General features: G+C 53.1%; 2 protein-coding genes across 3 annotated transcripts; one reads left to right on the top strand and one right to left on the bottom strand.

Moving 5' to 3' along the window:
• Window positions 1-462: 462 nt before the first annotated feature.
• CDHR2 (cadherin related family member 2) lies at window positions 463-36,873 on the top strand. Of its 2 annotated transcripts, none has more exons than XM_047730621.1 (33): window positions 463-546; window positions 11,130-11,196; window positions 11,469-11,540; window positions 15,368-15,507; window positions 15,624-15,677; window positions 17,089-17,178; window positions 19,124-19,213; window positions 19,844-19,969; window positions 20,041-20,187; window positions 20,486-20,561; window positions 20,649-20,764; window positions 20,884-21,117; window positions 22,341-22,496; window positions 22,579-22,740; window positions 23,012-23,073; window positions 23,343-23,586; window positions 25,539-25,778; window positions 28,126-28,195; window positions 28,343-28,948; window positions 29,567-29,638; window positions 30,056-30,105; window positions 31,438-31,589; window positions 31,703-31,811; window positions 31,903-31,991; window positions 32,455-32,523; window positions 32,631-32,708; window positions 32,801-32,861; window positions 32,945-33,069; window positions 33,584-33,697; window positions 33,779-33,859; window positions 34,235-34,292; window positions 34,410-34,478; window positions 36,609-36,873. In XM_047730621.1, exons 2-33 carry the CDS (start codon window positions 11,142-11,144, stop codon window positions 36,741-36,743), a joined length of 4,002 nt encoding a protein of 1,333 aa, XP_047586577.1. In that variant the 5' UTR covers window positions 463-546; window positions 11,130-11,141; the 3' UTR covers window positions 36,744-36,873. The 2 variants fall into 2 exon arrangements, with proteins under 2 accessions (XP_047586577.1, XP_047586578.1); XM_047730622.1 differs by having other exon boundaries at window positions 36,612-36,873.
• Window positions 36,874-36,988: 115 nt separating this feature from the next.
• On the bottom strand, window positions 36,989-41,466 carry GPRIN1 (G protein regulated inducer of neurite outgrowth 1). Its single transcript, XM_047731783.1, has 2 exons — window positions 41,425-41,466; window positions 36,989-40,845 (listed from the first exon to the last, which is right to left on the bottom strand). The coding sequence occupies exons 1-2, from the start codon at window positions 41,464-41,466 to the stop codon at window positions 37,846-37,848; spliced, it is 3,042 nt and encodes a 1,013-aa protein (XP_047587739.1). The 3' UTR covers window positions 36,989-37,845.
• Between the last annotated feature and the right edge of the window lie 13,956 nt (window positions 41,467-55,422).

Here is a 55,422-nt window from a genome sequence, read left to right on the forward strand (position 1 = left end):
AGTTCAGGGTTGCTCTCACCCTTCTCTGAAAACCTCAAGATGCCCTCTGGAATCTCCATATTTGATTGCTTATTAGTTCCTTCTCCTGACTTAACCACTCTCTCCCCTTCTCCACCGGCTCCCTGTCACTGAGGCCCTTTATAGCCTGGTGGGGATGGAGGGGCTAGGTGTCACTTTCAGACTGTCCGGACTTTCCGTTGTCCCCTTCCCCACCTCCTGCCTGCCCCAGGGCTGGGCCTGGGTCCCAGGTCCTCTGGGCTCAGGCTCTGCCAGGCGCTCTCTCCTGGGGCCTGAGCATCCTGTCCTGAGAGTACTGGGTCGGACCGCCTCCATCCTGCCCTCCTGCCCCCTCACCAGCCATGGTCAGCACCTGCTGAGGAGTCGGTCCCATACTTCCCCTCCTGGGGGGTGTGGTCTCTGGCAGAGTTAATGATTGTTCAAGGGAGGAGGAGATGGTGCCAAAGTCTGCCGGCTGCGCTGTGGCAGGCCCCAGACGGTGCCCGCCGGAGCCCATTTGCCGCATCCGCGGCCCCTTTTGGGGCCCAGGTAGGACTGCAGAGCCTGGCTGCCGCAGGGGCTCGGGAGTCTTCTGGTCAGGAGTAGGGGCCCAGGGGAACCCAGGGGGTCCCACCCAGGTGGGTGGGTGCACTGGTGCTGAGTTGGGCGAATCTGGAGCTGAGTCCCAGGCTGTCTGCATCTTCAGGTGGGGCTGTTGATTAAAGACAGAGGGGCCGAGCTGGGGGGCCCCAGAGCTCAAGGAGAAAGAACAGGGCTCTGAGCCCAACTGCTTGGGTCCAGATCCCAGATCCATCCTGGCTTTGGGGGGCTCTGGAATTCTTCTGGACCTCTGTTGCCACATCTGTAGAAGCAGGCTGGTCCCAGCACAGGAAAGAAACTGGAGAACCGGGAGGCAGAGGTGGGCCAGTGGTCTACCGTGGATGGACGGCCACTCCAGCCAGCGCTAGGATGTGTCCGGTTGGCACTGAGTGTAGGCTGGCCCTCAGCTCTGGCTCATTCCAGGCCTGGTGTGCCAGTTGGAGACTCAGCTGAGAGCCAGGGGCAGGGTGGGCCTCTTCCCTGAGGCAGGCTAGGGCACCAGATGCCCGGGCTCGGGAACAGTGGGATCATGGATGGAAACCTGTGTGTAGACTATGTGGTTCTTAATGTCACCCCATCTCTCTGCAGGGAAACTGAGGCCCAGAGGGAGTAAGGGCTTGCCTGGGGTTTGGTGGCAGGGGGCAGGGGAGGTACACAGTGAGTAAGGAAGATTCTGGAATCTGAACCAGGGCCGTTTGACCCCATTCCCTGTCTGTCACTGAGGCAGCCAGGGTGATGGGCACTGGAGGGGTTCCATGGCAGGGAGCCCAGTGCCCTTGGGGTCCACATCTTTGCACCAGTGCTCCCTGGGTGGGCTGGCATCTGCCTTGTGGGTATACATAGGGCTCCATGGAGTCCAGTGGAGCCCCGACCAAGGCTTGCCCAGGGACTCCTGGAATTGGAGCTAGTCCGGGTCTAATGCTCTGTCCCTTGTTCTTGGACATCCCTCTCTGAGCTTCTCTGAGCCTCAGTTTCTCACCTGGGCCCTGGGACGATAATGCCTTCAGCAGGGGCACAGCTGTGAGAAGGAAACAGAGCGGAAGTGAAAGTATGTGGTGAGCTGGAGGCGGCAGCGGCCTTGGTGGCCGAGTTCTCTCTTTGGTGGCCTGTGGATGATGAGGGCCGCCTCCCTCTCTGGTCCTCCTAGAGGCCCTGGGTACACCTGGGGTCCTCACTCCCAGTCTGGGAGAAAGTTTGGGAGCCCCGGGCTGTTGGGAGCTGCGGCTGGTGCTTCGGCCCACTGGGGTCAAGGAACCGGTGCTGCCAAAGCCCAGGGCGAGTGCGCCTGTGCCAAACCCGAGGGGCCTCCCAGGGGTTCAGGAACTCCCGATTCACCTCTGTGTCCTTTCTTGACGCTTCTCCAAGCAGCCCTTTTTGAGAGTAAGGAGAGTAAGTAAGTGTGGGGGTAAAGAAGTTGGAATTTCTAGGATGTAGATAGTCCCAGCTTTTAGAAGGCAAACTGAGGGGTGGAGAGGAGGAAAGAGGAGCGTCTGGGAGTGGCCGCATGGTATTTGGGGCTGGGGTGAGTTTGCCTCCTTCCCACCCAGGCCCCCCACCTCCGGCATAGCAGAGGCCCTGGGCAGACGGCCCAGGGAAGGCCCAGGGTGGGTTGGCACTGTGGAAGCCTGGGGGGCAGGGGCTGGCGAGGGCATCGTCCAGATCTCCCCCAGTCCCAGTCCAGAGGCAGCTCCATTCCTGTCTTATTCATCTGCAATTGCTCTGTCCCCTGCTCCTGCTGGGAGGCCAGGAACCTCAGGGCCAGAGGAGGGACCGTCAATGCATAAACCAGGCTCTGCACCTGACCTGGCCTCAGAGAATGGAGAAAATTTACACAGATGCAGAAGGCCTGGCATATGCAAATGCATGGAGGGAGGAAAATAGAGGGTGGGGACTGAGAAAGGAGCGTTCAGTGCCTCGGGACCACAGGAAAAGGTGGGGGAGGAGCTTGTGTGGGAAAAGGAGTCAGGACCTATGAGGATGTAGCCCACCAGGCTGAGGGGCAGGAAGTGTGTCCCCCAGCCAGCCTGAGCCCTGGCAGAGGTCTGTGTTGTGCCCAGTGAGTGGGAAGGCTCATTGGTGGGGCAGGTTCATTCTTGTTCCTTCTCTAGCTCACACAGGCCCTGTGAATTTTTTTCAAATGACCAAATCCAAAGATGACACTCTGGACCAAAGAACTTTGGCCTCATTATGATCAAATGAGTGTGTGTGTCTGTGTGTGTGTAAAAAGTCTCGAACAAGGGGCCAAGACTGTGGGAAACCGAGCTCAGAGGCAGTGAAGTGGGGAGGAGAGGCCAGGACCACAGCAAGAACGAGCACTGGGCTGGGAGGGACGGGAGGCTGAGGGGTGGCATCCCAGTTTTGCCCCCAGCTGACTTGGAAGCATGGGGCAGGAGCCTTATCTTCCCCCAGCTCAGGTTTAAAGGGGATTGACAGCCACCTCTGCCTTCTAGGAGAATGGTCTGGATTAGATGCAGGGGAAAGACTTCAGGTCTGCCTTACGCTAATGTAGAGGGTCATCACTCTTGCCCTGAGTAAGGATTATCAGGCTTCTAGAGGCCTGTGAGAATGGGAGGGAGAAGTTGGAAGAAGCTTCCATGAGCGAAAGAGTGTAGCTGGCTCTAAGGAGGGGGCCTGGAGGTGGAGGCATCAGGGATCCTGGAGGGTGAAGCTGCCTATTAAGGCTGTTGTCCCTCTACCTTCCCCTAGGGGATTCTTCTGTGTCTGGGGGAAGTCTGGCTGATGAGGAAGAGCAAACTGGAAGCTGGGAAAGAGAGAGCACAGACTTCCCGCTCTGGGTTCTGATCCCATTAGTGACCGGATCATGTCCCTTCTGCTCCTGGACCATGGCGTGCAGAGGGCTGAATGGCTCAGGGTGTGCCAGTCGCAGCACCTGGCTCATCCTTACTATTTTTTCCACTCGAGGACTGGATCCCAAGGGCAGGAGTTTCCTGTTTTCCCAATTGCACTTTGTCATAGTGAAGAGCACACTTTGCACTCCTGTGGCAGCATGCTTAATGACTAATTGTCCTGTGGGACTGACTCACTTCTGAAGGAGGGGAAGGAGGGGAACCAAAGAGGTGAGAGGTGAGGTCCAAGATCGCACAGAGAGGGGACGTCAGGGCTGGCTGCATCCAGCCAGGGTTAAGGTGCCCTGGAGTTTGCTCACACGATGGATGCCACCATCACTGGTGTCTAACATCTGTGGGCTCGCTGTGCGCTCACACCATCATCCCACCACCATCCCACCACCATCCCACCGCAGCCTCCACCAGCTCCACCTGTCTTTCCACGCTCATCATCACAAATGTTACCAGTGTGTCCATCCCCATCCCCGCTTCCAGCCCCACTGTCACCTCTACCCCCAACCAAACTACTGTCTCCACCCCAACCCCCTGTCCACGCCCAGCTCCAGGACCGCCTCACACTCTACACTTGACCTCAGTTCCATCAAGCCAGCACCCTCCAGAACATGGCTCATGTCTCATGGCTGGTGTCTCACGGAGGATTGGCAGTAGCAGTCAGAAGGTAAAGACGAGCCCACAACAGGCAGAAGGAGGGTATTTGCATTTGCTGAGCACCTTCTGTGCCCCGGGGCACTGAGCTGGCACAATCTATTTTCATTCCCTCCCCCACGTTTTACGACTTCTGAGAGCTGTCAGTCCCATCTTACAAATGAGGAAATGGTAGGGGCTACCGGGTGGCTCAGTCCGTGAAGTACCTGCCTTCCACTCCCAGGACCTCATAGGGTCCTGGGATCGAATCCCATACTGGGCTCCCTTCTCAAAGGGGAGTCTGCCTCTCCCTCTCCCTCTGCCCCTCCACCCCCAAACCCCCCAATTCCTGCTCGCTCTCTCTCTCAAATCAACAAATAAAATCTTTTAGAAAAAAAAAATTTGAGGAAATAGGCTCAGAGGAGGGCATCGACTTGCCCCTCTGGAGAGCCTTTGCTGCCTCTTAGGTCTGTAAGCAATTTGTCTTTCTGACCTTTAGTTTCCCCATCTGTAAAGTGGGCATAGTAGAGCCTATCTCCAGTGTTCTCTGGTTAAGTCGTGTCCAGCTCATTGTCTGACTCAAAGTAGACATTCCTTCTATGACAGGTATTGCTGCTCCTTCGTGACCCTTAACAGCTGCCACGTATCCACTGATGCCTTGGTGACAGCTTTGTTGACCATTCCTTAGTGTTTCCACACTTAGTTTAGTTCTGTTTTCCATGATTATAAATAACTGCTTGTGATGAACAGTTTGCCGCAGCAAGAGATTCCTTATTTTCGGTTAGCTGGATTACCAGTCAGAGAGGACAAATCTTTTGAAGGTTTGGGGTTCACAGCTTATGTGGGGTTTTCCCCTCCTGCTGGAGCCCTGGGGGAAGGTGAGGGCTGCACCCTTCCCTCCCTTCTAGCTGTGAGCTCCTCTGAGTTCTCTGTCTGCAAAGTGGGTTCCTGGGGAGATTAAATTATGTGAATTTCAAATGTCCTGCCTCCAAATCTCTCCAAATCTCTGTTCCTGCCTCTTCTCTCCAGCCCTGCTGCCACCATTTCAACCCACCAGCACGTAGCAGCTAGAAAGATCTTTTAGAAAAGCAAATTAGTCTCTGTCATTCCCCTGCTTAAACCTTGAAATGACCCTCTGTTTTCCTTAGACTAAAGCAGACCGTCCTCACCGAGTCTTATGGGGCCAGGCACGATCTGCCTCTGCCTGCCTCCCCATCCCTGCCCCTCTCTCCCTTTGCTCCAGCCACAGGGCCCCTCTTTCCAATTTCTGGAACACACCTGGTTCTTAGTTGGCCAGGGGCCATCTCTCATATTGGCAGAGTTACCCGGAGCAACCTTGTAACAGTGCTCGCTTTAGCAGTGTAACATGGGAATGAATTTTTAAAAAAGATTTTACTTATTCATTTGAGACAGAGAGATAAACACAGAGAGAGAGAGAGAGAGAGAGAGAGTGCACAAACGGTGAGAGGCATAGGGAGAGGAAGAAGCAGTCTTCCTGCTCACTGGGGGCTTGATCCCAGGACACGGAGATCATGACCTGAGTCAAAAGCAAAAGGTCAACCATCTGAGTCACCCAGGTGTCCTGAGACTGAATTTTTTTTTTTTTAAGATTTTTATTTTTATTTATTTGACAGAGAGATCACAAGTAGGCAGAGAGGCAGGCAGAGAGAGAGGAGGAAGCAGGCTCCCTGCCGAGCAGAGAGCCCGATGCGGGGCTCGATCCCAAGACTCCGAGATCATGACCTGAGCCGAAGGCAGTGGCTTAACCCACTGAGCCACCCAGGCGCCCCGTGAATTTTTTTTTTTTTAAGATTTTATTTTTAAGTACTCTGTACACCCATTATGGGACTCGAACTCACAACCCCCACGTTAAGAGTTGCATGCTCTACCCGCTGGCCACTGAATTTTTAAAAATTTAAATAATACTACAAGATTTATAATAACAATCCACCTCTGAGTTGCCTTTTCCCACATTTTTGTTTGATTTGGTTTGGATTTTTCGGCATCTGTCCCTAGTGTTCAGGTTTCCGTGATGTGTTGTATTTGCCTGTTTCTGTGGTGTAAATGCTTCCACCCGGGCTCACTTCAAGCCACGAACATAATGCCAACCAGCTTCTAAACTTCCTGAAGCTATGGCGGCTTTCAGTAGCAGCTCTAGCCTGTGATGCCACCTGTCTTCCCTTCAGCGTCTGATGCTCCCTATTCATGATTAAGAACAAGGCTCTGGGTCCAGTGATGTCCCTGGGTTGGTGGGGGGGCTTGTCTTTTGGAAGCCACTTTGTAAAGTGATCCAATGGAGGCCCCCACGTTTCAGAATCTGTGGGGTTTTTTCTCTTGAATGGTCCATTTTATCTGGTTTTTTTTTTTTTTATTTCTGGTGGTTGGGGGAGGTGTCCATTTTTGTTTTTGTTTTTGTTTTTGTTTTAAGATTTTTTAAATTATTTATTTATTTGACAGACAGATCACAAGTAGGCAGAGAGGCAGGCAGAGGAGGAGGTAAGATCCCCGCTGAGCAGAGAGCCCGATGCAGGGCTTGATCCCAGGACCCTGGGATCATGACCTGAGCCGAAGGAAGAGGCTTTAACCCACTGAGCCACCCAGGCGCCCCTATCATTTTTGTTTTTTTAAAAGATGTTATTTATTTGACAGAAAGATAGAGAAAGCAATAGAGATAGAGAGAGAGAGCACGAGCTGGGAGGAGAGGGAGAAGCAGGATCCCCGCTGAGCAAGGAGCCCCACATGGATCCTTAGTTTAGTTCCAGGATCCTGGAATCATGACCTGAGGGAAGGCAGATGCTTCACTGACTGAGCCTCCCAGGGTGACCCAACGGGGAAATGTCCTATCATCTGTCAGTTCTTTAGGGAATGAGACAGGGAGAGGGGCTGAGAGTGTCCCCATTTGTTGTGTAGTCTTTCACGTAGTCCCCTGTTTTGCTGTGGGGCCCCACCTCCACCAGTCCTAGTGCCCTGGAGTCCAGAGCTCTCTGATTCAGTCTTTCCAGGAAGGAGCCTCCAGGTACATTGTCTAGTGTTGGGGGGTAGGGTGTCAGCCCCTTACTGCATGGAGTGGGAGTGGTATCTGGGAGTCTAATGACTTGACATGGATACTTTTTTTTTTTTTAAGATTTTATTTATTTATTTGACAGACAGAGATCACAAGTAGGCAGAGAGGCAGGCAGAGAGAGGGGGGAAGTAGGCTCCCCGCTGAGCAGAGAGCCGATATGGGGCTCCATCCCAGAACCCTGGGATCATGACCTGAGCCGAAGCAGAGGCTCAACCCACTGAGCTACCCAGGCGCCCCATATGGATACTTTTAACCAATTTTCCCGCTTTTAGGCCACCCCACCCCTTTGTTTTCAGAGGGTTCTAGAACCTTCAATACTTCAGCCTTGCTAGGGTTTTGAGCTGGCTTCCTGTGGGTGCCATTCCTACCCTTGTTTTATTTACTTATATTTGTTTGTTTGTTTATTTAATTGTTTTGAGGTGGGGGTGGAGCGGAGGGAGAGGGAGACAAGCAGATTCGGCACTGAGTGCAAAGCCCAGCACGGGATTCAATCCCAGAATCCTGAGATCATGACCTTAGCTGAAAACAAGAGTCGGATACTTAACTGACTGAGCCACCCAGGCGCCCCCCCCCCTCTAGTTTTAAGTGTCACTAGCTTTGGGGCACCTGGATGGCTTGGTCGGTTGAGGGTCTGCCTTCGGCTTAGGTCATGGTCCCAGGGTCCTGGGATGGAGCCCTGCCTCGGGCTCCCTGCTTAGTAGGGAGCCTACTTCTCCCTCTCCCTCTGCCTGCTGCTCTGCCTGCTTGTGTTCTCTCTCTCTCTCTGTTGAGTACATTAAAAGAAAAAAAATTTTAACTGTCACTAGCTTGAAAAGTTGTTCATCTCTCATCAACTCTGTTGAACTTCTAAAATCTTTACCACCATTTTAATGAGGTTTCAAGAGGGAGGAAGTGGAGATAAATGTTGAATCCTCCGTGCTGAACCGGAAGCTCCCTCCTCCACTCCTCACGGGATGCCCTCTTCTTACCCTTCAGACATGTCCCTTCCTCAGAGACTCCACCCTGTATGCTCCCATTAGCCTCTGCCACATAACACACCACCCCAAGACTTACTGGTAAACAGTAGCAGCCGTTTATTATGACTAGAAATCTGCCCTTTGGGCGGGGCTCAGCATGGGTGGCTCATTGGGAGGGAGAGCATCCATCTTGGGATGGTTTATGCCCATGGCTTACTCACACAGGTGGATGTTGGCTATTTGCTGGGAGCTCAACTGGGCTGTTGGCCAGGGGCTTTGGTTCTTGTCCACGTGAGTTTCTTCAAGAGACTGCTGGGGCTTTCTTTCTGGGGGCCAAGGCCTGGAGAGGGCACAGCATCTCTGGGGCCATATTGTATCCATCAGTCATGGCGGCTGCCCAGATGTCTTAATTATAAAACCAGTGGGATTTTAAAAAAATTTTATTTATTTATTTGACAGAGAAAGACAGCGAGAGAGGGAACATAAGCAGGGGGAGTGGGAGAGGGAAAAGCAGGGCTCCATCCCAGGACCCTGGGATCATGACCTGAGCCGAAGGCAGATGCTTAACGACTGAGCCACCCAGGCACCCAACCAGTGGGATTTTTAATTTATGGAGATGGCTGTGTAACAACAAAGAAAGCCTAAGGCCATTGAGAGAAGATTTTTGTCACGATTTTCTAGAGAAGGGGGCTTGCCATACCATGCACGGCCACATGGGGGGAACATTCGGTCAGGAGGCAGAAGGAGAAAGGCGAAAGCATGATCTAGAGCCTTAATGCGTTTTCCATGGGGAGGAAGGCGGGAAAAGCTGCAGGTCAACCAGTAGAGCAAGCTGAGGACTGAACAGTTGGAATAATTTGCACTGGCTAAAGGGGTCGTTCTTAGTTGCCCATTGCTTAGTCCTGGGGAGACTCAGGGCAGGGACAACTCTGACTTGGTGTGTGAGTTAGACAAAGGAGGGAGTTGGAGTGTGGGCTCTGGATTGGTTGGTTTGTATAGGAGAGGAGTGTTTGCAGGCAAGTCATTTGCCGTCTCTAGGAACTAGCTCCCCTGGGAAAGGCCGGTGAGGCCCCCGAGATGTTAAAACCTCATAAATAGAGAAAATAAAAACATCTCCTCTCTTGCTGGGAGCAGAGTCAGAAGGTTTGTGGCCCTCTTTATCTGCCTAAAGTAGCAGCCTTCTTCAGGCTCTCACAGTAGCCTCATTCTCTTTCTTCATAGCACGGAAGGCAGCAAGCAGTTACACTTGTTTACCTGTTCAGGGTCTGTCTTATTCACTAAGCTGTCAGCTCGATGAAGGCATCCCCTTGGCTCTTTTGCTCGTAATTATTCTCCCAGTGCTGGGAAAAAGGTCTAGCACATAGGGGACCATGGACATCCCTAGATAATTATTAAAAGAATGAATGAATGAATGAATGAATGAATCAGGGTACCCAGAACATGGTAGGTGCTCAGGAAATGTCAGCAGATATTTAAGATTACCAACCCTCCTGATACGCCTGTGGTTTTCCCAGCAGTGAAGGAAAACGGGGTGTACCTGTGGCCTGGCGAGGCATGAGGGGTGAAACGGGGCATGGTTAGAAATGGTTAGAAAAGACCCGGGGGAGGGAGGTGGCAGTCAGACATGGAGGGTCTATGGAAGCCCTTCTATGGCGTTTGGACTCAGGTGGTGGGAAGCCATTAAAGGGCTTGGAATGGGGGGTGCCTGGGTGGCTCAGTGGGTTAAGCACCTGCCTTCGGCTCAGGTCATGATCCCAGGGTCCTGGGATCGCGTCCCACATCAGGCTCCCTGCTCATTGGGGAGCCTGCTTCTCCCTCTGCCTCTGCTGCTCCCCCTTCTTGTGCTCTGTCTCTCTCTCACTTGTTCTCATTCTATCTCAAATAAATAAAATCTTTTTTTAAAAAAAAGGCTTGGAATGGGGAGGGAGGTCATCAGAGGAGTTAAGGAAGGATTACTTGAGCTGAGCGGACTGGATTAGAGACTGAAGGGAGAGAGGCCTGGAGGAGGGCTGAGCCAGGCGAAGGGGGAAGGTGGCTGTGAGTGTAGCCACTGTGGGATGGAGAGAAACGCAGGAGTCATCAGAGACTGGATAGGGGCACTCCAGAAAAGGGGAGTCAAGGGTGACCTGGGCAAATGGGTGCATCCCTGAGGCGGGAACTTGGGAGGAGGGGAGCATGGCATGAGGGAGAAGACTTCCGGGTTTTGATGCAGTTTCTTTGTCAAGGTTCAGCTGTGGCAGCCCTTCTTGCTCTGCTGTCTCTTTCTCTCTCCCTTGGAGGACCCTCATCTTTTGGAATCGGCCACAGATTGGGGTCATTTTCTCTTGGTTCTCCCATGGCTTTGGAGTCCTTCCCAAACTGACTTGACTAGGGAACCCTCCCATCTTACAGGGCCAGGGTTCCAGGGAGCACACTTTGGGAAAGCCTGCCAAGGCGGCTGTTAAATGCATCAGCAAGTAGGGCAAAGGAACTTGACCACCCACAGAACATCTGGATTGTCCTCGATAAGTCACAGTCCCTCTTTAGGCACCTGATTTTGAAGTATGCTATTAGCGTAGACACTTGAAATAGGCAGGGTAGTTTAGTGGTTGAGGAAATGAATTCTGGAGTCCCAAACTCCCGTGTTCAGAGCAGAGTCTTGTCACTGATGCCCTGTGCGGCCTCAGGAAAGCCCCTTCCTCTCTCAGCTACCTCATAGTTGCAAGGATAGTGAGATTACACATGTAATGTGCTTACAGCTGTCCCTGTTACACAAGACACTGAATTCTGGAGTCAAGCTTAAGGTCATTCTCAGGCTGGAATTCTGGACCAGGCTCAGCTACCCTGCTTACCCCTCTGGGTTCCCCCCCACTACCCTGGAACATCTGGAAAAAGGCAGTGAGTGACAGGAGCCCTGGAGGTTGGGGAACTGCTGAGTTGGAGTGGGGGGTGGGCTCAGCTCAGACCCAGACAGAGGGAGGGTCCACCAAAGGGAGGGGGGCCTGGGGACAGTTGCCCCTTCCCTGTTCCCTCTTCCCTCAGGTCCTTCCAGACATGATGGCATGGCCGTGGCTGTCCTGCCTCCTGCTTCTTACCCTTGTGGTGTCTGGTGGGTACTTCCCCTCCCCCACTAGAGTAACACTAGCCTGGAGATCCTTGGCAGGACCCTCCAGAAGAGAGTGACACTGCCTCGTCAGCAAACTCCCAGCTCCTATGACCCAGACCCCTGCTTGGCGGCCCTGGGGAGGCCTAGGGAGGAGTCCAGGCCCAGGCGGGTGAGCTGGGCTGAAGCTGGGACTGGTGTGGGCTCCCACAGAGGGCAGGAGGGGGTCAGGCTTCGTAGGGGCATCCAAGTGTTCTAAGTGCTCTCTCTTCCTACAGTGACAGCCAACACGGCCCCAGTGTTCTTAAAAAACATGTCAAGAGTGAATTTGCCCGAGGACTTACCAGTGGGTGAGTGACCATCCCTGTGCACAGACTGTGCCAAGCCCTTACCCACAGAGGGTCCCAGGGTCTCCCTTATGGGGTTGCTTCCCATCCTGCGGCCCCATGGCTCGTCATGGGGCGAAGGTGGCCAGGAGGGAGTTTGTTCTAGAATTTGTTTTCTTCTCTTCAGCTTTTGTGTCAGGGCCCTCACATGGCGTCAAGTAACCAAGACACCCCACGAGAACATTCTTCCTGTTTCCCATCTCTGGCTGGTGTTTCCGATGGCCCAAAGAGAGAGGACCCATCTGGGACCGTTCTTTCTCTCCCATCTCTCACACTTGCTAACCTCCCTCCACTCCCTGCTTTTCTCCCCCCTAAACAGGAAGCAGGTCTCAGGCTCAAAGCCTTTCACAGACTTCTCACCGGAAGTTAATAATTGTGTTTTACTTCCATTGCCTTTGTTCATAGAGCTGCTTTCTATCTATGGCAAGTGAAATGGATTTCTATTTACAGCCACAATCTAAAGCTTGCTTTTATTTTCTTTTTTGAAAAGATTTTTAAAAATTTATTTGAGAGACAGAATATGCATGGGGACAGGGGCAGAGGGAGAGGGAGAGAGAATCTCAAGCAGACTCGGTACTGAGCGTGGAGCCCAAAGTGGGGCTTGGCCCCGCGACCCTGGTATCATGATCTGAGCTGAAACCAAGAGTCAGACACTTAACTGACTGAACCACCCGGGCATCCCTAAAGCTTATTTAAAATAAGTGTATTTACATGAAATGCTAAGTTGATTAAAAGAAGGATCATAAAGAATGAGACATTGGATATGGTAAAGATCGCAGCAGTATACAAGAGGGAATGACATCTGGGAAGCATTGTTTTGGAAGAAGCTGCAGGGACTGAAGACCTAATTCCCAGCAGGCAGGATATGGGTTGGGGAAATGGAAATGAAAGATGTCTCCTCGACTCCCCAGCCCTGGGGCTCCTGCACACTCTGCCCTCCGCACCCCCCCCCCCCGAAACAGAAAACGAATAACTTTATTGTTCAGAGCAGTGCACCTCCTTCCCCGAGCCAGATCAAATGAGGATCTTTGATAACCACATGGCTCTGCTCTGGGCTTTCTTAAACCAAAGGGCGATTTCCTTCTTCCTGAGATAAATTCTATGGCTCTCTTACCATGGGAGAGCACGTTCCGTGAGATTTTTTTTTTTTCAAGTATGTCATTTAGACTTTCTATTTTGAAGTTAATATATGCGCAGGAAAGTGCATTGAATCACATGGAATTACCACTGGATCCGGAACTAGGAAGTTGCCAACAGCTCCAGGTCCCCCTCTCTCGTCCCTTTGGTCACTTCCTGTCCTTTCTTCCCTACACAAGACTTCTTTTCCTGACACTAACACTGTACCACAGATCTGTTTCATCAGGCAGACTTTAAAAAAATATATATATAATTATGATGTTTTAAATACCAATTTTAGTTTAGTGACAAACATACATAATTCTTTTTTTTTAAGATTTTATTTATTTATTTGACAGAGAGAGAGCACAAGTAGGCAGAGCAGCAGGCAGAGGAAGAGGGAGAAGCAGGCTCTCCAGTGGGCCGGGAGCCTGATGCAGCCTGGGATCAGGACCTGAGCCGAAGACAGCTGCTTAAGCTACTGAGCCACCTGGACACCCCAAACATATATAACTCTTAATATACAGAGACCTAATATAGGTCTTTTATTTTTGTAGATTTTATTGATATGTTACATTTAATTTTTTTTTAAGATTTTGTTTATTTATTTGACAGAGAGAGACAGTGAGACAGGAAACACAAGCAGGAGAGGAGGGAGAGGGAGAAGCAGACTCCCCACCGAGCAGGGAGCCTGATGTGGGGCTCAATCCCAGGACCCTGAGATCATGACCTGAGCTGAAGGCAGATATTTAATGACTGATCCACCCAGGCATGCCTACATTTAATTTTTTTAGGCCACTTTTAAAAAAAGGATTTTATTTATTTATTTATTTATTTATTTATTTATTTAGAGAGTGTGTGAGCAGGGAGGAGGGGCAGAGGGAGAGAGAGACACTCAGGCAGATTCCACACTCAGCACAGACCCCAGCCCTGGGGCTTCATCCCACAACCCAGATCCCACAACCCCAAGACAACAACCTGAGCTGAAATCAAGAATTGGAGGCTCAATCGACTGACCCATCCAACTCCCCTTCAGGTCAACTTTTAAAAGAGCATTTCTGGAACACCTGGGTGGCTCAGTCAGTTAAGCATCTGCCTTTGGCTCAGGTCATGATCCCGGGGTCCTGGGATCGAGCCCCGAATCAGGCTCCCTGCTCAGTGGGAAGCCTGCTTCTCCCTCTCCCACTGTCCCTGCTTGTGTTCCCTCTCTTGCGCTCTCCCTCTCTGTCAAATACATAAATAAAATCTTAAAAAAGAGAAAAAAGAGCATTTCCTCCCTGATGCATGCTTCTATGCCCCCAGTCAAATATATACAAGTAAGGGTTTATGCCCGCCCACACACCTCCTGGATTTCCTTAGGTGTAAAGGCCACATCTTTTTGCTCTTTAAGTGAATCGGGATGTATCTTACCATTGAGATAGTCATTTAACACAGAGTGACTTTTCTCCCCCCAGAAGCAGTCATTACATTGATAGTGTGTCTCACAATCGAGGAAACATAAAGTAGACACTGACATCATCTTTGCAGAACGTTGGTCTGGTGGTCTTCCTAGAGGAGGGGGTCTTGGTGGGGAAGGACTATAACCAAGCTTTCTGAGGAGTTGTGGGAGGAGCTGGGACTGTTGGGCCAGAGAAGAGCAGCCTTGGGGGCACAATGCGGAACCTGTCCCTGAAGAGGTGTCATGGGCAGGAGGGGTGGGCTGGTCCGCTGAGGCCCTCAGGCTGAGCATGGGGCCGCAGGGCCACATGGAATTTGTTGTGGCACTTTTGAACTTTGTGGGTCCCTGACTCTATATTAAAATTATGTTTTATGATAGAAATGAAACATTCTTGTAGGTCTCCTAAAAGTCTCATAGGCCCTGGGTTCCATACCTCATGGACAGAAGAGATGAGGCCTTTGGGTCCCCACAGCCAGGACTTACAGGGAAACACACTTTGGGAAAATGGAGAAAGCCCTTGCTAAGGGATAGTTGTCTGACAATGGAAGGGGGTGGCTGAGAAGAGAGTAATGTTTCTCAGTGGCAGAGCAGAGGCTGGGTGGGATAATGGATGTAAGGTCTTGGAGAGGGGCTGGTTGAATCTGTAAAAAGTTTCTTTGAGATTGGAGAGTTGGTGGCCTTGGGATCTGCGAGTCCCCCGATATCTCCAAGCCCCTGCCCTCCCCAGGGACATGCCCTCTGGGGCACAGTGAAAGAGTGGGGGCCCCTGGCTAGCAGTGGATGCTCACCAGATCAGGTGGGGTTTCTGGCAGGCTTTGAGCAAGCTCTCTGGGTGAAGGGAGGGCTTTGAGGTGGCCCAGGCACCCCCAGAGGGACTTCAGGAGTCCCCCGTCCAAGGATGTCCCCAACAGCTACAGCCAGACACTTCCCCTCCAGCCGTCTTTGGTCTCCTCTCAAGGAATGCCAGGAAGGGAATTCCAGGGCCAGGAGAAAGAGTGATGCCTGAATCGCAGCCCACCCTACCATGTCCAGGGCAGAAGGGGTCTTCCCCTGGAGGAAATCAGCATGTTGTTATCAAAGCCATTGTGCAGGTGCCAAGCAACAAAATCAAACCTGACGTTTATGGCCACCACGGCCAGAACCCTGGCGGCTGGGAGGTCCCAGATTTCTGCACACAGAGAAGACAGGCCCCCTAGCCCAGCCCATGGACCATGGGCATTCCCTGTCCCATCTCCAGGTGTCGAGGCCTTCTGGTTGGTCGCGCAGGACCAGGACAATGATACATTGACCTATGCGATTAGTGGCCCAGATGCCTCCGTCTTCTCTGTCACCCCGACCACCGGGGAAGTGAAGCTGGCTCACCCTCTGGACTATGAGGTAAATGGCAGCAGCCTGGGGAGACCCTGGGAGGGGCGTGGGGAGGTGAGGGCCCTCCCTGTGCCCTTATCCCAAGCAGAGGCTCACCTTGGACCTCTTCTCCCTGCCCGCTGCAGACCACCTACTTACTCCAAATCATCATCTCCGTGACCGACCAGCACAACAAGCCAGTGAGTTGGAAGCGGGGAGGGGAGGGGAGATGGCCCTGGAATCGGAGAGCAGGGCACTAGGGGCCCCTCCTGCCTGCATCCCCTACCTCAAGCAAGCAGAGAGAGCCCTAGTTAACAAAAACTGAATTCAATATTTATTTTCATCTAAATTATACTCATCCATTTTGGGCCACACAATATTACCAAGATTTTAACATTATTATTAATTTACTTTAGTTACATAAAGATCTCACCTACATCATAAGTTTAATTGTATTAATTTATGTTAATACAAATGTTAATAAAAAACAAGTGCTAAATATCTCCCTCTCTTAGCTCTTCCGAGGCAGTATTTTCAACTCTCCGGGCTAAAAGTGTTGGTGTCAGCACTCAGATTTCTAAATGACACGCTGACACCACTGTGCCTTACCTCTGTGAAAGTTGAGGATTTTGTCTTTAAAATACACTCCCCAAACCCTGTCCATTAAGAAAAATCATTTTAATGACTTGGATATTCATGAATATATTCTCTTTGTAAACATCTTAAAAGTTGCCCCTCAAGCTTGAGTCCCCTGGGTAAACCCTTCCCAGCCCACTCCCAGCCAAAGCCTCTAGTCACAGTTCTGCCACACCCCTCGCTATACATTTACATATATATGCATCCCTGGAAGAAAGATTGTAGTTTTGGTGCATTTCCTGAAACCCAGATGGGATCCTACTGAACATAGTATCTTTTTTTTTTTTAAAGATTTTATTTATTTACTGGACAGACAGAGATCACAAGTAGGCAGAGAGGCAGGCAGAGAGAGAGGAGGAAGCAGGCTCCCCGCTGAGCAGAGAGCCCGATAAGGGGTTCGATCCCAGGACCCAGGGATCATGACCTGAGCTGAAGGCAGAGGCTTTAACCCACTGAGCCACCCAGGCGCCACCTGAACATAGTATCTTGAATTGCCCTGTCCAATTCAACAGTCAGTTTTGGAGCTCTGCCCGTGTCTCCTCATGAGCTGCCTGTTTCTTGTACTATTTTCCATGTGGGGACATACCATGATGCTTTAGCTGGTCTCCTTGGACAGACACTTAGGTTGTCCGCAGCTTAAAACTATGGCAAACAAATCTGAAATGAACATTCCTGTAGTAGATCAGACACATTTCAGATTTTTTCAAAATGACCTAATTATGTCTGCAACTTCCTCTGGAATGGTTCTGTAAAGATGTGAAGAGAGAGATCAAACAATGACTAAATCTGGGTGAAGAGATTTGGGAGTTTTGTGTACTATATTCTGGTGTTTGAAATTGTATTAAAAACGAGAGTACCCCAAATATTGCCAAAGTGCCTCAGAAACGAAGCCAACTTGCAGTCCCAGCCAGACTCTCCTTTTGTCTTCTCAAGCTCTTGCATTTTCCAGGCTCACTTGGGGTTTCTCACCTGCAGGTGCAAAGGACAATGCAGGTGATTGTAGAAGATAGAAATGATAATGCTCCCGTTTTCCAGAATACTGGCTTCTCCACCAGCATCAATGAGGTAACATCTGCCCTAGAGGGGTGTGTGTGTGTGTGTGTGTGTGTGTGTGTGTGTGTGAGATGCAGGCTTCCCAGAAGCTCTTCTCAGGGTGCAAAGGACCAGAGACAGCCAGCGGTGGGGGGGGGGGGGTGTCCAGGATCGGGGAAAAGCACACCTTAAAAGGGGTAGCTGCAGAAACCAAATTCAGGGGAATGTAACCCCATGGAATAGTTACAGCAACATGTTACAAACAACAAGACTGGATGAGAATGATTCCAGTTATGAAAGCAAATTTTTTTGAAAAACAATTTATTTTTTCATGTATCTGAAAAATTTAGAGGTATACTAACTTCAAGCACAATGAATCCAAGTACTCAAGCCTTGCCATCAAGAAGAGATATCTCGGGGCGCCTAGGTGGCTCAGTGGGTTAAGCCTCTGCCTTCGGCTCAGGTCATGATCCCAGAGTCCTGGGATCGAGTCCCACATCGGGTTCTCTGCTAAGCAGGGAGCCTGCTTCCCCTCTCTCTCTGCCTGCCTCTCTGCCTACTTGTGATCTCTGTCAAATAAACAAATAAAATCTTTTTTAAAAAAGAAAAAAAAAGAGATTTCTCTCTACCTCTCAGCTCTGCTTATCTTGTTGCCCCCATCCTTGGGTAAGAGGGCCATTCTCTCTTGTGGTGATAAGAGAGCAGCTCCACTCTTTGCAAGTTGAACATAGACTGTCTCTTTCTCCATTGTCCTGGCCAAAACTCCAGGATTGACTATCATTGGCCCATTTTGGGTCACGTGCCTATCAACCTAGGGGCACAGAATACTCTGTTTGGCTAGGTCTACATCATGAGCCCCCCCCCCCCAGCAGGGGAGGACAGGCCCACTAGAACCACCTGCATGGGGAGGAGGTTCCCCAATGGTCCCTGAGCAGCAATCACAACACCGCTCCTGGATCTTCATAACCATGTGGCTTTGAAGATGTAAGGGGTGTGGGTCCACACACTAGGTCAGGTATAAAACCAGTGAGGTCCAGGTAGCCATTTGACAGACTTTGATGGAGCACCCACTGGATACCAGGCACTGTCCTTGGTGCTGAGACTAACTGGTAAATAAGGCAGACCTGGTCTTACCACCCTCAGTAGCTCGCATTCTAATGAAGAATATAGATAATAATCAATGAAACATTAAATAAGCAGGATTATTTCAGGTGGCACTAAGCTCTACGAGGAGCATAAAACAGGGTAAAATGAAAGAAAGTGACCAGGAAGGGGGCTTGCTTAGGTTGAGTGACCAGGAAAGGCTTTTCTGAGTAGGTGACATCTGAACAGAGACCTATATGGCAAGAAGGCGCCAGCTGTGGGATGCTCCAGGAGAAGAATGTTCCAGACAGGGGAACAGCAGATTCAATGGCTCTGAGCTGGGAATGAATTTGGAGTGTTCTAGGCATAGCCAGGAAGCTGGTGTGAATGGGGGGTAGAAGGTGAGGAGAAGGTGAGCTCAGAGAATTAGCCAGTGGCCTGACCTCAAAGGGCTATAGAAGCAGGGTGGACTGCATTCTGGGGAACCATTGGGGGGGTTTTAGCACAAGAGTAATGTGGTCTGATGTATGATTTTCAAAGATCACGTTGGCCACTGTGTGGAAATACTGAAAGTGTGGACAGGTCACAGGGGCAAAGGCCTCCCCAGAGAACCTTCCAGCTCTGCAGAGTGCTGTCTGGAATGTACTGCTGTATGCTGTAGAAAGCCCACAGGAAGAGCAGGGGAGTGGCACATCCTTGGTTCTGGAATGACTGTACTTTGTTCCCTGCTCTCTCTCCCCTAAACTGTGTCCAGAGGCCCAGCCCAGGTGGGAAAGAAAGGGGAACATTGGGTTTCAGGTTTTTTTATGTCTATGGTACAACTGGGTACACAAGTTCGGGGGGTGGACATGAGTGCTCGGTAATGGAGGGGATGGATTGGAATTCCTCATTACAGACCCTGCCAGTCGGCTCCCTGGTATTCTCTGTGCTGGCCACGGACCCAGACACGGGGTTTGCAGGAGTGGTGGTGTACTCCATAGAGAAGGTGAGCGTGGGCCAGTCCTGTGGGAATATGGGCCCCACTGCCTCTCATGGCCACCAGGGGGCAGCATGTCACACACAGCCTACAGGAACCTTGAGTGTTGGGGTGAGGATAGGGTCTTAGTGGTGGCCCAGCCCCGGCTTCCAAACCTTTTGCTGGCCCCCTCTGAACTTCACTTGGCCAAGCTACCTAAGGAGGGTCCCTTCTGTGGACAGGACCCTTCTTCCCTTCTTCCCCACCCTCTTGCCTGGGACACTGTCTGCATCCCTGTTGGGTTCGTGTGACATCACCAGGTGTCTGATACACAGAAGAGGAAATTGAGAGGTACAGTGTCTTGTCCAAGGTCACACAGACAGCGGGGGCTGTGACCCCATTTCTCCTGAAGACAAGTTTGCTAGCTATATAGCTCCTGTCTCCCAAGTGCCTATGATGAGCCTAGCACATTCATTACCCCATTTGACTTTCCTCTCAACCTGCTGCTGACATATCTGAGCTCATTTCCCAGAGGTGGAAACTGAGGCTCAGAGAGGTTATGTGACCTGGTGAGGGTGGCAGGGCTGATCAATAGCAGAGTGAGGGGTCAAGTCCCAGTCTGTCTGAGAGAGGTTCTGGCTTGACTGTGCTCTGCCCTAGGTCATCCCTAGCACTGAGGAGAGCCAGCACCTCTTCAAGATCTTACCCAATGGCTCCATCATCCTCAATGGCAGCCTCAGCTACAACAACAAGAGTGCCTTCTATCAGCTGGAGTTGAAGGCCTCTGTGAGTGGGGGTACAGATGGAGGGGCCCCACAACCTGAGGCCTGGCCTTACGGAGACCCGTTTCCCCACAGGACTCAGGTGGCTTATACAACAACACCTTCATCATCCGCAACTCCTCACATGTCTTCCTGTCCATCTCTGTGGTCGATGAGCCAGACCTGGACCCCCAGTTTGTCAGGGAGATTTACTCGGCCTCTGTGGCTGAGGATGCACCCCAGGTGTGCCAGAGGACCTGGGGGGGCGTCTGGGTGGACACAAGAGGCAGGGAAAGGGGGCGCCTGGGTGGCTCAGTGGGTTAAGCCTCTGCCTTCGGCTCGGGTCATGATCTCAGGGTCCTGGAATTGAGCCCCACATTAGGCCCTCTGCTCAGCGGGGAGCCTGCTTCCTCCTCTCTCTCTCTGCTTTTCTGCCTACTTGTGATCTCTTGTCTGTCAAATAAATAAATAAAATCTTAAAAAAAAAAAAAAAGAGGCAGAAAAGGGCCTGGGACGCTGATCCACCTGGTTCTCTGCACAGGGAGAATCGGTGCTGAAGGTAGAGGCTGTGGATAGTGACAAAGGCATTAATGACCCGGTGACCTACAGCATTTCCAGTGAGAATGGGTGTGTCCCCAGGTGGAGGAAGGGATGGGGCTCTGCCAGAGCTACTGGAAGCAGCAGCTCCCACTGCCTCTCTCCAGACTCCACAATGCCCGGCTGGTTTGACATCGGGCCGGATGGGGTGATCAGGGTCACTGGTTCCCTGGATCGTGAGCAGCTGCTGGAGGAGGATGAGGAGGTGAAGGTGCAGGTCACGGTGAGTGAGGAGTCCACTGGCGCTTTTGTACCCGAACTTCAACTTCTGACCTTTGATCTCTGTTCTCTCTGAGCCTTGGTTCTCTGACCTCTGCTTTCTGGCTTCTGCTCGGGTCCCAGGCCACTGAGATGCGCCCCAACATCTATGGACAAAATGCCAAGGCGAGCACATGGGTCACGCTGATGGTGACAGATGTCAATGACCACAAACCTGAGTTCTACAACTGCAGCCTCCTGGCCTGCACCTTCTCCCCCCAAGAGGCCCAAGTCAACTTCACCGGCTACGTGGATGAACATGCCTCCACCCGCATCCCTATCGACAGCCTCACCATGGTGGTCTACGACCCAGACAAGGTCGGGGTGCCCAGACAAGGGGTGGCTTGGTGAGGGATGGTGGGAGATGGCTAGGGGAGATGGTGAGGAGTGACCCATAGAACAAGGTACCCAGATACGAAGTGGGGAGGGGAGCGGAGGGTGGGTGATGGTGGTGATGGTCATGAGCGGCGGTGGGAAATCGGAGTTGTTCGGTGACGTTTGGAAATGTTGGGTGATGTTACAATGGTGTGTAGTTTTGTGCTCAGGGCGGTGCTAGGTGCAGGTAAGCAGAAAGACAACACTGAGTGGGGGTTGATACTGGATGCTAGGTAATGCTGAATGGTGTCGAGGAGAGGGTGGTGATGGGTGCTTGGTGAAGTTGAGGAATGTTGGGGGATGTGGCAGTGTTGAGCATAAAGTAGTCTGAGTGGGTGTGAAGTTGGAGGTGTATTCTTTTTATTTTTTATTTTTATTTTTATTTTTTTTAAGATTTTATTTATTTATTTGACAGAGAGAGATCACAAGTAGGCAGAGAGAGAAAGAGGAGGAAGCAGGCTCCCCGCTGAGCAGAGAGCCCGATGTGGGGCTCGATCCCAGGACCCTGGGATCATGACCTGAGCCGAAGGCAGAGGCTTTAACCCACTGAGCCACCCAGGCACCCCTGGAGGTGTATTCTTAAGTGAACATTGATACTGAGTGGTGGGCAGTCTGGGTGGTATTGAACAATGACTACCTATAGACAATGTTTGGTAGTATTTGGTGATATTGAGTCGGTACAAAATGTGGGTGGAGGAGGTGTCGGGTTGTGGTAGGTGGGCAAGTGTGTTGAGTTGGTGGTTGGCGTTGAGTGGAGTGGAAAGTGTGTGGAATAGAGGGTGATGTGGGTAGCCAGGTGACTTTGGATGCTGCTGGTGGTTGGTGTTGGTATGGATGGCTGACTGTGTTGAGTTGGGGTTGGTAAAGAAGACTCAGGAATGTCTTCTGGGAGTGAGGGGAATGTGTCCAGGCTCTGTCTTTCCAGCCCAAACCAGGAGCCCAGTCACCTGCAGACATCTTCTAACGAGCCCACCTTTGCAGGGAATAGTGAGCAGCCCGGCTTCCCCAGGGTCCTCTTGCCTCAGTCTCTTGAGAGCCTCCCCTCATGGGACTTCAGAGGCAGGGCCTCCTGACATAGGCACCTACAGCCAGGATTAGGGGCAAGGGGCAGGGTGGTGTGTTGCAGGGGTTGGGGTCTCTACTATAACTTAAGCCCATCTCCACAGGGCAGCAATGGCACCTTCCTGCTATCTGTGGGTGGACCTGATGCTGAGGCCTTCAGCATCTCCCCGGATCGGGCAGCAGGCTCCACGGACGTGCAGGTGTTGGTGAGAGCTCCCGCGCTGGTGGACTATGAGAATAAGACAGTGATGCTGGTGCAGGTGAGGGGTGTTCTGGGCCAGCAGGGAGCCCAGCCCATGGGCCCTCTGGTCCCCACACTGCTGATTCTTCCTCTATCCTCAGGTTGTGGCTACTGACTCGGTCAGTGGGAACGCCTCCGTCGCTCTGGTGACCATCCACCTTAGAGACATTAATGACCACCGGCCCACATTCCCCTACAGCTTTTACAACCTCAGTATCTGGGAGCACAGTGCAGACGGCACTGTGGTCACCGACAACATCCATGTGAGTGAGGGGGACCCTGTGGGGCTGGGCTCGGTGAGACATGGAAAAACACAGACCTGGGGACCGTGACCCTGCCCATGTCTCTCTATCATCTGATGTCCTCAGGCTTGAGCCAGCATGCACGCGTGTGTGTGGGGGTGTCTATTTGTGAATCAGAGTGTGTCAGGCATTCTTGGAAGCCTGTACAGCCCTGTCCCCTTTGATCGCTTGGCTGGCAGCGAGTACCATCATTTCCAAACCATGTCCCATTGTCTAACTCTCTGCCCCACAGGCCTTTGACCCTGACACAGGAGAGGGGGGCCGCATCACCTACAGCCTGCTTCCAGGGAACGGGTAAGGTCTCAGGGTGGGCGGAGGGGGGGCAGGCAGATGAGCGGGGCCCGGGCCTGCCTGGCTGCCTTGCTGTGGCGCTAGGGTGCAGGCAAACTCTAGGACACTCAGTTCCATTTCAATTTCAGATAAACAACGGATAATCTGTTTAGTATGAGTGGATGGCAAATATCGCAGGGGGCATACTTCAATATTTTTGACGGTTTATCTGAGATTCTAATTTAAGTGGACATCTCGTATTTTTGTTGGCTCCCTCTGGCCACGCTGCACAGGGCAGACATCTTTGAGGTGGACCAGGGCTCAGGCACAGTGACAGTGAGGAACGGTGAGGTGTTGGACCGAGAGAAGCAGGCCGAGTACTACCTGACGTTGCAGGCCACGGACGGTGGGAACTTGGCAGCCTCCACTACGCTGCACATTGTCCTGCTGGACATCAACGACAACAAGCCTGTGGTCAGCGGCTCCTACAACATCTTTGTCCAGGAGGAGGAGGGCGATGTCTTTGTGACCATCCAGGTGCGGATAGGACAGGGACGGGCTCTGTGATCATGGCGGCCCTGGGTTGGAATCTGGGCTCTCCTCTGTGGTTCCTGAGAAAGTTAATCCATCTCTCAGGGCCTCTGTCTCCTCTTTGGAAAATGAGGACAATCATGGTCCTTTTTCCCAGGGTCACTGGGGAATCATGAGATAATATGTGTAAAGTGTTCAGCACAAAGCCCAGCACAGAGCACACCCTCAAAAACATATTGGCCCTTTTAATTCCAGCCCCTGTCTCATTCCAGAAAGGATTTGAGGTGACTTTGATTAAAAGGTCAGGTAAAAAAAAATTGGAGAAATAAGGAAAAAGAGAAAATGAGAGTGGTGTTGCTAATGGGCACAAAAGTAAAGTTAGAACAGAGAACCATGCCATTGCCAGGAGGGCAGCTGAACATTCAGTTCTGAGCTTCCTGATGGCCAGTGCAAAAAGGGAAATAACAGCAGCCAGGTTCACAGAGTCTATGAGATAAAAACCCACGGTTGGCTCCAAAGACATATCAGAGACACGTGTCTCCCAGAGTCATCTGAAAAGGGGGCCTTGGAAGAAGTGGGAAAGAAACCAGGTGCTCAGAATGACAATCACGTGGCCACAGAGCGCTCTCCCACTCCTGGAGCTGTGAGGTTTCCAGAGCACATTCCCATCTCTGGTGTCTTGACTGACATGGGAAGTAGATGCTCTGATGTTCCCCAGGTCACAGAAGGGGAACCCCGAGGCTCAGAGAAGTTCAGCGACTTTTTTGGGTGGCATAGCCAATAGGTGGCAGCCCTGAAACCAGAGCCCAGAACTTTCTGCCAGGGAAACCTGGGCCTTTGCTTCTTGCTCCTCTGGTCTGTGGGTTCCTTGGGGCAGGAGCATTTCAGATCTGCTGCTGTAACTAACAGGAGCCCTGAGACGCGCTTGGTGAATTAACTGGCCTGAATTCAAAGTGCTAAGAGGGGAAAAGACAGGATCAGGCTACTGGAAAAATCATCTCTGGCTGTCTGTAGGGGAGGCATTTAATAAACAACATACCAAAGGATCTGAGATGCAAGAATGGGGGAGGGGGTGGGAAGGGAGGAAGGGAAAAGGCTCTGGATTCAAAGCCACGTTTGCCGAAAAACCTGCTATGCACTAGGCTCTCTGCTGGGCCCCAGTCCTCTGAGACGAATCTACCGTAATGCCCGCCACACAGGACTCTCAGGGGAAGAGCGCTGGAGAGTCACCCAAGGGTGTCACTTGTGTTGTGCTGAAGATAGCTCAGGGGACGTGGAGGCCCAGGGGAATCACCAGCCTGGCCCGGAGTCAGGCAGAGGGGTGTAGAGGGGAAGGCCTATGCAAAGGCCCGGGAGCATGATGGAACCTGCTGTAGTCTTCATGCTGGGTCACCCCAAAGGCAAACTGAGCACATGTTCAGGACGCTGGCAGGACAAGAACACACACACACACACACACACACACACACACACACACACACACAGGAGTTGGGTGAAGAATCAGCTGTTTTAAACAAAGCAGCACTAAAGTAGTCATTGTGGAAAAATCAGAATCTTGTTGGACTTCACCCCAGTTTACACTTGTTTGCTTTTGACTTTTGAGTATCTATGATATGCTGCCCCATGCCTCCTGTCCACTAGGACCTCAGCTCCCTAAGGGCACTGTCTTGTTCACGGCTCTAGTGTCTAAAATGGGGCCAGACACCTGGCAGTGTGCAGTAAATGTCTGTGGGATCGAGGAACGAGCTCAGGGCTGAAGACCTCAGAATCCTGCAAGCTGTTGATGTGACCCTCCTTGATGGGACACTGAGGCCGAGAGATGAGCCCGTGTCCCACCGGCTTTAGGCCTGGTTACTGCCCTTGTGGGCCGGTGCTGGAGGGGAAAGCCAGGCTGCAGGGGAGGCGCTGGGGAGCTGGGAAGCCCTGGTAACTGATGCTTGATGCTGGTTCTCACATAGGCTCGGGACGATGACCAGCCCGACAACAACAACAGCCGTCTGCATTTCAGCCTGCTGCCCGGCACCTACAGCCATAACTTCTCGGTAGACCCCGATAAAGGGGTCCTCAGAAACCTGGGGCCCCTGGACCGAGAGGCCATTGAACCTGCCCTGCGGGGCCAAATCGTGCTGACTGTGCTTGTGTCTGATTGCGGCGAGCCGGTCCTCAGCACCGAAGTCAACGTTACCATCAATGTGGAGGTAAGGCCTGGCTCAGCTGCGGGCAGGATGCCAGGATGGGCCCCGTGTTGGGGAGCTCCTAACAGGTGGCCGGCACCCCCACACCTCCAGCTGGAATAAAATTTCTGCCCTTTGTGGTAGGGTGGGCAAGAGAGTTCTGGAAGCAGGCCGCTTGGGTTAGGATTCTGGCTCTGTTGTGGGGCTTTAGGCAACCACTCAGCCTTCCTGTGCCCTCAAGTTCCTCATCTGTAAAATGGTGACAAAAATGCCAGAAAGTGAGTTAACGAGTGGAAGGTGCTTTGCAGAGTGCCAGACCCAGAGGAGGTCCCCAGTGTTTCCATTTGCCCCCTAATTCTATGGTTTTACTCTCCCCAGTTTGGGTCACTTGTGGTCAACAGCGTTCTGGGAACAGCTGATCCTCATTATGATGTATCAGGTCATCACAAGGTCGGGAGCCTAGTGACGTCACAACACCCACGTGGTCCACCTCTCTTCATGTATGGGGGCATGTCATCATCTCACATCAGCACGACAAGTAGGACGAATGCAGGACAATCGCGTATTTTGAAAGAGGAGAGAGAGAGACCACATTCACACTGACTGCTATCACAGTATATCGTTACCATTGTTCTATTTAGTATTAGTTATTTTTTATCTCTTCCTATGCCTAATTTGTAAATTAAACTTTATCATGGGTATATTTGCTCAGGAAAAAACATCGTGCGTACAGGGCTCGGTACCAGGTTCCAGGCATCCGCTGAGGGTCTTGGAACGTTTCTCCCACAGATAAGGCAGGAACTATTTACTCTATTGGTTCTAGCTATAATTCACGAAGTTCTACTGAAACTCTCCTATCGCCTCACCACCATTCACAGGCAAAGAGAAGGGGTGAAAATCAGCATTTACAGGGTTTACTGCACACCTGGCCCTGCAAGATAGAGATGGTGATTACCATTTTATTGATCAAGAAACTGAGGCATGGAGGGTGAGAGTCTTGCCTAGAGCCACAGAATGGGGTTTTGAACCTGGTCTGTCTGGTTCTTAGGCTGCCACCAGCCCCCAGGGCACTTTCCTCTAAAGAAGTGTTGTAACAAATGTGTGCCTCTCCAATGTCTATGATGTGGATGGCGCCCCCTAGGCCTGTGCAGTGCACAGCCTGCGCCACCCCACAGGGCAGCCCTGAGTGCCACTGGGTTGGGATGTGCTGCTTCCCTGCAAGGATCAGAGGGAGACCTCAGGGAAAATGGAGAAACAGAGCCGAATTAGGACTTGTCAGCTTGTTCCACTGTCCTCGGGGTGAAGTAGGCCATGAAGAAGGAAGAAAGCAGGACCACATTTAGTGAGTGAGTAGGTCCTTTCACACCCACAGACTCGTCTTCACAACCGCCCCTAGAGTGGGGACCATGACCCCATCTTGTAGATGAAGACACTGAGACTCAGAGGAGTCAAGTCACATGTGAGGCAGAGGTGGGACTGGATTTGCCACAGCTCGGCCACCCCTGTGACTTAGGAAGCTGCTGGCTGCATGCACTGAGCCAGACATGCCATTCTGGGAAATTGCCAGCAGAAAACACATCTAGTTAAGGAGGAGACGGCTTTGTTTTCATCAATGTCTGTTGAATGCTTACTTAGAAAAAGCTGAAGGCAAAAGCAGATACCTGTGGGCTGCCCGGGGGAAGGGCAGGAAAAGCCAAGGGCACCTGCAGCATGTGTTAGTATTTGGGGAGGAAGCAGCAGGTGGAGGTGGCTCTGTGCGGGGACAACAGTGTCAGTCTCTGTAGGTGTAGGTGGCCAGGACCGGAGAGGGTAGGCAAGAATGGAAAACAGTGGGCGTCTAAGGCCAGGACCAGGCCTGAGCCTTGGCAGGTCCCTGGAGCTCAGCTCTGCCTGAGCACAGAGCAAGGGTCCTGGGGTCAGCTGAGCTCAGGAAGGACAGGCAAAAAGAGGGGACAAGGGAAAGCCTGGGCCATGGGCCTTTGTGGAAACAGTGAGACCAACAGAATAAATCCAAGGCATGGTGAGTCAAGCTGGCCAGATGGGGACGCCAATAGGAGCTCAACTCCCCTTCTGGAAAGCAGAGTCTGAGATGGCTCTGAGTCGTGGTCAGAGAAGCAGGGAGGAGTGGGACCTCCCTGAAAGTGTCTAACCAATTCCAGAGGTCCTGCCACAGGCCTGTGAGCCCCACGTGTGCGCCCTGGGCTGGTTCTGTCCTCTCAGAGGCACTTTTCTCACGGGTGAAGTGCGGAGATGTTGACAGAGAGTCCGTGCCTTGGGTCAGAGGAAACACGAGCTTCTCAGACTGGCTCTGGGGAGATCGAACTGTGGGGGCTCCTGAGGTTCGTGTGCTCAGAATTTCCTTTGCCTGCAGGACATTAATGACAACCTGCCCATCTTCAACCAGTCCGTTTACTCCTTCTCAGTGAAGGAGAGGGACCAAGGTCAGTCCTCTCTGGGTCAGGCCGGGCACTGGGGCAGGGGCCAGGTGAGGTGTCGAATCCCTCCCGGGGCACTTGAGGGAGGTGAGGGCAGGGGAAGCCTCCAGTGGATGCACCCGGGGTCCCTGTGCAGTCTGCCCTCCTCCACAGGCAAGCTGGTGGGTGTGGTGACTGCCTGGGATGCGGATCAGACGGAAGCCAACAACCGCATCAGCTTCATCCTGTCGGGGAGCGGCGCCAACAACTTCGCACTGCGTGGCTTGGTTCTGGGGTCCGGGTGGGCTCAGGGCCGCCTCTGGCTGCCCTCAGATGTGAGCCTGGACTATGAGACACAGGTTTCCTACAATCTGACTGTGAGTGCTGAGAACCCAGACCCCCAGGGGAGAGAGGCCACAGCAGGAGTCTCTGTGGCCGTGGAGGACGTGAACGATGAGCCCCCCACTCTGGACCCAATCTCACTCCGGGGCATCTGGGTCTCTGAGAATGGCACACAGCATGGCATGGTGGCCCAGGTGGTGGCCTGGGACGTGGATACCTTGTCCCAGCTGGAGATACAACTTGTGAACGTCGTCTGTACCAAGGCCAGGGTCAACGTGGGCAGCCTGTGCCATGGCTGGTTCTCCGTGCTGGCCAATGGCTCAGTGTTCATCAGTCAGAGTGAGGCCATTGACTATGAGTCCTGTGACCTTGTCACGCTGGTTGTGCGGGCCTGGGACATCACCACGGACCCCCGCTTCCTGGCCCACAGTGACAACGGTGAGGCGGCCCAGCCTGCCGGGCCCAGGAGGCTGCTGCATAGGGGCCAGGACACATGTAAAGCGTTTAGCATGGTGCCTGGCCCAGAGCCACTTGTGAGGCAGGGTGAAGGGGAGGGCAGCCGTGACTGTACTCGTAGCCCACCTCTGACTATGGTTGCTAGAAGAACCGCACTAACAGCTAGCCTACTCCGAGACCGTCCTGCCACTGAGAGCTGTGCCAGGCACCATAAAAGTCCTCCTGTGTGTCCTTCCCACACTACTGGTAGGCTAGGTGATCCCTGTTCAATTTTACAGATGAGGAAACTGAGGCACACAGTGCCAGTAACCTAGCTTACACAGCTAACAAGTAACAGGTGGGACATTCCCCGGCGGGGCTCAGTCCTTGCCGGATGACCTTGGACAAGTGCTCCCCTCTCTGAGGTATGGGGAGGATACTTCCCACCACAAAGGCCAGAGGAAACTGAGTGGGCACCCCCGGGCAGGAGCAGGGGAGGGGGTGGTGCATGGGAGATGGGAGATGCATGGGAGGGAGGCAGCAGGGAGCATGGCTTAGGCCCAGGCCTTCTGGGTCAGGCCTTGGCCCAGAGGCCAGAACCAGCCAAACTTATTCCTGTAGGAAGCCTTGCCATCACCATCGAGGACATGAATGACAACGCCCCCTATTTTCTGCCTGAAAGTAAGACTTTCGGTAAGTGGCCAGCCTTTCCCTCCATACTCTGCCAGGATTTCCTTCGGGCAGCTCCCATAGGCCCTCTTCCAACCCCAAGTTGGCCTGTGGAGAGAAAGGAAGGCCTCCAATCCCACCTCTCCCCCAAAGTTTCAACAAGTGGGGAGATCTGAGTTTTCAGCCCAGCTCTGCCCCAACTCATAATATCGGACCCCGGGCCAGTCCCTCCCCTCTGGGCCTCAGTTTCCTCATCTGCACAATGAGAGGTAGATGAGTTGCTAACTGATGGCACAGAGGCTGTTGTAATGGGGGTTTTGATGGCAGAGAGGTTGAGGAAAGATTTGCGGGGATTGCATCCTGAGCTGGGCTTATGATCAGCACTCAGCTGGGTGGGCACTGGCCCTGACCCCACTGACCCTTTCTCATTCACACTTGTAGTTATCATCCCAGAACTTGTGGTCCCCAACCAGCAGGTGGCTTCTGTCCAGGTAAGCCCTTGGCTCCTGCCTCTGTCCATCACGTTAGCCCCAGGAGACAGGACTAAGGCCTTCAGGCCTTTTGGCCGCCCCCAGACTGTTTTAACACAAGAAAGGAAATGTATTGGCTCCAACATATCAAAAGAAAACCCCAGAATGGAGATGAACACTTGCCTAATTGGTAGGATTTAAACTCCATTAATTATCATTTTGTTGTCATAAAAATTTCATGATCATAAAAACTATTTGCAGGCTAGATTTTTTTCACTATGCCACAATTCTTGAGTCAAACAGACAAATCATAACAGCTGTAAATTAAATGAGTTCCTTGCAGATAAATAATTTCCAGAGTGAAATTATAAAAATACTTCCGTGTATTTTTATACACGGGATGTGGGATGTGAGTATGTTTGTGAGAGGGTGCTGGGTGTGCCACATGGACGAGCGAGGCCTCCCACACATGCCAGGAACCTGGCTCTGGTGGGCCCTTTAACTGACTTGGGGAGCTGCCTGCCTTTCTGGGGCTCGGTTTCCCTCCTGGAAGAAGCTGGCAGTTCCTGGCAGTGATGTGTGGGGATGAAGAGGTTGGGTGATATGTGTGTGCCCCGCTTTGCTGTGGAAAGAGGCCAGCCTTCCCCACTTCAAGCTGAGTCCTCACCACAGTTTCCTCTATAAAATAGGGATAGTAATTCTCTCTCCAGGTTCTTTCAAGCCCTAAAGAGTCTTCCAGAGTCTTCCAGTCTTCAGCCAATGACATTCCAATGTCATGAGTGGCCATAGCTTGGAGCCCTTTTCTTTAAATTGACTCTTTTTTTTTAAACTTAAACACCAACTTTGGTCTCATTCTGAACAGTAGACTCACAGGTCTATGTGTTGGCTCTACGTATCTCTAAAAGGTACTAGAATGAATAAGAACGTTTGTAGGCCCCCCCTCCAATTATTTCATGGTCTGCTAAGGGAATTTGTATTCATGTCAGTAAACACTGAAATGAGGGATTTAAGGGGAGGTGCACATAGTAGGTGTTCAGGAAATGTGTGTGTGTGTGTGTGTGTGTGTGTGTGTGTGTATGTGTGGCTTTGGGTTGGGGCAAAGCAGGACAGGATTTCCACATGGGACAGACTTTGGACAGCAACCTGTTGAGTTAGAGGGCCAGAAGCAGGGACTCGTCCAAACCTGGATTTGCAGAGCAAGCACACTGTTTAAAGTGTTTGCTTAGTTGGGGTGGCCTGGAGGAGGCTGATAGAAATACTGGGACCAGCCCAGGCCATTTCACCTGCTGATTCCTGCTGGGGGTGAAGGGTTGCCTGGCCTAGCCCCTAGGTGTTGTCCATTCTTTCTCCCAGGCCAGAGACAATGACTCAGGGAATAACGGAGCCATCCTCTTCTCTATCCTCCAAGTGGATTTCATCGCCAAGGATGGGGCCATAACCCCTTTCCAGGGCTACTTCCGGGTCACTACCTCTTTAGAGGCAGACATGTTCATTGGCAACATTGAGTAACGTGGGCAGCCCCTGGTTGGGCGGGAGTCAACGGGGCCTCAAGACAGTGAGTTCCAGAGGACTCCAGTTTGGGTTCCAAGACTGAGCCATGCTCATCTACCTTCAATAGGCTGGTGACCAACCTTGATTCCACTCTCCAAGGCACCTACCAAGTGACAGTCCAGGCCCAGGACAAACCTTCGGTGGGTCCTGCTCAGGAAGCTAAAATCACCCTGAATGTGAGTATTGGGTCCTGCCTCTAGCCCCCAGTACCCTCTGCCAGCTCCTGGGTCCCTTATGCCCCATCTTCCCCATGCCTTCCTCCTGTAGCTCTTCACTGTGGACCAAAGTTATCGTGTCAGGTTGCAGTTCTCCATGAACAAGGAGGAGGTGGGCGCCAACATGGAGAAGATTATCGCGTAGGTTTGGGATGCTTAGAGGGGGGTGTGGGGAAGAACAGGGCCTGAGAGTCTGATCCCTGAAGAGACCTGGACAGAATGTAGGTCAAACCTGTCCCTGACCTACACTTGATTTTGTCCCTGTCTTCGATCTGCACCTGTACCTGCACTTCCTCTCTCAATGCTCCTAGAAGCATAGGATTGGCTGGGGATAGAGAGGCCTAAATAGGACCGTCATGTATGGTTGTGAAGGCTGTGCACTGCACAGGGGTATTCTGCTCGCTAAGTCATAAGCCCAACCCCAGAGGAAGGGGCTGCCCTGTCTAATCTGCACAGAGGTGCTACCTGAGTAGCCAATGAAGCTGTCCAGAGGAGGTGTCCCTTTCTAATTCACACAATTCCTAATTCCCCTGGTAGAGTCCTGGCCATAGACCCAGTCTAAGGCTCCTACCCTATGCCTCAGTGACATTTGCCCTCTTTGCAGGGTTCTCGCTCAGGCCACCAGGACTACTGTCTATGTTGTGAGCATTCAGGACATGGAATCCACAGCTCGGTGAGTGCCCACAGGCTCAGTGGCTGGAGTGAAGATGAGAAGCAGCAGCATGAGGGGCCTGCTGGGTGGTTCTGGACGGTTTACTCTTTACCCCCGCCCCATTCCAGGGCCCGGGGCCGTTCCTACCTTGATGCCTATTTTGTCTTCTCGAACGGGACAGCCCTGACCCTTGATGAGCTGAGTGTGTGAGTGGGGCTCCCCTTGGGTGGGCAGGAGGGTGAGCAAAACCTTGGGGGATGCCGACATCCCTTGGGTCTGAGTGGGACTCCGTGGCCAGGATGATCCGGAATGACCAGGACTCACTGATGCAGCTGCTGCAGCTGGGGCTGGTGGTACTGGTGAGTGTCAGTGCAGGGGAGCTGATGAGGGGAGCAGAGAGGGGGAAGGTCCACCCACAACCTCCCTCACATCTCTTCTCCAGGGTTCCCAGGAGAGCCAGGAGTCAGACCTGCCAAAGTTGCTCGTCAGTGTCATCATAGGATTGGGAGTGGCTTTGCTGCTGGTCATCGTGATCATGACCACGGCCCTCGTGTGTATCCGGAAGAGGTACTGCTCCCATCAGCCCCCTTGTCTCCAGCCCTGCATTTCCCACCCTTTGAGACATCTGGTGGGTAGAGAAAGCTTGGCTTTAGACATCCGGTATATCTGTATTTAGTCCCCTGAAACCTGTCGTGACCACTCAGATAGGTCATCTCCCCTCCCTGAGCCTCGGTTTCCTTTGTAGAATGAGCACAACACTAGATTCCTCAAGGTGCACAAGGACGCAACGTGCACCCTGCGAGCAGGAAAATGCTAGTCTTTTCATAAACACTGCCTCTTTTTCCTTTTGCAATATGTTCGGGGCCAGGAGCCACATCTGGATTTGACTCCAGGCCTTGCCACTGGTCACCCCTTGAGGAGTCCTTTCCTTTCCCTGGCTCTTACTTGTGCCCTCGGTATTATGGTGCTAACCCTCTGACCTGCCAGGGCTGTTGTGAAGCCACACTCTCAGTACCTGCACTGGGCACACAGTGGGCATGCAGGCAAAGTAGTGACTCTCCCAGCCCCTGACTCTCCACAGCTACCATCGGAAGCTTCGGGCTGTGAAGGCTGCTAAGGAGGCCCGAAAGACAGCGGCAGGGGTGATGCCCTTGGCCTCTGCCATCCCTGGGACGAACATGTACACCACTGAGCGGTGAGCGGGGTTCAGAGAGTGGGTAAGAAGCTCCATGGGGAGTCTGAGGTTCACAACTGCTTGAATAAGCCTTCTCTCCAGGGCCAACCCTATGTTGGACCTCCCCACCAAGGACCTGAACTTCAATTCCCAATCCTCCTCCAGTGACCTAGACCACATGAGGTGAGCAGAGACCCTCACAGCCATGCTGGTCAGTGATGGCGATGGTGGTGGTGGTGGTGTTGGTGTTGGTGATGTTGGTAGTGTTGGTGACGGTGGTGATGGTGATGGTGATGGTGGTGGTGATGGTGGTGATGGAGGTGATGGCGGTGGAGGTAATGGAGGTGGTGGTGGCGATGGTGGTGGTGTTGGTGGTGGAGGTGATGGTGCTGGTGGTGCTGGTGGTGTGGTGGTGTTGGTAGTAGAGGTGATGGTAATGGTGGAGGTGGAGGTGATGGTGGTGGAGATGGAGACAGTCGCGTGGTGATGATGGTGGAGGCAATGGTGGGGACAGGGAAGACTGGGGCTACTGACTGAGCTCCATCATCTCTCCCACAGTCTCAATTCCCTGGATGACAACTCTGTTGACCTGGAAAAGGACAAGGAGATAATCAAGGCAAGCTGGGGGATGAGCTGGTGCCTGGGGCTTCTTGACATGGGGTTCTTCTCTGAATGGGTGGGGTTCGGGACAGAGCTGCAGGACCTGCTACTGACATGCATGTCTCCACACTAGGCCCTGGGAAGCCCACAGCCTTGGATGGAACCCAACCTTTGCTCTTCTACTGGCTCACTGAGACTTGAGGTGGGTGACTTCCCTCTGGTTCTGTTTTCTCTTCTGTAAATGGAGATTGGAACACTAAACATGCAGGGCTTTTTGAGAGGGAAGTTAGAGCAGGTATGAAAACCACCTGGTATGAAGCAAGAGCTAAAAAATCTGGTTCCTTCTGTTTATACCTTTGTATGAAAGCTGGCGGGGTGCAGGGAAGAAATCCAGAGGTGGACATAGACTAGTAAAGGAGAGAAGGGAGGCTCACATAAATAGCTGTGCTGTTATTTGTTCAGTAGGGGAGATGGTTCAATTAGATCAACAGTTCGCACAGCCTGGGTTGCTAACTAGAATCGCATGGGGAACTCTTTAGAAGTGCAGATGTGGTATCACAGCCTGGAGATTCTGATCCAGTGGGTGGGGATCCAGCCTGCTTGGGTGTGTCGTTAAAGCTCTTGACGTTCTAATGTGCAGGATAGAGAACCAGTGAGGAGATCAGCAGGTGGGGTGTGGGGGGGGTGTTGCACAGGGATCTGGCTGTAGCATGGAGGCCACCAAATGGGCCGCCAAAGATGGAGGTCATGGATGACAATCCGGGCGGCCAGGCAGTGCTGAAGGCCTTGGGGTGGACGGTTCATCTCTGGTTGAAGATGGTTTGGGGCCAAAACTTCAATGAATATGTCTGGGGGGAACCGAGGAAGAAGAGAACAGTCTTGTGGGTGAGAACTCGTGGCCAGGTTGGTGGCCCCTGGTGGAGGCCAAGACAGACCCCTATAGGGGAGTGGCATTGGAGGTTCCCGGTGGGGCTGGGCTTGTGGGCTGGGAGGGGCAGGGAGCCTGAGAGATGAGTCTAGAGAAGGGGAGAGGCTGGGCCACTGAGAGCCTTCAAAAGCCAGAAAAGAGACAAGACCGTCCTAGGATGACAGAGGTTGTTATAACTCAGAGAAGCTGCCCAGACTCTACCGTCTCTCCTTCAACAGCGGGTGGGCGCTGCAGTCTCTGGGTGAGGAACACAGGTGGGACCTTTTTCTGAGGATCTCTTGGTGCCCTAACTCACCCAAAACCTCCGTAAATGTTTGTGTGGAAGGCCTGAGAGACCCGAGAGGTGATCTAATGCAACCTTCACAAGCAACCAAGGCCAGAAGGCTCTGGGGCTGACCTGCCTGAGGTCAGAAAGTTTGCAAGGCAAGGGCAGACCAGAACTCAGGTCTCCTGTCTCCAAGGACAGTTTGAATTGTCCTAGGCTGCACTGCACCAATGGGTCCCACTGGGGGTCTACGGTGAGGACTCGGGGGAGCCCTGTTTAGTCCTTCCTGGGGCCCCTCGGATGTTCCACTGTTTATCAGGGACTGGAAAAGCCCTAGTCCAGAAAAAAACCCGTGGAATGCCCTGGGGAGAATGGTGGCAGGGCCTCTGCCCCCAGAGGTGTCTCTGTGTTGGTGGAGCTGAGCCCGGGGCAGGCTCCACAGGAGGGCACCCTTGTGAGGAGGTTTGAGTTTGTGGCAAGTTGCAAGGGAAGGGGGAAGAGGAAAGGTAGGGAGATGAGCATGTGCTGTGATGAGCTGCAGGTGGTACCCTGGGTGTGACGTGGCCCTTTGAGGGTGGCACAGGGAGATGCCAGATTCAACCAGGGGCAGCAACGGACAGTCTTTAGGGCCAACAAGACCCAGTGATCCAAACCCTGCTCTGCCTCTTCCTGGCCATGAGAACCCTCTGAGCCTCAGTTTCCACATCTATAAAGTGCGGTACAGGATCCCTGCTTCAGGGGTCTCCTGTGGGTAGTTCAGGTCATGGACTGCGCCCAGCACAGTGCTGGCCTTGGGGTACAAGTGGCAGGAACTGGATTGGACTGACTTCTTGGCACAGGACACTGAGCCTGCTATTATTCAGGACTGAGAACAACACCGAAGTCCTGCTGTGTCTGTGGGTCAGGCAAAGGCCAGAGGAGACTTCCCCCCTCAGGTCCACCCCTTCACCTGTTCACCTGAGCCCATGTGCACCACTAGTGGCCATGGTCACCTCTGGGACACAGCCAAGAAACAGGCCCCAGGAAGAGCATGTGGGACTGCAGTTAAGCAGCCATCTGTCATGGGTTGAAGAGTCCCTTACAGACTGGGAGAATCACCCTATCTCTGCCCTTCACACCTTCCCTCCTTCTCCCCACAGAAGGAAGCTCTACACAGTCTGATGGAGCTAGATACAGAGCCACTGGGCATGGTGCTGTCAGGAAGGAAGGCAGACAGAGGTGGACAGCAGGAGCTGTCCTTCACCAATGCTGGCCTGGACACCACAGACCTGTGATGTCCCTGCCACAGGACCCTTGCTGCAGAGCCCCCCCATGGTGATCTACCTCGGAAGAAGTCTTGTCACCCCAAACCACACCTACCCGTCTCTAAATGCATTAATATATCACGCTACTCTGTCCCCTTCTGCTTGTAGACAATCACACCTGCCAATAATTGGGGGACAATTTTATTACCAATGTATATTGTGACAGTTTGTAGCCAAAAACTGTGGCTGGAGGGGTGGGGACAGGGGTATTGAGTGGTCACAAGGGACTCGTGGGGCTCACAACACACAGGGATGAGGGAGAGAGGGCAGCCTTTAAAGGAGGACTGTGGTTATAAAGTGAGCTCTCTGTCCTGCCCCCAATACCCAAGACCAGCTGCGAGGCTGCCTGGGACCCAAGACCTTCCATGAGCTTCTGACTGTGATTCCCAGACCTGTCTGAGACTCTCTTTTCAACTGTGCCCCCCCGGGCATTCCTGCAGCTGCCTTCCTGCTGTCAGGAATTGTGAACAGTGTCCAGGGAGGGTGGATAGGGCTGGGACTGGGCCAGATGAGGGGGAGACAGGATTTGGGGATGACTACCAGCATGCAAGACATGCCCGGGCCATGGGGGCCAGCCCACTGCATGGACACACACACTCTTCCAGGGGCCCCATATTTGGAGCCTTGCACACTCAGGGGTCTCACACACCAATCCTTGCATACTTGGAGCTTTTGTACATAGTCTCTCCAGTTCTGGGGACCTGGTGGCCACTGAAGACTTCAGCCTACCAGTCTGGACATCTCAGGAGCCTGCCTCAGCTCTCAGGGCTGGGCCTGCTGAGCAGATCCCCGAGTTGTGACGGGGAGGGAGGGAGCGATGAGGGCTGGAAGGGGACAGGGGGGTGTCAGGGCTGGGTTCGTGGTCCCATGACCATGAGGGGGCCGGGTAGAGAGGGTTCATTGGTGAGTTTGGCAGGGGAAGAGGCTGGAAAGAAGAGGATGAGAAGGCCCTAGAGGCTGCCCACCTCTCAGGGGGGCCTCCCGCCCGTCGAGGGGGATCCCTTCTAGGATCTTGGGGTCAAGAAGGGAGCCTGAAAAGGTTGGAAACCCGGGCGTACAAAAGGGGAGCATATCACTCGGCCGTGGGTCCGGCTCGGGAGCAGCACCTGGGCCGGCGCACACTCTGCAGCAGCGCTCTGAAGAGGCCAGGCGGGCGCTTGGCGGGACCCTCGGGGGGCGCAGCACGCACGGAGCCAGCACGGCCAGGGCCTGGGCGGGCGGCGGGCGGCGGCGCGGGCGCCCCTTGGCGGCCGTGCTCCTCGATCTGTCGCTCCAGATGCTTCTGGATGGCCATGCCCAGGACCTCCACCTCCATGGCGGCGCCGTACACCTCCCACGTCATGCCCTTTTCGTCCCAGCTCACGTCGCGCACCGGCTCGGCCGCCTCCTGGGGCGCCACGGCGGCCGCCAGCGCGGAGCCGGGCCGCACCCGCACTTCGGGAAAGGCGGGTGGCGCTGCCGGCGCCGCCGCCGCCTGCGGCGTCATGGGCTCCGTGGCCACGGAGCGCATCTCGGCGGCGCCCAGCGACACCTGTAGGCCCGCGTCCCGGCGCGAGGGTGGCCTGGGCCCGGGGCTGGGCGCGCGAGGCGCCGCCTGGAAGCTGAAGGCCGGGCCGCCCGCGCCGTCCTGCGGAGACATGGGGCTCACGGCCACCGACACGCAGGCCTGCGCGCCCGCCTGCGTCCCCGCGTCCTCGCGCGGTGGGGCGCTCGCCTCCCACGACGGCGCCTTAGTGAAGTTGTCGCGAGTCCGCGGCCCGGGCGGGGGCCCTATGGCCTCCGGGCCGGGGCTTCTCTCGGCCCCAGCGGCCACCAGGTCTTTCTGGCCTAGGCCGGAGGCCTCTGCGCTGGGCTCTGGCACTGGCTCCAAGAGGCCTCCGCCATTCCCGGTCCCCGCGGGAGAAGGGCCTGAGCCGTAGGGTTTGCCGTCTGACTGCTTGGAGGAGGAGGAGGAGGCCTCTGCCTTCTCCACAGGCAGGGGACCCAACTTCCCGGAAGAGGGGGACTCTGCCTTTCTTGAAGGCACGGCCTCAGCCTTCCCTGGAATCAAAGGCCCCACCTTCCCAGAGGCAATAGGGTCTATGTTTCCTGAGGCTTCCGGCTCCCTTTTCTCCAAGGCCAGCGGCTTCTCCTTCCGCAGAAGTGCAGTCTCTGCCCTTCCCGATGAAGCAGGGCCCTCCTGCCCAAAGGGCTTTGTTTCTGCTTTGCCCTCAGACTTGGGTTCTGCCTTCCCTGAGGCCCTGGGATCCACCTTTGCGGAGTTCATAGGATTCCCCTTCTCTGGGGGCAAAGGATCCATCTTTCCCTCAGGGACAGCTTCTCCTTTTCCCAAGGGTGCCAGGGCTGTTTTTTCTAGAGTCACAGGGGCCACTTTTCCAGAAGACACAGAGTCTATTTCTCCAGGAGGAACACTTTCTGCCTTCCCTCTGCTCACAGTGTCTGCCTTGCCCAAGGCCATGGCATCAGCCTTCCCTGAGGCTGTGGGACCCACCATTCCAGAGCCCATAGGACCTGCCTTCTCTGAGGACAACAGCTCTGTTTTCCTCTCAGTCACTGTCTCAGCTTTGACAGAGGATGAGGGTCCCACTGTCCCCAAGAATTTGGGGTTCCCTGGACCTGAGGGCACAGGGTCTAACCTTCCTTTCAATTCAGGATTCGCTTTTCCAGAAGATGATGTTTTTGTATTTCCCACAGAAATGGGATCTACCTTGGTGGAGGGCACTGGGTCCTCCTTTCGTGATGAGACAGTTTCTGTCACCTGCCCGGGAGTCAAGGGCTCTGGCTTTCCGGAGGACACCAGATCCACCTTGCCTGAAGACACAGGATCCACATTTTTCAAAGATGTGGGTTCCATCTTTCCTGAAAATACAGCGTCCACCTGCCCAGAAGACATGTTTTTTGTCACGCTCATCGACATGGGATCTCCCTTTCCCGAGGAGGCAGGCTCCATCTTCCCCGGGAACTGAGGGTCCTCTTTTGTCAAGGACCCAGTTTCTGCACTTCCAACAGACAGAGAATCTGTCATCCCCAAGTGAGTAGGCTCCATCCTTCCTGAGGACCCCAGAGCCACTATTCCCGGAGACATGGGCCCAGTTTTGCCTGATGGCCCTGGAGTCAGTGTTGCCAAGGAGGCAGGATCTAGCTTTCCTGCAATTGCAGAATCTGTGTTTTCCAAGGACCCAGGATCCATCTTTCCTGAGGGCCCAGGAGCTCTCTTTCCCAAGGAAACAAGATCTCCCTTTCCCACAGATGCTGGAGCCGCCTCTTCTGAGGCCACAGGAAGCTCTTTTCCTGAGCACCAGGGCTCCTCCTTTCTTGGGAACTCAGGATCCGATGTGGCAGAGGATACAGGGGCCTCCTTCCCTGGGGACACTGGTTCCACCTTGTCAGAGCACACAGGATCTACCTTCCCTAAGGATCCAGGATCCTCCTTTCTTGGGGCCACAGGATTCATCCTTCCAGAAGCCACAGGATCCCCTTTTCCCAAGACTGCAGGCTCTGTCTTTACTATAAACACAGGATCTGCCGTTCTCAAGGACCCAGCAGCTTCCTTTCCTATGGAAGTGGAATCTGCCTGCTTTGAAGACTTGGACTCCATCTTCTCCAAAAACAAAGGATTTCTGTTCTCCAAGGATGAGGGGTCAGTTTTCACTGAGGATACAGGCTCCGGCTTCTCAGAGAAGGTAGCTTCTGGTGTCCCTGAGATCAAGGCTCCATGTGCCCCCAGTGTCTCTTTGCTGGCTGCCTCTTGGGGAGGGATGCAGGCCAAGCTCCCGCCAGGGCCCTCAGAACAAGAGGCCCCTTCCCCAGCCCCACTGGAGCTGCTGTGTCTAGAGTCCATGCCTGGGCTTGGGGCAGGGTTGTGCCTAGGGGGTGCAGGGCTGGCCTTCTGCTGGGAGGGGCAGCAGTCCCTCATGGCTGGGTTCCCAGCCCCCAGGCTCCCATCCTGTGGGCAGCAGAGGGCTGTGGGTTGAGGTGCTGGGGGGCTGGAGTTCTTCCAAAGAAGCTGGAGCCAGGTTGGGTCTTCAGCACTGCCCAACTGCCCTCCTAACCGTACTTGTGCCCCAGGCTTCTATCTGGTTCTGAAACACAAAGAAAACAGACTCAGACTCAGGGAAGACCCGGTGAGGAGGAGCCTCTATCTTCTCCCTCCCACCCTTCTCCTAGCAGCTGGGCCTCCTCCCTGGGTTCTCTGCCCCCATCTGGTCCTCTTCTGTCCTACCCCATCACTCCCCTGCTTCTCTGCTCCCAGTGGCCCTCTAGATAAAAGTCAAACTTCCTAAAATGGCATTCAAGGCCCTTCACAACTTGGCCACAGTGTAACTTTTTTCTAAAAAAAATTTGCTTATTTAAGAGAGAGAAGGAGACAGAACATGGAGGGGGGCAGAGGGAGAGAGAGAGAGAGAGAGCGAGCGAGCGAGCCTCATACAGACTCTGCACTGAGCTAGGAGCCTGATGGGGGGCTCAATCCCATGACCCTGACTGAGATCACGACCTGAGCTGACACCAAGTGTGGGAAGCTTAACAGACTGTGCCACCCAGGGACCCTCATGGTCTGACTTTTCAACTTCATCAGTTTTCACCCCATGCAGCATATACCCTTTGTCTTCCTTGTCAGCCCACCCCATTCGGCATGCTACTCTGCAGTTACACTTTTGTCTTCTAGGACACAGGTCACAAACTTTGATGCCATAGGGGCCAGGAGGGTAATTTAAGTGAGGGAACCAGGCTGGGTTGAGAATAATAGGGAGTGGCAGGGAAAGTTTGCAAAGCAGAGAGGGTATGCCCTAAGGCGGGAGCCACTCCTCCGCTAGCCAAGCACCGTTCTGGACAGATTCATCCCGGTGGTATCAGCGAGTAGCAGGAGATCCAGAACTTCAACATGAAATCTCTAATTCAAGATCAAAAAAGAAAAACACCACGTGGGTCAAATAAGATATATCTGTGGACTGCAGTTTTGGTCTGTGCAGGCCCTGGGAAGATGTGGATGATTTATAGTTAGGAAGGGACATAGTCTGAAATGTGAGATTTCAAAGATCGCTCTGGGATGGTGTGGAGGCGGGAGCAGAGGGGCTAGCCAACCATTCTTTAATCTCTTCTTCTCCCAATTCTTCCTTCATTCACCCAGCCCTTCTCTGCAATAATCTAGATGAGAGCTGGTACAGTAAAGGTCCAAGATATGAGAGCTGGCAGAACTGAGAGATCCTGGGGAAAACTGACAGGAGCCAGCCGGCTGCAGAAGGTGGCAGTAGGGGTGGCCCGTGGGATTCTGGCCAGGGTTGGGGGTGGGGGTGAGGCAGGAAATCTGGGAAAATGGGGAGCTGTGTTTTAGACAAGCTGAGTGTGCAGTGTCTGGGGAACACTGGGGAGAGGGGCTGGCAGGTAGCTGGATCTGCGAGCAACTTCGTCCCACTACACGCCGGCAGCCAGAGTGAGCAGCGTGCTGGATTCCCCCCAAACCTGCTCCACCCACCCTCCTTCCCAAAGCTATCTCACTAGTGCTCAGGCCAAAAGCCCTAGAATCACCCTTGACTTTTCTTGCATACCCCACGTCCCATCCATCAGCAAAACATGACAAATCTCCCTTCAAAATACAGCTGGAACCTGGCCACTCTCCTGAGCTGAACTTGGACTATCTCCCTCCTGGCTTATCCTGGCTTTTTCCTTCAACCCATACGATTCATCCTCAACACAGCAGTGGAAGGATTTAGTAAGACCCAAGGTAGCCCATCTCTCCTCTGCTCAGAGCCATGCAGTAGCTCCTCATGCCATGCCAAGTAAAAGTAAACTCCTTACATGTCCCTGCACCTTCTGGCCCCATCACTGATCTTGGCCTTGTCTCCTACCACTTTTTCCCAATCATGCTGCTTCAGTCACACTGGCTGCCTTGCTGATCCTTGGATGCACGCTGCCCTGGGGCTTTTGCACTGGCTCGTTCCTCTGCCTGAAAGCTTACCCTCCTAAAATCTGCATGGTCTGCTCCCTGTGGCTTTTCCTGACCCCTCCTCCCCAGCACTGGTTGGCACTCTCCATGCCCTCTGCCTTGCTCGGCTTTTTTTCACAGAACCCGTCACCAGTGATATATTACATACCGTTGTTTATTACACATGGTTTGTCTCTCCCATTAGACTGTCAGCTCCAGCAGGATGGGAACTTTGTAGTATTTACTTATATACCCTCAGGGTTGAGAACAATGACTGGCATATAGTAAGCAAGTAGCCCCCTAGACATATTTGTTAAATGAATGACTGAATGATCTTTTTAAGAAGTTGGTCTACCATGCCCCTCTTTGTCTCCAACTCCTCCTTGCTCTTGCTAGGGAAGTAAATTAGCTGTAATCTTTTTGGAAAGACATTTGTCAGTTCCTATAGAAGTTTACAATGCACTTGGCATTTAGATCAGCAAGACCACCTCCAGGAACGGTCTTGAAAATGGATGCATGAGAACATGGCTGGTGATGAGAAAAAAACAGGAAGCCGGTTCATTAAATATGGGACTGCCTCACGAAATCCCCCCCCACAGCTGTCAGAAAGTGTGGAGTGATAAGGAATGATGCCTAAGATAAATTAAGTGAAAAAAGCCCGGGCTGGTGGGATTCCATGCATGCAGACAAGAAAAAAGGACAGATACACATGTATGGGTTTATTTATAAAGAGAAAATTTCTGGAAGGAAATCCATAAAACTTAGTAGCAATTGCCTCTGGGAAGTGAGACCAGGGATCTGGAGGTGGAAGAGACTTTTTTTTTTTTTTTTTTTTGGTATGCCCCTTTGCAATGCATGAAATTGTGGTTATGTGTGCATATATTACTTTTTTTTTTTTTTAAATGGGAGGTGGGAGAGAAACCTTAATGACTCCCTATTGCCTTTAGGGTCAAGTCCAATCCTATCATGTGCTCCCAAGCCCCTGTGTACTCACTTACCCGCTAAGTTTTATCTTTCAGGACGCATTCCTCAAAGTAGGTACAAACACGCACACACGTGTGGGCACACACAGGTGTCGCATGCGTGATAACCTCTCTGGGCTCACCCGTGGCTTCACAGTTTCTCTCACCTTAGCCTCTAAACAGTTGCCTGACTCCCATTAAAACTTCAGGTCCCAGTTCAAATGTCTCCTGCTCCAGTGAGCTTTCTTTGCCCACCAGCTTCCTAGGAGTTCCTATGGCCTCTTGTTATTCCCCTAACCAGACACATGTCACTCTGCCCTTTAGACCTCCAGGTCCCTACCTAGACCTTGAGTCACTGGATGGGGATTGAGCTGATACTATTCACTACTGTGTCCCCCAGGCTTTGAGCTTATGGGACTGGGGCGGATGGAGGTCATCACCAATATGGGGACACTAGAGTTGGAGCAGTCTACCCCTTGCAGAGGACAATGGGGTAACTGGTTTTGGAATTTGAGCCGAGGGACTTGTGGGACTATGGGGGTGGGGGCCAGCTGACTTACACACCTGGCTGAGGAAGGCCCCTCTGAGGAGCCAGCATGTGAGGCAGCCGTGAAAAGGCCAGAGTGGCTGGAGTGAGGTTGAGAAGGGGAGAGAGGTGAGGCATTTCCCCACTTAGCAGTTCTATGAGCTGAGACAAGTCTCTTCTCCTCACTGGGGACCCTGAGAAAGCCGCCCCTGCTCCCACGAGGCTGCTGTGAGGATTAGAGAAGATGAGGGGTGTGTGGGGCTCTGCTCGCTTTAGGGCTGGGCTGTGTACATGGAAGGCCTGTTTTTATCTACTCAAGCCTGTCAGAGCCCAGCTGTGCTCCCCAGAGGGGGCAGGGGACAGACAGCCTGTAGCAGAGGTGCAAACTGGCAGAATCTAGCCCTCAGACCTGCTTGTTTGACTCGGAGTGCTAAAAGGAAATTTTTAAAGGCGTTAACCGATCAACATTTAAAAATTCAAAGATTTCACGTGAAAATCAGATTTCCAAATTCTCTTGGAAAACTAAAATTTGGCAATCTGAGCATGCTTCCTGCGTGGCAACAGTCAGTAGGAGCCAAGCAGTGGCTGCCTTCTTGGATGGGGGTGTACTCCCCAATTAGCCCCAATCTCCACCCCTCCCTATGTGTCCTGGACACCAGGGCAGACTTCACATTGCTCTCGATCACTGACTCGTTTTTCTTTTTCTTTTTTCTTTTTTTTTTTAAAAGATTTTATTTATTTGTCAGAGAGAGGGAGAGAGAGCGAGCACAGGCAGACAGAATGGCAGGCAGAGGCAGAGGGAGAAGCAGGCTCCCTGCCAAGCCAGGAGCCCGATGTGGGACTCGATCCCAGGATGCTGGGATCATGACCTGAGCCGAAGGCAGCTGCTTAACCAACTGAGCCACCCAGGCGTCCCCTGACTCGTTTTTCTTATAGCCAGCCCCTCCTGTAGGCATCCGCCTGGCCTATAGCCCCCTGAGTTTTGACCCTTGACTTAGATGCTGAGAAGGGTGGGAGGTGACCTCACACATCAAGCCCTTAGTATGTTTACTCTATGCAGACCTCATCCACCTGCCAGGCAGGTGCTGTGTTATTTTCCAGAAGAGGAAACTGAGAGGCAGGCATGGCCCAGCTGGTAACACGTCTCCTCTGAAAACCCCCCTGGAAAATGTTGGCTTCTTGGTTCCCAAAGTGCAGTTCTTGGACACAGAAGAAGGTCTGGGGTAGGGATGAAGAGCCTGGCCAGGGCATAAGAAAGAGGTGGGGTCAGGCACCAGCTTGGTCATTGACTTGCTCCTTGAATTTGAGTGAGTATTTCCACGGTCTGGGCCTCAGTCTCTGAAACGGGGGAAGGGATGCAGTTATATCTAGAATTGTTGGCCCAGCCCTGGGTTTAAGATCTGCCAAGAAACCACTCTCAGACTCTGCTGCTCACAGTTCTACTGGGTGCTTCCTGGCTCTCGAGGGATCCTCAGTATCCTCGAGCCACTTCTCCAAGAGGCAGCCCAGGCCTGGGGTGCCCCTCTTTGTGCCCAGCCCTCCCACTGCAACCCAGTTCCATCGCTCTCTCAGCCCTGGGCCCAGCACTCTCAGGCTCATTTGGTCATCTAGACTCCACCATGATTTCATGAGGGGGCATTATCATCCCATTTCACAGATGCGTACACTGAGGTCAGAGGGAGAAAAGTCTTGACGAGGGTACACAGCTGGTGCAGGAGGCTGTAGTTCAAAGCCTGTTGTGTCTGAACCCAAAGCCTGGGTTCTTCCTGTTTGTATCCGCTAAGATTTTGGACACTGACGCTTGGCTCTTAAAGCTCTTTCTGTTCTTTGGGGCCAGACCAAGGGTCCTCCCAATCCCCTGGACCCAAGGAAGCATGAGTGTCCCCACTTGCACACACCCACCAAGATGAACAGATGAGCCTGCACGCTTACGTGACCTGATTGTGAAGACTGCTTGTCGATGCCCATGCCAGCTTAGGCTAGCCTGGAAAGCCAGCACCTGGCTCCTGCATTCTGCTGAAGAAGACCTTGGTGTGTATACATGCGACTCATATATGTAGAATGTCCTGTGCATTTACATCTTGTGGGGGCCACTTAGACCCTGTGGGTGTGAGCATGAGAGACCTCAGGGTCTCTCATAGAGAGCTGACCTGGATGTACACAGAGGGCCTTGTGCCCCACTCCTGGGCAGAAGAGCCTCTGTGGATGTTTATTCTGGCTCCGGGACCTCACCAGCCCTTTCCTTCTTCTCTAGGATTTCTTCCCGATAAGAAGCCCAAGCTGACAGGCACCTGCAAACACCGCCTCCCATGTGACAAGACCAACAAAAGCTGGCAGTGCTTCAGCAGGTGTGAGTGTGTGCCTGTGTGTGTGTCTCCGACAATCCTGGTCTGCTGCCCCTCACTCTCTCGGCCCCTTGGCTCCCAGTAGCCTTGGTGCAGCAAAGTCTCCTGCCTGGGACTGGAAGGGGAAAAGAGTGTAACAAAGGGTGATAGCCATACCTTTTTCCAGAAGTGGCCCCCAGATCATCCATCCATTCATCCACAGAAGGGCAAGAGTAGACTTGCAGGGGCGTGTACACTTGAGCTAAGGGAGTGCAGGGGATGGGCAGCAAGCTAGAGATGGGGAGTATGGGAGAGGAAGCATGTGCACAGCCTACTCCAGGGTCTAGGGCTGCAAGAGGGACACCATGAGCAAGTGTGAATAGGGAAAAGCAAGCCAGAGCAGGGTGGCTGGGAGTGTGTTGTGATAAGGGAGTATTGTTGAGTGTGCTGTGATAGGCAATGTCTGGTATGAATGCGTAGCTATGCCTGGGTGTATACGCAAGGCTCCTACTTGGTGTACTGGGTGGGTGTACAGGTGGCCATGTGTATGAGTGTGATGGAATGACCAAGGGCCCGTGCGTGTGTGTGTGTGTGTGTGTATGAAGATCGTGGCCTCATCCAGGAGAGAGATGCCGGTGTGCGAACGCGGTAAGTGTGTGATGGGGTGTGTGATGGTGCCCCAGAGTGTGTGGCACACTGAGTGTGCGACAGCGAGTGTGCTCAGTGGTGCCGGTGGTTCCAGGGGAGCCACTCGAGCACAGAGCTCTCTCCAGGGCGGGGGGAATGAATCAACGCGGGCGGACCCCCTTCCCCGCGGTGGCGGGAAGCGCCCCCTCCCGCACAGCCCTGTCGAACAATGCGGCCGCACGCGGCGAGGCGGGGCGCGGGGTCCCGGTGCTACACACAGGGCGGGCCGGCCCTCAGGGCCCCTCCAGTGCCCGGCCCGCTGCTGCGGGACCCGCCCCCGCCCCGCCCCGGCTAGGAGCCTGGAAATGGACACCCGCCGCCCCCGGCCGCGCGCGCACACATACACCCCGGGAGCAAGCTGGGCACACGCCACGCATGGTGCGCGAGCCCCGCCACCCAGGTGGTTCGAGGACCCTGGACAGCGGCTCCGGGGCCGCCGGGAGCCGAGGAATGGGATCGATGTCCCCCGCCCGTAGCGGGCAGCAGGTGCGGGCTAGGCGCTTACCCGACAGTGCTGCCGCTCCGTTTCCTTAGCTCGCTGCGCTCCGGCTCCCACCGCTGCCGCCACCGCCCGAGCTGCCTCGGCTGCCTCCGGCGGGGCTGGCGGGCGGACCCGCGGACTCCGCGCCGCCGTCCCCCGCGCCTGCTCCGCGCTCCCGCCTCGCGCCCCGCCCCGGGCATGCGCGCTGGCCGACTGGAGGCCTCCGAAGCCCGGAGGGGGCGGTGCCGGCGAGGAGGAGGAGGCGGGAGGGATGGATGGAGGGAGGGGCGCCCCTCGCCTGGCGCTCCTCACCGAGGTCCGGGGCCTCCTGGGTTCCCCGCCCTCCTCGACCCGCTTCCCATTTCACAGACAGGGAGACTGAGGGGCGGAGCGCCTGCCCATTTGCTGCGCGCCTGTTGCGGGCGGGGCGCGTAGCCTGTCAGATCTCACTCAATCCAGCCCCGCGAACTCCCTCTACTAGTTTCACCGAGGAGGAAATTAGGACTCAGACAGGGAAAGCCACTTGTCCAAGGGCACGCTGCGCCTGTATAGGGAGGCAGGTCGGCGCGATCTCCGAGCTCCCCCTGCGCGGAAATTTCCCGCCTCCGCCTTGGCCGCACTTCCGGCCTTCTCTCCCAGCACCCCGCCCCGCCCCCACCTCTTTGTCTCACCACCGCCCACGCTCCCGCGAGTTGAAGGGACACGAGTAGGGTGGGAGCGAGGCTCCTTCCATTCCCTCGCTAAGGGCCTCCCCAGCCAGGATGCCCGCCCACTCTCTGGCTATGAAAGCTCGGTTCTCTTCCCTCTGGGTATCCTTGGGCAAGATATTTCCCCATTTTTTAGCCTCAGTTTCCCACTCTGTAAAATGGGACTATCATTAATTACCTCGCAATGGTCTTGGAAAGATGAAGGAGCCCAAAGTAGGTGTTCAGGGGTTTCCAGTTGAGTCTGAACTGCCGAGGACATGAGGCCTTTTTACCTACCACCCTCTGGATCTTTCTTCTCAGAGAAATAGTCCTATCCTCCTTGACCTCCCAGATTTGAACAAATAATTCTGTAATTGCCAAGAGGCGATACGACCTTCTCACCTGTACAGTGAAGCCACCTATTAAAAATGGTAACAACTAATGTAACATTTATTTAGGGTCAGACACCGTGCTAAGTTTTTGTTACAGGTGTCACAAAATTTCATTTCCAGTTACTTAGGAGCGAATTAATGTTTATTATTGCCCCATTTTTCAGGTGCGAAAACTGAGATACTGATAGGTTACTTCGTTTTCACACAGCTAGTTAATAGTGGAGCTAACTCCTGAAACCTCACGCTAAACCGTTAGCTTCTATTCCTCCCACTTACCTGATGTACCATACATCACCGTGATCTTTTCAAAATCCAGGCAGCAAATGAAAATCTATCGGACCAACGTCTTCAGCCAGCATCCCAGGGAACCAGTATCCCAGGGATACCCAGCATCCAGCATCCTTAGGATGCAGGACCAGTTTTCAGCACCACGGACAACGCCCACATAAGGGATGCTTCCTGATGTTTCAGACCCTGAAAATTGCTCATTCGCTGCCCACAAGAACTCTTTGCTTCACACCTATTCTACACTCATTGTTTCATTCCATTCCCCCTACAATCCTTCCAGGTAAACATTACTGGCCCCATGATACAGATGAAGACATCGAGTCTTGGGGAGGCTCACAAGACATCAAAATTGGCAAGAACCAACCTGTGATCTAAAAAGCTACGCCTGGGTCAGGGTGAGGGTGGATAAGAGTGGAACCAGGGCATGAGTGAGGGTGCCATGAAGTTGTCCAGGTGACAGATGATGATGTCCAACATGGCAGTGTTTGTTGGGATAGAGGAAGGGCTGGGTTTGATACCTATTTAAGGGTAAAGTCAACAGGTCTTGGTCATGGGTGGTTATGGCTGTGACGGGAGAGAGGATTCTGTTGCCTGTCTGAAGCTCTGACTTGGAGAGCTGAGTATATGGAGGACAGGTACCTGATGAGCCCTGGAGAAAGAAGGAGCCTGTGGGATCTCCATGCTGAGACGTCTGAGTCTAAAACTGAGCTCTTGAGTGACTAGGCTGGAGACAGACAAGGGTGATGGAAGCCATGAGAGGGGTATCAGTACATGAAAGGTGAGTATAGACCAAAAGAAGGTGAGACAAGAACCTTACATCCTGAGGAATGCCAACATTAAAGTACCAGCTGGGAAAAGAATACTGCAAGGAAGAATGAGAAACAGTAATCTGATAAACCAGGAGAAACTTGGGAGAATGATGCCTTAGAAGCCAAGGGGAGATAATATTCCAGAAGGAAGACAGGGTCAACTGCATCAGGATGACAAGATATGGCCTGAGAGATGATTGCTGGACTTTGCAGAGAAGGTAATGGAAATTTGATGAAAACACAGTGAGCTGAGTGGTGGGGGTGGAAGGCAGACTTGAGGCAGGGGAATTGATGAGTAAATTGGAGTAAAGAAGTAAAGAGAGCAAGCAGATGACTCTCAGCAGATTTGGGCTTGGAGGGACACAGGCAATATCATAAGCTCTACAGTGGGGTGGAAGGTTAAATTGAGGAGATTTGGAGGCATTTAAATTCTGATGAGAGGGGCCAGTAGTGAGGGAAAGGGAAGATGCCAGGAAGGGAGAGCACAACGGCTGGGCCCAGATGCTCAGGGTGGAAGAAGAGGGCGGGATCCAGAACCCTGGGGCAGCCCAGAGATCTTGAGATGAAGACTGAGGGAAAGTGGTTTACTTGGGAGGTGCAGAGACACCTCCATGGGTGGTGTCAGCAGCGGACTGGGAAGGTGACCCAGGAGGGGAAGGCATCCAATAAGAGGTGGTTGTTAAGCCAGCTATCCCAGTGGGTGGGTGAAGTGTAATCCTGCAGGAAGTTTAGAAAATGGGGTAAATGTACACCTCAGAATTCCCCTGGCTGAGGGTACAGGAACTGGTATATTTATATCCCAGCACCTGGTGGACAATGATGAAGGGCCAGCCCGTGGAGCTATGTGTTAGTTACCAGGCACTTATGGCACACAGTTTATGTGGGTAAAGTGGGTTCCAAAGCCCAAGGGGAGATTTTTGACAAAGGTGCAAGGACCACCTGTTGGGAGTCTTGCTGGTGGGTGCAGAAATTGTAAGGGCATCTGAAAGGATGTGGTCAGAGCTCTAGCTGTGTCTGCCTCATGGGCACAGTCAGGGCCTCTTTCCATCTGTGCCCTTTGTCACACTCTCCAACCATGTTTGTTTCATGGGGACTTATTGATATAAACATATTTAAAAATGAAAATTTCCAGACAACAAAACACTTGCTAAAGCACAGTGGGAGCTCAAAAGGGGCATGGAAGTAGGCAGTGTGGGTTCAGATCCTGACTTTGCCAGCACTAGCTGTGTGGCCTTGATTGAGGTCTGTCTGAGCCTCAACTTCATCCTATGTAACTCAGCTCTCAGAGCTCTGAAGAGGATATAGGGAGAGATAAAACCACCAAGCACCAAGCATAGCACAGCACTTGTAATAGATGTTAAGGTTATGGCAAGGCCAGTCCTGTGCACTCTTTTTTGAGCACAGCACCTCCATTTTCCTTGGGGGCTACCTTCCCACCCCAGTCTATGTGGTGGCATTGGATGGGCCTCACTGTCAGCTGTAGGGGTGGGCAGTGACCTAGGACTGGCCAACCACCATGCAGTGATTAGTTCTGGGGGTGGGGCTAGAGCCCAAGACCACAACCAGGGCAACTGGCTCTCACACTTTCCTGGCCCTTTAGGGGTTGCTAAATTGGTGGTGTGTCTCTATGTGGAGCTGCTGGGGGTTCATCTCTGTCCCATGTGGAGCAAATCTGCCCAGGCTGGGTTGTGGCTCACCCTGGGGCTCAGGCTCATCTTGTGATAACGAACATGGTCATCACACCCGTGTGAGTGTGTGTGTGCACGTATCTCGGGTTGGTCTGCTGCTGGGAAGCCATACACACTCTTACGCACCAGAAGATAAACAAGCGCCTGCAGCTCCTTGGCTGGCACCCAGGCTGGGGGTGGAATAAACAATCCCAGTGACTTTCTGAAAAGCAAGCGTGTGTGGCAACAGGCGCCATGGAGACAAGCAGACTGTACCAGAGCAGAGACGCAGCCACCCCCCAATTCCACCCCTGTGTGCACGCATGTGTGCCTGCACACACACACACAGCTCATGCTCTCTCATGTTCATATCCACTCCACATTCCCCCTTTCACACTCATTCCAGCTTTGCTTGAGGTTAAAGTCTTTTGAGAAAGTCTGAGATTGCCAATACAGCAGCGTCCACAGTTTCTCAACTCCTTTGCCTGAGCACTGGTCCTGGTCTAGGCTGAATTTCAGCAAATCATGGCCTCTCAGGGAGGTGTGATGTGTGTGTGTGTGAGTGTATGCATGTGTGTGAAAGGGTAGGGAGAAGGAGAGAAGGGGTGGGACCATATGGCAGACAGTGCCACATAAACCCACTTTCTGAAGAATTCTTATCTGTGCTTCAGAAACATACACACAGAATACGTTCACCCAGTTCAAGAAACACTCATCCAGACCCTCTCCCCACTGAGGTTTGTACCCACGCCCCTGAATACAAGCACTCAGATATGTATCCATTCTCACACAAGCAATGTATAATCCACTCTACCCTAGATGATGGCGGTGGTGGTAGTGGTGTTCCGTTCACTGACTGCCCAGGTGTTTTTCAATCATCATCTTATTACATTTAATACTTAAGGAAAACCATCTGAGATTGATAATATGTTTCCCATTTCCTAAGTGAGGAAACAGATGTTCAGAGAGAGGTTAAGTAACTTGCCAGGGTCACAGAGCTAGAAAGTGACAACATATATACGTGTGACACCCCGTACCTGTGCAGGCACACACACACACACACACACACACACACACACACGAAAAACCTGCCTCCTCAGTCAGCCCAGATAACTGATGTCTGTGGGGTGACCTTCCCCACCTTGACCTCCTCATATGCATCACTCCCAGGCCCTCTCAGCTCTGCCCTGATATTCCTGAGAGCCCCTGGACTAGGCACCTCTGAGCACAATCTGCTGCCCACATAGGCCCCCTCCCTCCCTTGCCACACCCCCCTCCCTCTGGCAGCTGCAGGCCCCGGCCCAGCTGGGGGCGGCCCTAGGATTTGGATGGGTGACTCAGGCTGAATCATGGCCCAGCTGCTCCTTGGCAGGCCTCTCCCCCATTCTCCCCAGAGAGGCTATTTTGAAGGCAGAGATGGGCCTTGGGGTGGGGGACAAAAAGAGGGGGTAGTAGGGGATGGGGACAGGGAATAAGGGTGCTTGAGAAAGAGGAGTGAGGCACAAGAGCACACTCTGCTCTTCAGTGGCCTGCAGGTGCTCTCAGGCAGTCCCTACCCTTGGCCTTTATTCTGCCAGGGAAGGAGCTCTTTCTCCCCCCAACACAGGTCATGGGCTCCTTCTCTGATCCGAGGGTCCACTTTGGTTGCCCTACCCCATCTCTTGGCCCTGATGATGACAACAATAACAACATTTACTATTCTAATTGATCACTCACATGATACAGCCCTCTATAGTTTGCAAAACACCTTTTCATCAGTATCTCATTTAATTCTCTTATCAGTGCTATGGGGTGAAAATTCATATCCTTACTTTTGAGCTGAGCAAACTGAAGCTTGGAGAGGTTACATGAACTATTCAAGGTCACCCAGTTGGTGAAATGACAGAGCCAGGAACCAAGCTCAGGATTCCCGGTCCAACCTGTGGAAGATAAGCTTCAGGGCTAGAGAAGAGCTACAGCTGGACATGGTGGGGTATAAGGGCAACATGGTAGGGGGACTGCAGTGTGGCATGGTGAACACGTGGTTGGGGCATCAAAAGGGGCATGGTGGGGGTGCCCGGATGGGTCAGTCGGCTAAGCCTCCAACTCTTGATTTTGGCTGAAGTCATGATCTCAGCCTTGTGAGATCAAGCCCCACATCAGGCACCCATGCTGGGTGTGGAGCTCGATTAAGAGTCTCTCTCTGCCCCTCCCCCTCTAAAGAAAAGGGGGTGCTGGTGGACCAGCACAAAGGGGCACCGTGGAGGGCATGGCAGAGGCATTCTTGGTTCCTTAGTGTGCAGAAGGATCGTGACAAAATGTTTCTCTTTACCCTCCGCAACTCATGGGTTATGGAATTTTTTATACTGTTAAATCTTCCTTTTCAGTGTCTCAGGCCAATATCCCAAAACTAACAAATTCAGAGCTGTGGCGTTGCTACTGAGAAGACCTCAGCTGTGGGGCCTTTGCTTCCTGAAGCCTCAGTTTTCTCACCTGAGAAAATGAGTCCAGGCCTCTGGGGGGTAGACCACTGAGAGGCCCAAGTGAAATCACAGGCAGCCTGCCCTTTAGAGGCTGTGAAGGGCTTTATCATAGCTGCTGTTTTTCACATTTTGTTTTATCTTTTAAAAAACACCCATGGGTGCTGGGCAGAGGGCGGGGTGGGCTTCTGGGAGCCTGGGGGTGGTGCTGAGGGGGCGGGTGTGGGTGACAGCTCTTCCTTTCCCCTTGCCTGGGCTCGGCCTGGCCTTCCCCCACCCTCAGCCCAGAGCCAGTTTCTAGGCAACCGGATGGATGCAGGGATGGTTCGGAGGGGAGAGAGCTATAAATAGGGAAGGGAGAAAACAAAAATAAAGTTCCAGAGAAAGCTTTGGAGCCAGATTACTAGGGGTGGGGGTGGGGAGACTGGGAGGGAGACAGGAAAATAGGAGGAACACCAGGACAGCCCTCAGACCTTCGTCAGGGGAAGAGGACAATTTTCAGATGAGCCAGCCAGCAAAGGCCCGCCAGGGCTGACATGGGGGTGGTGCAGGGGTGGGGGTAGGGCCTTGAGTGCCCAGCTGAGCAGAATGGGGTGGTAAGAAATCACTTGTGGGGGGGTCCTGGGTGGCTCAGAGGGTTAAAGCCTCTGCCTTCGGCTCAAGTCATGATCCCAGGGTCCTGGGATCGAGCCCCGCATCAGGCTCTCTCCTTGGTGGGGAGCCTGCTTCCTCCTCTCTCTCTCTCTGCCTGCCTCTCTGCCTACTTGTGATCTCTCTCTGTTGAATGAATAAATAAAATCTTAAAAAAAAAAAATCACTTGTGGTTGGAGAACAAGGGAAAGATCAGTGGAGGAAAGGATTTCGACAGGCACAGTTGAGGGCAGCTACCCAGGTGGAAGAAAGAGCACAGGCAGAAGAAGGGAAGGTGAGGTGGGGCTGGACCCACAGACTGGGGAGGCTGGGCCGGGCTCAGCCTCACTGACTGTCCACCCGCCATAGACACAGACACAGAGAGGTGGGCCCTTCCTCTGCTGCAGTGCTCTTCTCCCCAGATCTTCCCATGCGAACCCCCTTTTTGTTCAGGTTTCTGCTCCAACCTCACTTCCTCAGATACCTGATCTGACCACCCCAGTTTAATACTGGTCACCACCCTCTCCTTGTCATCATTTCTCACATCACTGTTTTCTGTTGGTCACGGAACTCCAGATTACCTTGTTCCAAGTATTTGCTGACCCGTGGGATGTGAGTCCTGTCACAGATGTTGCCTGCAGCCCCTCTCATCTCAGACACGGCAGGCATCATCAAAGGACTAAATAATCGCACACAACACACTCAGGCAACAGTCACAGACACGTGTGGACACAGATACACCTGCATCACCCACAGCTCAGCCCTCCCCTCCTCTCTTGCAGTGCCCGTGAAATTGCGTGTTTGTGATTTCTGTG

The sequence above is a fragment of the Lutra lutra genome, chromosome 5 (genome assembly GCF_902655055.1).
Source record: "Lutra lutra chromosome 5, mLutLut1.2, whole genome shotgun sequence".
Classification (NCBI taxonomy): Eukaryota; Metazoa; Chordata; class Mammalia; order Carnivora; family Mustelidae; genus Lutra; species Lutra lutra.

Bases quoted from the DNA above. Each gene is read 5' to 3' on its own strand.
- CDHR2 (XM_047730621.1), top strand. From the start codon at position 11,142: ATGATGGCATGGCCGTGGCTGTCCTGCCTCCTGCTTCTTACCCTTGTG. The intron at 31,992-32,454 runs GTAGGTTTGGGA...CCCTCTTTGCAG, and splicing joins AACATGGAGAAGATTATCGC to GGTTCTCGCTCAGGCCACCA. The intron at 33,860-34,234 runs GTGAGCAGAGAC...TCTCTCCCACAG, and splicing joins AGTGACCTAGACCACATGAG to TCTCAATTCCCTGGATGACA.
- GPRIN1 (XM_047731783.1), bottom strand. From the start codon at position 41,466: ATGGCATCAAAGTTTGTGACCTGTGTCCTAGAAGACAAAAGT. The intron at 40,846-41,424 runs GTAACTGCAGAG...AGAACCAGATAG, and splicing joins GTGTCCTAGAAGACAAAAGT to AAGCCTGGGGCACAAGTACG.